Source organism: Apium graveolens, chromosome 6 (assembly GCF_009905375.1).
Source record: "Apium graveolens cultivar Ventura chromosome 6, ASM990537v1, whole genome shotgun sequence".
Lineage (NCBI taxonomy): Eukaryota > Viridiplantae > Streptophyta > Magnoliopsida > Apiales > Apiaceae > Apium > Apium graveolens.
In genome coordinates this window covers 81947969-82020057 of record NC_133652.1, presented here as the reverse complement: position 1 = coordinate 82020057, position 72089 = coordinate 81947969, and the positions used below count along the sequence as shown (strand labels likewise).

At 35.5% G+C, this 72089-nt stretch overlaps 2 protein-coding genes across 2 annotated transcripts; both read left to right on the top strand.

The window, feature by feature from the left end:
* The first annotated feature begins 40049 nt into the window (after nucleotides 1–40049).
* Nucleotides 40050–42248, top strand: LOC141665271 (uncharacterized). Its single transcript, XM_074471254.1, has 3 exons — nucleotides 40050–40803; nucleotides 41017–41116; nucleotides 41720–42248. Exons 1-3 carry the CDS (start codon nucleotides 40050–40052, stop codon nucleotides 42246–42248), a joined length of 1383 nt encoding a protein of 460 aa, XP_074327355.1.
* Nucleotides 42249–43321: 1073 nt separating this feature from the next.
* Nucleotides 43322–43687, top strand: LOC141665270 (secreted RxLR effector protein 161-like). The gene has a single exon (XM_074471252.1). It carries the CDS (start codon nucleotides 43322–43324, stop codon nucleotides 43685–43687), a length of 366 nt encoding a protein of 121 aa, XP_074327353.1.
* The last annotated feature ends 28402 nt before the right edge of the window (nucleotides 43688–72089 follow it).

Genomic DNA, 72089 nt, shown 5'->3' with positions numbered 1-72089 from the left:
TTCAACTATCACAGGTTCTGATGCATGAACCTGTGCTTCAATTATCTCAAATTATCACAATTTATTAGTGACCACAGTTTTAATTAAAATAGTCATCAAGAAATAGATTAACAGGATGCACTAACAACATTCACAATCACATAATATGAGAGAAACAGAGACTAAATCTTGCAATCAAAGGAAATTTCATTAATATATCAAACGATTACATTTCATAAAATTTATAGATTACATGCAAAAAAAATTACAAGATAGTACTAGTCTAAGATGGTTAATCATCAACAGCCTTAGTCCTAGAAGAAAACCTATCGACTAGTTCCTTCTGCTGGTGACAAAGAGCACTGCAAGACGGATGATCCGTTCTTGCTGAAGAAGAGCCTCTCTACGTTCTTCTTCCAGGTGATCAAGATGGAGTTGATAATCCATCAAAAAGAACAAGAGGTCTGTGTGAACCTCTTGTGGAACAGAATTCCAGATCTCTTCAGGAATGGCGGTGACATGCCATTCCTGTTGCCAGTCATCACAACTAAACTCTACATAGAAATTTTCATAGTTCATAAACAAGTTGAAAAGAACCATTTTTATGAAGAAGAAAAATGATGAGAAGTAAAAGAGAGAGTATGAGTTTGTGTGAGAATGAAAGATGATTTGGCTGAGATGAATTGTCGGTTTAAATAGCCAATGGAATACCAAGGGACACGAGGACTGTTTAACAATAAGAGTAAAAATAATGATGCCTCTTCTCCCTAGACCGATGTGTAATAATAATAACAGTCAGTAAAAATTTAAAGCAGGACTTAATGGGCACGGGAAATAAGTAACAATTACTGTGCACATGCAGTTTTTCAGGGCATACACGTTTACCACTAACCCTTAATGATTATGACTATTTTTTATCTCACCTAATTATATTCTGGTTAAATATGAACATTTTAGTATTTACCAAAAATAAGTCAAGTAAAGAATAATACCACGTAAGCATCAAGGATTCCATCAGGATTTAATATCAGAACTTTAACTTATATCAGATTTTAACAGTCATCGGAATATGGCTTCTGTACTCAAAAAGTGAATATCTGTTTCTGTAATTCTTCATACAAATACTGACTTGTTTTCTTCAGAGTTTAATCATCATAACTTCCATCAGAACTTGTCCTCAGAATTTATGCAAATGATACTTAATTGTTTGTCAAAAATATCTTAATCACCACAATAATTTTCATCATTCATATGGAGTGAAAGTGTGTGCATTCAGCAGAATATCAGATGAAGATTAAAGTCTGATAAACTTCAGTACATCTTAGAAATAAGGCATAACTGAGAAAAGTGCTTAAAATCTGTCATTTATCATGAAGTCTACTATAGAACAAATTTATGCTAGAGTCCACCTCAACTATTTATGCTCATTTTATGCATCTTTTAAAATTCCTTTTTATAGTGCCTTCTCAGTGTAAGTGAGTCACAACTACTTATTATAATTTATGTTATTATCCGAGTATTTCTCCAGTAATCAGAGAATGTGAAAAGTCACCAAGAAAATTTATTTGCTTTTCTAATGCAAATTACTTAATACCAGCAATGCACTTAGGTCTTCCCTTTCACATATTTACTCTAGATCTCAAAGGAGTACCTGACTTTTCTTTTCTTTTCTTTTATTTTCTTTTGATAAGTGAGGCTTATCGGCATTTAGTTCATCCTTAAGATTTACTGACATCAGAATTTGACAGATAAGAAGCAAGAATCTAGTTTGTGACTTAGTAATAAGATACACAAAGTAAACTTGACTAAGCTCAATATCATAATTTGATTGTGTTAATGAGTTTCCACATAAACAACTAATTCAAACATGGGATTTCTAGTATGTTAAAGACTACTAGGTTAGTATCTAGTACAGTTATCCTCATTGGATTGAATTATCACAAAACATTCAAAACACTTATCAGAGTATATAGATCCACATCAGATAACAACCAGCATTTAATGAATTTTAATTTAAGTACAAATTATATGAGAATAAAATAATCTGTAAACACTGATCATAAAATCTGATGCATGAGAACAAAAACTAAGCAGATTTAGAGAAAGAACCTGAAACCATTCCAAGTTCATTTACCAGTCTTGAAAAGGTAGCTTCACATGATGGTTTTATGAAGATATCTGCTAGTTGTTGATCTGTTGGAACAAAGTGCAATTCCACTGTACATTCCATCACATGTTCCCTTATGCTGATGTGCTTTGTCATTTAGTGTTGAACTGGATTACCTGTCATAGTAATAACACTTTGATTATCACAGTAAATAGGGATTTTAGAAAATTCTAACCCATAATCCAGTAACTGATTCTTCATTCAAAGAATTTGTGCACAACAGCTTCCTGCAACAATATATTATGCTTCTGCAGTTGATGTGGAAATTGATTTATGTTTCTTGCTAAACCAAGAAACCAATCTGCCTCCAAGAAATTGGCAGCTTCCACTAGTGCTTTTCCTGTCTATTTTGCATCCTGCAAAATCTGCATCTGAGTAACCTATTAGCTTAAAATCTGATTCTCTAGGATACCACAATCCTAGATCAGTTGTACCCTTGAGGTACTTGAGAATTCTTTTCACAACTATTAAGTGAGGTTCTCTTGGATCAGCCTGAAATCTTGCACAAAGACAGGTAGCATACATGATATCAGGTCTACTTGCAGTTAAATAGAGTAAAGAGCCAATCATACCTCTGTAGTTAGTAATATCTACGGATGAACCAGTATTTTTATCTAACTTGGTTGCAGTGGCCATGGGAGTGGATGTAGTTGAACAATCTTGCATTCCAAATTTCTTCGGTAAATTTCTGGTGTACTTGGATTGACAGATAAAAGTATCTTCTTCATTTTGCTTGACTTGAAGGCCCAGAGAATAACTAAGTTCTCCCATCATACTCATTTGATATCTTGACTGCATTAGTTTTGCAAACCTCTCACAGAGTTTGGCATTTGTAGAGCCAAATATGATATCATCAACATATATCTATACCAAAAGTAAGTCCTTTCCATGGTTGAGGTAGAAAAATGTTTTATCAATTGTACCTCTGTGAAATCCACTTTCTAGAAAAAATTGAGCTAAAGTCTCATACCATGCTCTTGGAGCTTGCTTGAGGCCATAAAGTGCTTTGTCAAGCCTGTAGACATGATTTGGAAATTTTGAATCTACAAAGCCTGGAGGTTGTTCAACATAGACCTCTTCTTCTAATTCTCCATTAAGAAAAGCACTTTTCACATCCATTTGAAAGACTTTAAACCTTTTGTGAGCAGCATAAGCCAAAAAGATTCTTATGGCTTCCAATCTAGCAACTGGTGCAAATGTTTCATCATAATCAATACCCTCCTGTTGAGAGTAGCCTTTAGCAACCAGCCTTACTTTATTCCTTGTAATTATGCCATCACTGTCAGTTTTGTTTCTGAACACCCATTTTGTGCCAACTACTGATCTGTTCTTTGGTCTTGGCACTAGGGTCTAGACTTTATTTCTTTCAAATTCATTTAACTCTTCCTGCATTGCTTGCACCCAATCAGCATCATGAAGAGCTTCTTCCACTTTTTTTGGTTCAGTCTGAGATAGAAAAGAATGATAGAGACATTTATTTGATGTTGTAGTTCTAGTTCTGACACCTGCTTCAGGATCTCCAATTATTAAGTCAGGTGTATGTGATTTGGTCCACTTCCTTGCATATTGAAGTTGACTTCTAGAACTGGATCCTCCCCCGTGATCCATGCCGTCTCCATCAGCATTTTCTGATGCTCCCCCTGTAGTTATGCTCTCTGAGATTTCAGAATTTTACTTGGATCCTTCAGGATTTGAAGTATAAGAGTTTCCAGAATTACATTCAACCCCCCTTCTGTAATTCTTGTTTAGATTGTTTGGGAATAACAATTGGTATCAGAGCAAGCTCTTGAAGAATTAAGAGTTTAAAGATCACAACAACTAACAAGATGAGCAGAAAAGATGTTGGAGTGAAGATTTCATTTCTGGATAAAGACAACTACCACCATTGGAAGGTGAAGATGCACTTGTATCTCCTATCTCAAGATGAAGCATATGTGGACTACATTGAGAAAGGTCCACATATCCCTATGAGAGCTACTACAGGAAATGAACCATCTGTCCTAAAGCCTAGAGCAGAATGGTCTGATCCTGATATTGAACAAGTTCATAAGGATAAAAAGGTCATGAATATTTTGTTTAATGGTGCTGATGGTGACATGTTTTACAACATCATATATTGTAAAACTGCTAAGGATGTCTGGGACATAATTCAAGTCATATGTGATAGAACTGAGCAGGTAAGGGAAAATAAAATGCAACTCTTGATTCAGCAATATGAGCACTTCCACAATGAAGAAAGTGAGTCACTCACTGACATTTTCAGTAGATTCCAAAAACTACTGAATGCTCTCAAACTGCATGGAAGGGTCTATCAAACAAAAGACTCAAACCTCAAATTCCTTAGATCTCTGCCAAAGAAATGGAAGCCTATGACTGTCTCTTTGAGAAATTCTCAAGATTACAAGGAGTTCACCTTGGATAGACTGTATGGTATCCTAAAAACCTATGAGCTTGAAATAGAGTAAGATGAGAAGATGGAGAAATAAAGAAAGAAGGGAGGGTCCATTGCATTAGTTGATGAGAAAGAAAAGGAGAAGGAGATAAAGGTTGAAGTTGTTGATTCTGCACAAAACCCTAGAGTTTGTCAAGGAAAAGGTGAAAGAGATATGTCCTAAGTCCAATCACGTATGAGGATTTAGGAATAACTTTTATGTAATCTGTTTTGATTTCATTGATATTTATAAAAGACTTGTTTAGTTTTTATTACGGGCTCTATCTATTTAAGTGTTTAAATAAGATATACCATAGTTTAGAGTAAAGTTTTTTATGTATTATGATGAGATCATAATAGTGAGACCTAAAAGATGATAACTCTAAACTTAAATAGTTTCTGGTCATAGGATTACTAACTGGTAATTAATAATCCGCAAAGATTGGTACATACTATGCTTGCTCCCTTCAGGAGGATGTCTGTTCTCATAGGCATTTGTGTGGTGACACTGTAACTAGTATGTAGGTGCTTATTAGGGAATAAGTTCATTGAACATGACTCGATAAGTTGAACAACTAATGGAGATTACTCACGTGTCAATAGTTATTCACTGAGTGATAGTTGTACAAGTGTCCTTAGACTTGAGATCGTTAAAGGTATCTTATATATAATGAAATGTGCTTTGGTTTAGTCCTTAGTCTTAAGGACATCCATTAGATCTATTCTGGTCTCATAATTTACGATCAATTCATTCAATATTCCCTTTTGTAAAGGACAAATTTTCACATTTAATTTACATAGGGATTTGTGTATAGAGATAGTTAACGTCAATAGAGGATCTACCCCTTCCAGTATAGGAAGAGAATATCATATGTTATTCTTAGTATGCGAGTTCTGGAATCTCTGGCCAGAGTGTATGAAATTAGAAAGGAGTTTCTAATTTGCATAAATATGAACTTTGCATTATGAATAAGAAATCGTATGATTAAATTTGATAGGCTTGACACGAGATCCATGCCTTGTATTTATTCGGGATATTATAAGGGTAGAAGGAATTCATTGTACGGTAACTAGTCACTGACAGGTTCTTGATATTCTAAGCAGTGAATTCATATTATCCGGATAGTCGCGATATGTTGAGAAGCATCACTCACGATGTAGAATAAATATAATTAATCAGTTAATTATATTTAGTGAATTTTAGTATTCAAGTAAATAATTAATAAAAGTTTATTATTATTTATTTCTACTACCGGCATAATAATGAACCTACATGGTCACACCATAAAAGAATATGTTCTTTGATGAAATAATGAGAGAGAGAATTATTTTCTAAATAGTTAATAAAAAGAAATAATGATTAAAATAGTTTTAATTATTATTAAAGCATTTTATGAAGATAAAATGTGGGGGTTAATATATATAAAAATATATTATGAAACCCTAGGAGAGCCCTATAAATAGAATGAGATGGATGGCTCATTCAATTGACACACAATTTTGGTTTTGTGAAAACCCTAGCCTCCATCTTCTTCTTCTCTCTCTCTCTCCCAAAAACTCCATTTTTATAAAAGCTCAGTTTTATAAAAAGGTTCATCGAAGATGATCGTTCTTGGTGGATACCGGTAGAGTGCTTCACACACTGAGGAGCAACTGCTAGCACTCCAATTTTATAAAACTTCGATTCACAAGGTATGGTTACGATTCCTCAGTTTTTCCCTTTTATACGTTTTTCTATATGTGCGGTATATGGTTTTTACGGAATAAATGTTATTTCACGCTTCCGCTCATCCGTAAATTCCATCATTGGCATCAGAGCTAGGTTCTGCATATAGAGATTCATATAAAAAAATTCAGATTTTTTATGCATGTATGGATTTATTATGATTTTTGCAAGTTTATTTGGATTTAATTATGAATTAATTCGAAATAAGTTTTGCATGAGATTTTGACTACTGATCTGGGTTCTACAAGTGTTGTAGATCATCTAGATATTTTTTTCATAATTTTGTGATGTGTAGATTATTTGTTATGATATTTTAAAATTGTTTTAATTAAAATTTATAAAATAATTATGCATGTGAATAATTATGATTAAAATTTGCACTAGGACACATGGCTGATCTGGTAATTTTCTGCTATTCCCTGATTTAAGAAATCATATTATTTTGATTTTTTTTATTAATTTATTAATTAAATATTAATTGATTTATTAATAATAAAATTAAAATAATAAATTAATAAAGAGTTATTAATTAGGGAGTAAAAGGAAAGGGGGTTACATTTTTTTTTTGTAACGGTTGGCAGACAAGCGGCAGGACTGTTAGCACGCAGAAGAAAAAAAAAACTGATGCAGAACAACAGTCGGCCAGGTGTGGGCGCGTGAGGCGCACGCGCGGTGGTGTTGCGCATTCCCGGAATGCGTTACACCCTGTTGCGCATTTCCGGGATGAGTTACACCCTTTAATGGCTTAAAAGGGTTGTAACGCATTACCAGAATGCGTTACAGGGATTGTAACGCAATCCTGTAATGCGTTACAGCCCATCTGTTTTTTTAAAAAAATTGATTTTTGGGAGTTTCGTAACTCCGTTTTGGGCGTGCAATATATCGTTGGATTCGTTTTTCCGAGACGGGTCTAATGGAGTGGTCAAATATTTTATATATAAAAGTTTTGAACTGTTTATATTCCCGAAAGTGTTTTAAAGCATGTTTTAATTGTTTTAATTGCTTTTAAATGTTATAATAAATCCATACATCATTATATCCATGTGTGACATGATATTACTTGCATGCTTACTTGTTTATTTATTTTTATATATGAGATATATGCCTGTGTTTACCATGCGATGATAGATTTAGGTGAACTTAAATCAATATAAGGCGTGCTCTAGAAAATCTAGAATAGGAATCGTTTCTTGCCTTGACAATAATATTATGAATACAATCATGAGATTCTTGTGTTTATGAAACACGTAATTAAATATGAATTTTCAATTTTGAGAGAAAGGATGATTCTGTCACCAACAGATTTCTATCTGTAAGAAAGGGTTATTAAATGACGCCTCTTGACAATACTCCACCCGATCTGGGAATCATCCGATTATCGATTATTGATTTGAAATATTTAATTTAAAAGGAAGAATCTCTTTATAATATGATTATGATTGTAACGTAATATAATCCCTCTAAAATTAAATAATATCAAGTAGTAATTGCCCAATGACACAACGGGCTTGTGTCGGTCATAACCTTCCAACATGATAGAAAGTGGTTCTTATTTTCAAATCATTGTCGTTTCGTGCTACAGCCGAGGGCTTTGATTTTGAAATAAGAAATACTTGTCTATTACATAGAGATGTGTACATTGAATTAGAATCTAAAGGTCGTTACGTGCTACAGCCGTGGGCCGTTGGAGACTGATTCAATTGTACGAAATGTTGGGTTAGACTTGACTTAGAATATTGAGTTTGTCGTGCTACAGCCGTGACTCAATTATTCAAGAGGCTAAAATTATATTAGGGAATAACATAAGATGTAATTGACAAGAGTTGTCTGCCTATTGAACATAACATGACGTTTCGTGCTACAGCCGAGGTTGTGTAATGGAATGTAGGATCCCTATTCCCACTAGCATTATGAATGCCTAATTTTCACTTAGGGGGTGTATAAATTAGATAAACTAGTGGGAGCCACTTATGAATAAAGACCCGATTCATATAGTGTTTTGAAATGAAATTGAATATTTGCTAAGTGTTGTTATGTGTTTATCATTTACAGATTTACTATATTTGTTATGTCTTCTGCACTATCACTCCGGAGTATACTAGATGCTCACAAGTTGACTGGTCCTAATTTTGCTGACTGGCTTCGAAACTTGAGAATTGTTCTCAGGCTTGAGAAGCTGGAATATGTGCTTGACTCACCTAAGCCTACTGAACCTGCTAACGATGCACATAATGATGAACATGTTGTGTATCGTAAGTGGATAGATGATGCAAATGTCGCTCAATGCATCATGCTAGCTTCCATGAACATTGAGCTACAGAAGCAACATGAGCATATGGATGCTCACACTATCCTAATGCATCTACAAGAGTTGTATGATGTGGCAGGGAGGACAGCTCGATATGAGATATCGAAGGAGCTGTTCGGTTGTAGGATGTCTGAGGGATCATCCGTGAATGACCATGTACTTAAGATGATCAATTTGATTGAACGTCTTGGACAACTTGGTTTTGCCATGGATGGGGAGCTGAGCCAAGACTTGGTCTTGCAATCACTTCCGGGTTCGTTTTCGCAGTTTGTTGTGAAATTTCACATGAATAAGCTGGATGTCAGCCTGGCTGAACTCCACAACATGTTGAAGACTGCGGAATCGAATTTCCCCCCTAAAAAGAGCTCTGTTCTTCTAATTGGTGAAGGTTCCAATCCTAAGAAAAGGAAAAGGAACCCTTCGAAGAAGAAGAAAGTAGGTGAAGAAAAGCCGGTTCCACCAAAAGCTGAAGACCCCAAGAGCAAAGTTGTTTGCTTTCACTGTAACAAGGTGGGGCACTGGAAGAGGAACTGTAAGGTTTACCTTGCAGAGTTGAAGAAGAAGAAGGGGAGTGAGACTACCGCTTCTGATTCAGGTATGTTCATGATAGAAATGAATATGTCATTAAGTCAAATTTCTACTTGGGTATTAGATACCGCCTGTGGTTCTTACATATGCAATTCGTTGCAGGGACTAAGGAGAAGTAGGACTCTTGAGAAAGAGGAGGTGATTCTACTAACGGGAAATGGAGCAAGAGTTGCTGCTGAAGATGTAGGATCATTTCATTTACATATGCCTACGGGCAAGACTATTGTTTGAAATAATTATTATTTTGTTTCCTCGATTGTAAGGAATATTGTTTCTATTCCTATGTTGGATTTGGATGGTTTTTCATTTTATTATTGAGAATAATGAATGTTCTATCCTTAGAGATAATATTCTTTATTGACGTGGTATTTTAAATAATGGTCTGTATGTATGTGACATAATTTACTTCAGATTGAACAAACTAATAAAAAAAACGGATGATGAAAATCTCATTTTCTTTTGGCACTGCAGACTTGGTCATATTAGTGAAAATAGACTGCGGACATTGCATAAGGAAGGGTTACTTGACCCCTTTTGATTTTGAATCATATCCTACATGCGAGTCTTGTCTATTGGGTAAAATGACCAAATCTTCATTTAGTGGACATGGAGAGAGGGTTGCAGATTTGCTAGGATTGGTACACACAGATGTATGAGGACCAATGTCTACGCAAGCCATGGGTGGATTTTCATACTTCATTACTTTCATAGATGATAGATCTAGATTCGGATATGTGTTTGATGAAACACAAGTCTGATGCCTTTGAAAAGTTCAAAGAGTATAAGTATGAAGTGGAGAAACAAACCAAAAATGGTATTATAACTCTTCGATCAGATCGAGGTGGCGAATACTTGAATAGAGAGTTTCTGGATTATCTCAAAGAAAAGGGTATAGTCTCCCAGTGGACTCCTCCAAATTGGTATCTGAAAGGATAAATCGAACTTTGTTAGACATGGTTCGGTTCATGATGAGCTATACGAATCTTCCAGTATTCTTATGGGGTTATGCATTGGAAACCTCAGCATATTTACTGAATAAGGTGCCTTCCAAATATGTCCCTAAAACTCCATATGAGATATGGAAAGAAAGGAAACCGAGTCTTAAACACGTTAAGATTTGTGGATGTCCAGCTTATGTCAAGAAAGTTGACCCAGATAATGGTTCGGTCCATGATGAGCTATGCGAATCTTCCAGTATTCTTATGGGGTTATGCATTGGAAACCTCAGCATATTTACTGAATAAGGTGCCTTCCAAATCTGTCCCTAAAACTCCATATGAGATATGGAAAGAAAGGAAACCGAGTCTTAAACACGTTAAGATTTGGGGATGTCCAGCTTATGTCAAGAAAGTTGACCCAGATAAGATGGAATCTCGATCCGTAAAATGTAGTTTTGTGGGATATCCTAAAGAGACTTTAGGGTATTACTTTTACACCGATCATAGGGTGTTTGTCTCTAGACATTCTACCTTCTTGGAAAAGCAGTTTATCCTTGAAGGAAACAGTGGGAGCAAAATTGAACTTGATGAAGTTCAAGAAGAACAAACTACTACGAATCAAGTGGAAACACCTGTTCAGACTGAACAACCTTCTGTGGAACAGCCCATTCGTAGGTCAGGGAGAGTGTCTCGCCAACCTGAGAGGTATTATGGCCTTGTCATTGAGAATGACAATGAGTTGTCAATCATTGATGATGACGACCCTATGACCTATAATGAGGCTATGAGTAGTGTTGACTCAGAGAAATGGCAAAGTGCCATGAAATCCGAAATAGAATCTATGTATACGGTATACAAAAGAAAGATTTTGAGCAGATGGCCAGGTGGAGACCTTTAAAGCCAGGCTTGTGGCAAAAGGATTCAAACAAAGGCAATGGATTGACTTTGATGAAACCTTTTACCTGTAGCCCTGTTAAAATCAGTTCGGATTTTACTTGCGATTGCTGCTTACTACGACTATGAGATCTGGCAAATGGCCAGATGGTTTTCTTTCCAAGGGAAATGAAAACCTAGTGTGTAAGCTGCTGCGAACCATATGTGGTTTAAAGCAAGTTTCTCGTAGATGGAACATCCGTTTTGATGAGACAATCAAAGAGTTTGGTTTTATCAAAAACGTAGATGAACCATGTGTCTACAAAAGGGTTAGTGGGAGCGCGGTAACATTTCTTGTATTGTATTGAAAGAGAGTTGATACACATAACAGCATAGCAGACCCACTCATAAAGCCACTTTCTGAAAGTCACTTTGATCGTCATAAAGACAAGATGGGTATTAGATACCAGAGTGATTGGCTTTAGTACAAGTGGGAGATTGAAAGAGATATGTCCTAAGTCCAATCACGTATGAGGATTTAGGAATAACTTTTATGTAATCTATTTTGATTTCATTGATATTAATAAAAGACTTGTTTTGTTTTTATTACGGGCTCTATCTATTTATGTGTTTAAATAAGATATACCATAGTTTAGAGTAAAGCTTTTTATGGATTATGATGAGATCATAATAGTGAGACCTAAAAGATGATAACTCTAAACTTAAATAGTTCTTGGTCATAGGATTACTAACTGGTAATTAATAATCCGCAAAGATTGGTACATACTATGCTTGCTCCCTTCAGGAGGATGTCTGTTCTCATAGGCATTTGTGTGGTGACACTATAGCTAGTATGTAGGTGCTTATTAGGGAATAAGTTCACTGAACAGGACTCGATAAGTTGAACAACTAATGGAGATTACTCACGTGTCAATAGTTATTCACTGAGTGATAGTTGTACAAGTGTCCTTAGACTTGAGATCGTTAAAGGTATCTTATATATAATGAACTGTGCTTTGGTTTAGTCCTTAATCTCAAGGACATCCATTAGGTCTATTCTGGGCATAAGGATTTATGTATAGAGATAGTTAACGTCAATAGAGGATCTACCCCTTCCAGTATAGGAAGAGAATATCCTATGTTATTCTTAGTATGCGAGTTCTGGAATCTCTGGCCAGAGTGTATGAAATTAGAAAGGAGTTTCTAATTTGCATAAATATGAACTTTGCATTATGAATAAGAAATCATATGATTAAATTTGATAGGCTTGACACGAGATCCATGCCTTGTATTTATTCGGGATATTATAAGGGTAGAAGGAATTCATTGTACGGTAACTAGTCACTGACATGTTCTTGATATTCTAAGCAGTGAATTCATATTATCCGGATAGTCGCGATATGTTGAGAAGCATCACTCACGATGTAGAATAAATATAATTAATCAGTTAATTATATTTAGTGAATTTTAGTATTCATGTAAATAATTAATAAAAGTTTATTATTATTTATTTCTACTACCGGCATAATAATGAACCTACATGGTCACACCATAAAAGAATATTTTCTTTGATGAAATAATGAGAGAGAGAATTATTTTCTAAATAGTTAAGAAAAAGAAATAATGATTAAAATAGTTTTAATTATTATTAAAGCATTTTATGAAGATAAAATGTGGGGGTTAATATATATAAAGATATATTATGAAACCCTAGGAGAGCCCTATAAATAGAATGAGATGAATGGCTCATTCAATTGACACACAATTTTGGTTTTGTGAAAACCCTAGCCTCCATCTTCTTCTTCTCTCTCTCTCCCAAAAACTCCATTTTTATAAAAGCTCAGTTTTATAAAAAGGTTCATCGAAGAGGATCGTTCTTGGTGGATACCGGTAGAGTGCTTCACACACTGAGGAGCAACTGCTAGCACTCCAATTTTATAAAGCTTCGATTCACAAGGTATGGTTACGATTCCTCAGTTTTTCCCTTTTATACGTTTTTCTATATGTGCGGTATATGATTTTTACGGAATAAATGTTATTTCACGCTTCCGCTCATCCATAAATTCCATCAAAAGGTAAAGGGCTAGTAGCTGAACATGAAGATCATCTTAGTCAAGATGACATGGATGACATAGATGAGCATCTTGCTTTTCAATCCAGGAGATTTTCCAAGATCAAATTCAAGAAGAATTTTGGAGCAGCCAAGTCAAATAGAAACATGGTTGATAATTCTAAATTCAAGTGTTTCAAGTGTGGCTTGGCAGGTCATTTTGCCAGTGAGTGTAGAAAGCCTAATTCTGGTAAAAAGAAATTTGAGCCTGTTGATTATAAGCAGAAATACTTTGAGTTGCTCAAGCAAAAGGAAAGGGCTTTCATCATTCAAGAGAATGACTGGGCTGCAGATGGATTAGAAGAGGGTGAAGATACAAGCTATGTCAATCTAGCACTCATTGCCAAGTCAGATGAAACAGAGATCGGTTCATCAAGTAATCAGGTAATGACAACCAACCTAGCTCATTTATCTAAAGCTGAGTGTAATGATGCTATAAATGACATGTCTACTGAATTATATCACCTACGTGTTACACTCAAGTCTCTCACTAAAGAAAACAATAAAATTAAAGAGAACAATGTATTTTAAAGTGAAAGAAATAATGTGCTGGAGACTCAATTTATTGAGTTTGAAAAATTGAGAATAGAATGCAAGATTGCTAAGGATGAACTAACTGAATCCTTAAAAAAGAGGAGATTTTAAGAAAACAACTTGAACGAGAACAGAAAGTAATTAAGGCATGGAAATTATCTAGAGATGTCCATGCTCAAATTACTACAGTTCAAGGTATAGAATCTTTTTGTAATGCAGCCTGGAAAAAGAACAAAGAGAAGCTTGATTGTAATCTAGTTGAAGGACTTTCAACGGATGTGGATTCGACGAATGATGAAAATTATCCGTCGAATAATCAAAAAGATTATTCGTCGAAAGACAATGAGCCACATCTGTTGAGTGTAAGTAAACCAGTTAGCAAAGCAAAGCTAGCCAAATTAAATGAAAAATATGGATCAGTTTCTAAGAACTTTGTTCCAGGAGAAACAAGTCAAGTGAACAAGAACAAAAGAGTCAATGTAGGTCATCTTTCTATCAAACAATTGAATGACAGATTAGAGAAAATTGAAGTGAGAACAGAGTCTAAAAGGAAAAATAATAGAAATGGAAAAGTAGGAATTAACAAACATAACAACTACACACCGGATAAATATGCACCAAGAAAAATCTGTGTTAAGTGTGGTAGTGTTAATCATTTGTCTGTTAATTGCACACTTGCTATGCCTACTTCCATGTCTGAACCTTCTTCATTTCCCAGTATGCCTACAATGCCTGTGAATGTTATGCCTGCACATAATTTGAATGCACAGTTTGCTAATATGCCATTTGCACAAAATCCTTACTATGCTGCATTTAGTATGCCACAAATGTCATTTAGCATGCCTTACTGGAATAATATGTTTGCACAAAATATGCCTTTTCATGTTAATCAAGTTGTGCATGATAATTCTGCAATGATGAATGGTTTTAAGGGTTCTACTCAATTGACTAAGGATGAACTCCAAGTACCTAAGTCAAATGAAGACAAACCTAAGAAACCTAAGAAAAAGGCTAACAAAACAAGACCCAAGGAAACTTGGGTACCAAAATTAATTTGATTTGATTTTGCTGTGTGCAAGGAAACATAAAGAATCTTTGGTATTTGGATAGTGGGTGCTCAAGGCACATGACTGGAGATTCTACCCTGCTCACTGAGTTCAAGGAAAGAGCTGGCCCAAGTATCATTTTTGGAGATGACAACAAGGGTTAACTGTGGGATATGGCTTGATTTCAAAAGATAATGTCATCATTGAAGAGGTTGCCCTAGTGGATGGACTCAAGCACAATTTGTTGAGTATCAGCTAGCTATGTGATAAGGGCAACTCAGTAACATTCAACTCTAAAGCCTGTGTTGTGACCAACAAGAGAAGCAACAAAGTGATTCTCACTGGAGTGAGAAAAGGAAATGTGTACTTAGCTGATTTCAACTCATCAAATGCAGAATCTGTCATTTGTCTATTTAGCAAGGCAAGTCAAGATGAAAGCTGACTATGGCACAAGAAACTGTCCCACCTTAACTTCAAGACTATGAATGAGCTAGTCAGGAAAGATTTGGTAAGAGGTATTCCTCAAGTGGAATTCTCAAAGGATGGTATGTGTGATGCATGTCAGAAAGGTAAACAAATCAAGGTATCATTCATAAAGAAGCTTGATTCAAAAATTGAAGAACCTCTACAATTACTGCACATGGACTTATTTGGACCAGTAAACATATTGTCAATCTCAAAGAAAAGGTATTGTTTAGTAATTGTGGATGATTTCTCAAAGTTCTCTTGGACATATTTTCTCAAGTCCAAAGATGAAGCTAGTGAAATCATCATCAATCACATAAGACAAGTCAACAATCATCCTGATTTCAAAGTAAGAAAAATCAAGAGTGACAATGGAACTGAGTTTAAAAATTCTATGATGAGATCATTTTGTGAAGAGAATGAGATCATGCATGAATTCTCAGCAGCAAGAACCCCACAACAAAATGGTGTGGTGGAAAGGAAACTATCAGAAGTTATATCAATGGATGATGATATCAACGAATAATGATATCAATAGATGATGATGTCAACGGATGACAAAATCAGGATTTGTCAAATCAGTTGATCTTCGATGAGGATGGAAATAGAAATTCTAGGCGGTGAAGGAATTTATCTCAGAAGCATTGTATTAGGTTTTCTTGTTGTTAATAGAATAAGATTCCTTATACATTGTGTAGTTATGCTCTATATAAAGCACATATTAGGTTCATTTTATAAGCATTGCGAACATTATTATATCTTTCACATAACCTAGAAGCTCTCAAGGATATTTGTTCATCCTTTCGAGAGAGTACATTTGTAATCAGTTTTTATCTGTTAATATAAAAACTATTGATTCTGTTGAATCTTTGTCGAATTGATTGAATTAACTGTATTCACCCCCCCCCCCTCTATAGTTGATTAAGAGTCTAACAATTGGTATCAGAGCTTGCTGTTAACGTACACACAGTTAAAGATGTGAAAATCAATCAACAATGTCAGAAAAAGAAGAAGAAATATAGAATCCAAAACCACTACCCCCGGCCACATCGCAGATTAGCAGCAACATGAGTAGGTATGAAGCAATCAAGGTTCCAATTCTGAAGATACAAGAATATCCAATCTGGAAATTCAGGATGGCCATGTGTTTGGAAGCCACATATCCTGAATATCTTAACAGAATTTATGATGGTCCTCATAAAACAATGAATGTAAATGTTACTGTTGCAGGAGAACCAGAGAAGATGATGGATAAAGACATGAAGGACTATACTCCTGAAGATCTCTCATCTATTATGAAGGATGTTAAGGTCAGACACATCTTGCACAACAGTCTTGATAGTGTGATGTCCAATAGAGTTATTGGATGTAAGACAACAAAAGAGATATGGGATGCTTTAGAGGTAAAGTGTCAAGGTACAACTGCTATCAAGAAGAACAGGAGGACAGTACTTACTCAAGAATATAAGCACTTTGACTCAAGAGACAATGAGTCCTTAACTGAGATCTATAACAGATTTCAGAAGTTTCAGAATGACTTATCCCTTGTCAACAAAATTATGATTTGGAGGACTCAAACTTGAATTTCCTACTTGCTCTCCCTGAAAAGTGGGACTTTAAAGTCACATCAATAAGGGATAATTATCAACTCGATAACACACCTCTAGATGAGATCTATGGAGTTCTGAAAACTCATGAACTAGAGATGGAGCAAATAAGTAAGGTGAAAGGATCTAAATCTAGACCAGTTGCACTCAAGATTGAAGAGAATCCATAGGAGAAAGCTAGAAGGAAAAGCTACTCCAAAGGGAAAGCCATGATTGCAAAGTCAGATGCTGAATCATCAAATTTTGATGATGACTAAAATACTGATAATGAATTAGATACTGACAGTGATCATAACAACGATGAAGACATGGATCAAATGGTTGCCCTATTGGTTAAAAGCTTCAAGAAGAGGGTCTAAAAGAACTTCAAGAAAGGGAGAAGATTTTCCAGAAAAGGTTCTAGTTCCTCAAAATCTGAAAAGAGGAACAACAGAAGAAATTCTAATTGGAAGGAATCAAGATCTGGAAAAATTGACAAGTCAAAAGAGAGATGTTTCAACTGTGATGGAATTGGACATTTTACAGCTGACTGCAGAAAACCCAGAGCTGAGAAGAAACAAGCTTTGATCTCAAAGAAGAGAAACTGGGATGTTCATCAGATTCAGATGATGGAGTCAATTATGCTCTCATGGAAAATGTTGATGCTGAGGCTGATAATGCTGAATTAAAGGCACCTAAGACTGTTCTTGCTTTTGATACTAATGATATCTATGAATTAAGATTATTTCTTAAGACTCTACATGTTTGTTATATGGATCAAACCTTAGAGAACAATAGAATCAAGAGTGAAAACTCTGAGTTAAAGAAAAGGAATGATCACCTATAAAATTGAGTTGATTTCCATGCTATAAATTCAAAAAGAAAGAGATAATGCTGTTTATGTTAAAAAAAATGTTAGAAAAACATGCTTATCTTGAAAAGGAGTTAGCTAAAGAAAGAGAAGTTATTAAACTTTGGACTAACTCAGGAAATTTTAGAGAATGGATGTTGGGGATTAGGATTAGGATATTCTGCTATATCTAATTCTGATAAGAAAACTGGAAAAGAAACTGAGAAAACATAACCAATAAAAACTGATAGCAAGGTCATATTGAACAAGGTTCAAATAAAGACCATTAAGTTTAATCAAAGTGCTAATATTGCCAAGTCAATCCATGAGGAAGGTACAACCTCATCACCTAGATCAAACTTAATTAAAGATAAGAGTGAACAGGTTCACACAAAATCAGTAAATATTGGTTAATTGACTCAAAAATAGCTTAAGAAAAATCTAAAGGATTTACACATAAAAGACAAGAAGAAAAGGCCTAGGAAAAATAGGAATGACAAGGTAGGTGTTAATAAGAATGGTAATTATATAAAAGCACCTAGAAAGGCTTGTTCAAACTGTGGTAGCACTAATCATCTTGCTAATTCTTGCAGGAAGAATAAAGAGATAAATGTTGTTCCTTCCAAATCAGAGTTTAGGAATAAAACAGTTAGATATAAACCACAGAGTCCTTGTTTTCATTGTGGTAGTTTTTGCCACTCTATTTATACAAGTAAAGAGTATCACAGTTTGTATTATGACTATTATAAATTGAAACCCTCTTTAATTAAATCAAAATCTGTTTCTGCATGTATAAATACCGATAGTAAGAATGTTAACATAAACTCTGATAAAAAGTCTTCTGCTGTATATGTTAACAAACTTAAAAAGGCCAAAGGATCCAAGCAAGTCTGGGTCCTTAAAAACACTAAGTGATTCCTATTACTGATTGTAGGGTAACCAGAGGAACACTCTAGTCTAGGATAGTGGATTCTCAGGACACATGACTAGTTATAAATCCCTGTTATTATAATTTGAGGAGAAAGTTGGCCTAATTGTTTCTTATGAAGATGACAACTTAGGAAAAATCTTGGGATATGATAAAATCAAAATTGGAAATGTCATCATTGAAAATGTAGTTCTAGTTGCAGGACTCAATCATAATCTGATCAGTACGAGTCAAATCTGTGATATAGGTTATCATGTCAACTTCTATGAGGAGCATTGTGAAATTGTCAGTAAGTCTGATGGCAAGATTGTAATGACTGGTGTAAGACATAGTAGTTTATATGAAGCCAGGGTCTCCACAAGTTCTGATGAATCAGAAGTTTGTCTACTTAGTAGAGCATCTATGGAAGATATCTGGAACTGGCATAAAAGACTTTCTCACCTCAACTTCAACAATATCAATGAACTTGTGAGGAAAGATCTTGTGAGAGGATTTCCCAGTACAGTGTTTACTCCTGATGGTTTATGTGACTCATGTCAACAAGTCAAGAAAAGGAAAACATCTTTCAAAAGTAAAACTGAATTCTCTATTCTTGAACCATATCATCTACTTCATATTGATCTCTTTGGTCCAGTGAATGTTATGTCAATTTCCAAGAAGAGGTATGCACTCATAATTGCTGATGAATATACAAGATACACATAGGTGTATTTTCTACACACCAAGGATGAATCTCCATCCATTCTTCTTGATCATGTGAGGGAGCTGGGAAAAAGATCATCGTATAAAGTGAAGATCATCAGACGTGATAATGGAACTAAATTCAAGAATATCTCTATGGAAGAAATCTGTAAACTCAAGGGGATAAAATAAGAGTTTTCTGCTCCTGGAACTCCACAACAAAATGAAGTTGTTAAAAGAAATAATAGAACTCTTATAGAAGCTGCAAGAACCATGCTAGAAGGAGCAAGATTACCTACCTACTTCTGGGTTGAGGCTGTGCAAACTGCTTGCTTTACACAAAATGCAACATTGATCAACAGGCATGGAAAAACACCATTTGAGATGGTGAAAGGAAAGAAGCCAAATTTGAAATATTTTTTATATTTTTTGTTATAAGTGTTTTGTTCTCAAAACTCATCCTAAACAGCTGACCAAGTTTGATCTAAAAGCTGATGAAGGAATTTTTATGGGATATCCATTGTCCACAAAAGCCTTCAGAGTTTACAATATGAGAACAAGAACAGTCATGGAATCTATACATGTATCTTTTGATGAAAAGAAAATAACAGGTCTAGAAGATGCAGATGACCATAACAAATTGAGATTTGAAAATGAAGTACCTTATGCTGAACTTTTAAATCCTGATCCTGATACAGTAAGTCCTTATATCACTCAAAGCTTTAATGTTCCACATAACAGTGGAAATTCTTCTAATAATGAAGCATATGTTGAGGGGGAGCAACATGATTCAAATCCAGAGATTACTACAAGTGATTCAACTTAAGAAACATCAGTAGAAAGATCATCAGACTCATTTTCCTCAAATTCTGATGAGTCAAATGCTGATAATAATGGGAATACTGATTCAGGGGGAGCATCCGGAAATAATGTTGTTACTAATCAAATATATAATAGAGAGTTCATGAATCAAGGGGGAGGTTCGTCTTCAAGGAGTCAACTTCCATCTACAAGAAAATGGTCTAAGTCACACACACCTAACTTAATCATTGGAAACCCTGAAAGTGATGTAAGAACAAGAAAATCCACTCAGAATGAATGTCTCTACCATTCTTTTCTATCTCAAACTGAACCCAAGAAGGTTGAAGAAGCTCTGCAAGATGCTGGATGGGTTACAACGATGCAAGAGGAGCTCAATGAATTTTAAAGAAATAAAGTCTGGACTCTTATGCCAAGACCAAAGAACAGAGTTGGCACAAAGTGGGTGTTCAGAAACAAAACTAGCAGTGAGGGAATTATCACAAGGAATAAAGCAAGACTGGTTGCAAAAGGTTATTCACAACAAGAAGGCATTGATAATGATGGTACATTTGCTCCAGTTGTAAGGCTTGAGGCAATTAGAATCTTTCTTGCCTATGTTGCTCACAAGAAGTTTAATGTGTTCCAAATGGATGTGAAGAGTGCATTTCTAAATAGAGAAGTTGAAGAGGAAGTTTATGTTGAACAACCTTCAGCGTTCATTGATCCAAAGTATCCAGATCATGTCTACTTACCGGATAAAGCACTATATGGACTGAAGCAAGCTCTGAGGGCCTGGTATGAAACACTTGCTCTATTTCTTCCAGAAAGTGGTTTCACAAGAGGTACAATTGACAAAACTCTCTTTTATAAATACCATGGTAAGGACTTGTTATTAGTATAAATATATGTTGATGATATCATTTTTGGATCTACTAATGATAAACTCTGTGAGAGATTTGTAAAGCTAATGCAGTACAGATATCAAATGAGTATGATGGGAGAGTTGAGTTACTTTCTGGGGTTACAAGTTAAACAGACTGATGAAGGGATCTTCATAAATCAATCCAAATACACCAGGAATTTACTCAAAAGATTTGGAATGCAAGACTGCATAACTGCATCAACTCCCAAGGCCACTGCAACCAAGTTAGATTTAAATACTGGTTCTTCAGTAGATATAACTAACTACATAGGTATGATTGGCTCACTCTTATATCTGACTGCTAGTAGACCTGATATCATGTATGCTAACTGTCTCTGTGCAAGGTTCCAAGCTGATCCTAAATGACCTCATCTATTAGCTGTGAAAAGAATTTTTAAGTATCTCAAAGGCACCATGAATCTGGGATTATGGTATCCTAGAGATTCAGAATTTAAGCTAATTGGATATTCAGATGCTGATTTTGTAGGATGCAAAATAAATAGGAAAAGCACTTCTGGAAGCTACCAATTTCTTGGTGGCAGATTTGTTTCTTGGTATAGCAAGAAACAAAATTCAATTTTCACGTCAACTGCAGAAGCAGAATACATTGCTGCAGGAAGCTTTTGTGCTCAGATTCTATGGATGATGAATCAGTTACTGGATTATGGGTTAGATTATTATGCCATTCCTATGTATTATGATATCAAAGTGTTATTGTAATGACAGGAAATCCAGTGCATCATTCAATGACTTAACACATCAGTATCAGGTACCATTTCATAAGGGAACATGTGGAAGCAGGTATAGTGAAATTGCTCTTTATTCCAACAGATCAACAAGTAGCAGATATATTCACCAAGCCTCTCTGTGAAGCTACATTCACAAGATTGGTGAAAGAATTGGGAATGATATCAGGATAATTCTTAAACTCTGATAATTAAGATTACTTATATTTTGAAGCATGGACTTTCTTAGATCCAGTGAGATTGGGTTTGCTCTCACAGCTCCACCCACAATCTCTGGTGACCAGGTGCTTGCTATCTGGAGGATTGGATTATTTGATTATGGAGGAGCTAATGGATTTCCAAGCCTTGTATTTGAATTTGACAATAAAACAAGGATTGTAACTTCTCAAACTGTAAAGGATGCATTACAGTTGCTTACTCATACCTCCTACTCAAGTCTGATAGGTGATACTGAAATGAGGAGATTCTTTACTGAGATTGGCTCTGACAAGGATTTGAAGAACCTTGGTTAATTAAAAAGGAATCGGCTAAGGAAGGAATAAAGTTTCTTCATTGACTGTATCACAAAGGCTTTCAACAACAAATCTTCGAATTTTGATGCATTGCCCATTATGATAGTGCAGATAGGGTACTCCCTAATTCATGGTTCATATTATGACTATGGTAGAGCATTCCTGTCTTTTATTGGTGATAGGATAAATACTGATAGAAATATAGTATATAATGCTAGATTCTGTCAGTTGATTTTTTAATGTTTATTTTCCTGATATCCCTATCCCCTCTAATCAAATAGTGTCGGTGTTTAAATTGACAAAAAGGGCTTTTTCTAGCTTAATTTCACAAGATGAAAAATGGTTTATTTAGCTCCTTTAAGGTTACCTCTAGTTGCACGGAACTTGCTGTTAGTAAGGCTTTCTGAGACTTATGGTTTGTTTAACAGTCAAAGTGCTAAGCTACAGGAAATTACCTTTGGAAATCCCCTGTAGCACACCTAAGCATGACAACCCAAACACAAATCCAAACACAAACTCAACCACTAGAACAATGTCAAACGGAAGCCACCTCAGGTCTCTCCCAAAAGATACTTGTTGTAAAAAGAAAGAAAGAATTGGCTAAGAAAGCTAAAAATCCTGTTGTAGCTAAGTTAAAAGATGAAGCATCTCAAGTTCCTCATTCTTCCAAACCTTCAGAAATTGTAAAGAGGAAACTTGCACTTTCTAGGTTAGAATCAGATTCAGATGAGTACAATGTTACCTTATTTTCCAGATTTCCAAACCTTTCATCTGATTCTTCTCCAAGACCAGTTGTTCCATCAACTGAAAAAGACACATCTGCTGATATTGGTGCAAACCCCAGACCAAAGAAAAGAAGGTTGGTCAAAGCCTATTACAATCAGCATTTGCTCCAGATTAAACAGGAAATTGCTGAGGAGACACAGAGTGCATCAAATCCAAATTCTGAAATTTAGGTTACTGCTGAGGCACTTGTAGAACTGTCTGAAACTTCAGTCAAGAAATATCACAAGAGAGAAAGGGAAGTCTCTCATGAGCAAGTAGAAGTTAGTGTCAAGAGGCTGCAACCTGTAAGGGAAATGATTATTCCCTGGATCAAGCACACAAGAACCTGTATCTCAAAGGGATACAACAGCTACATCTCCTGATCCAATCCCACAAGAACCTACACCTCAAAGTGGTGCAACAGATATTGAAGAACAAGAGCCTCTAATTGAAACTGCTCAGGAGTCTATTAATACAATTGTGGAGAAGAGTACACTAGAACCTGGTTGTTAAAGTCATCTAGCAACTCCTGATTCTCCATCTACACAAGAACCATTGCATCAATGTTGCAATGAAGGCCCTACTCCTGCTGCAGTGACTCTTATTATAGATGTTGAAGGCAGAATTCATTCGTCTCAGTTGTCTACTGATGTTTTGTCAGTACTACCACTGAATGTCTGCACGGAAGCTGCATCTTCAGATTCACAAGGTATAAATACTGTTATTACTTTATCAGTATTTATTCTAAATACTAATCTAGACTTTTCAACATTTATTTTTCATGATATAAACCCTGTTGGTATGATTATTTCTAGACCTTATTTAAGGACTACCTTTAGGTATATGACCACAGAGCACCCTTCTTTAGCCACCTCTTATTTTTGTGGGACAATCTTTCTGAACTTTTTCTGTGAGATGTGTGAAAAGATTGATAAAAAGACAGAATTAAAAAGAGGCTGAATCCTTCCTGGCAAAAGGAAAGATAGATGAGATATAGGATTTAGTAATCATTGTGAGGAAGCTCTGACTATTAAAAGTCATGAGATGTGTGGTGTGAGGAGTAGTGAGACTATTTTAAAAGAATAGAGAGATTAAGTTTTACTTGCTATATGTTTGCAGGTGCATAGAGTACTAAAGAAACAGCTACCGGCCAACAGTCTGTTGAACCTCAAATAAACTCTGATGTACCAAGTGATGTTAATCTCCCTGTAAGTCTAAGTACTGATACTTTCTTGTAGTCCATACATTCTACTATTCCACCACATGAGACAATCCCTATTTTTGTTGAAAAAAATCATCGACTCTGCTTTCCATCATCTGAGAAAATCCCTGTTGTTGCTGAAGATGAAGTAGCACAACAGTCCATTAATAAAGTTTCATCCATTTCAGAGTTACCACAGCATTTTACAGGAACTAAGGTCCTGGAAATAGATTTTGAAGCTCCAGTTCATTTTATCTACAATACTTGAAGATGTGGAGTTAACTGTTGATGGTGTGGAAGCTTCTGAGGCTGCTGGATCACATACTGCACCGATTTATAATTTTATTCTACATGCTGAAGCTGGTGATGAAGTTCAGCAATTAGTGCAAAATCTAGTTGCTATTAAAGAATCTAATGATGGTGAAGAAGCTAATATTTCTAATGCTATTATAGATCCTGAGGATGATTTATTTCTTCCCTGAAGATATGTCTATGCATGTGAGATAACAGAAAAATAAAAGAGTTAGATTCTAAGAAAGAAAAAGATTATTTTGATAATCTCTGGAATGCTCATTGGAAAGATTATACATATCTTATTTCCAAGACAAAAGTTGTTGCACATCTGGAAATAACAGAACAGAAGATTAAAGATCCTGATATGCTGAATCATCTAAAAGCATCAACTTTAGTTGTCATATTCTTACATACAGCTCAAGAAGCAACCACTTCTCAAATCAATCAAATCAAAGAATCATTAATTCCTTCAAGGATGACTACTCATCAGGAAATTCAGAAACAAATTGCACCAATAGTTTCCAGACAAACTACAATTGAATCCAGTCAAGCTAGATTGGAATCTAAACAAGTTCAAATGTCTGATCAACTTACAGAAGTACAGAATTCAATGGAGCTGATTCTTTCTCTACTGCTTGGTGATGATGCCAAAAGGGGGGGGGAATTGTTAAATCTAAATGCAAACAGCTGACATTGACAAGTATTGATGATGAAAATCCTGATGGAGGTAATAAGGGGGGACAGAAGGATAGTGAAAGGAGAAGAGGTGAAGAGCTGGTTGGAGTTAGTGGTTTATCAAAGCAATCACTAGATCTCAATCTAGACGAGGTGGAGAGAATAAGAGAAATGAAAGAAGAGTTAAATAATTGACTATGACTAAAACAATACAACAATCTTTACAAGTCACAACTGCTTCTAATGAAGACCAAGGTATTTTGGAGAGAGAAGCTGGTACTGAAGCAAGTCAATATCTTCAAACTCTGAAAGTAAAAGGAAGGAAGACAACTCTATTCTACAAGGATCCAAAAATTCAAGCATTTGACTCTAAGGTGAGTAGAAGAATCTTTGAAAGAGAAAATCCTGGAGTTGATCTTGAACAGCTAAGTCAAATGGAGGAAGACTTCAAAAATTCCATAAGGACAGCAAATGCTAATATTGTTGTTATCTCTCAAGTACTTTATGAAGATGATCCTTCTAACAGACCAACTAGAGGTGTAGTTATAAGGGAAGTCACTCAGGCAGAAGATAAAATATTTCTAAGATCTCAAGCTATTTTAATTGCTGACAAGAAGCTTAAAGGAAAAGAGAAGATATGAGAGAAGTCAAAGATTTCAAAGCCTAGAGCCAAAGCTGTTACAGAGAAGATATCAGTATCTAAGGCAACTAAATCTCACATACTGATATATCCAATCTATACAGTAGCTCAAGCTGATGATACTGAAGAAAGATGTGAAGAAGAAAAAATCAGCCAAGCTCACCAAAGAAGGAAGATTTATGGAGCTGATTGGGCTGATAAACTGAAAGTAACCTCTGACATTGCTCAAGTTAAGGAAGAAGTTGTTATTCAACCAATCAAAACCTCCGATTCTACTCATGTTGTTAATTTCTTAAACCCAATTAAAGCAGATTTACCAAATCCTGATTCTGAAGACATAGTCTCTGATTAGCCAAACTTACTTTTGAAGAAAAGAAGAAGCTACTATGGGGAAGCAAGAAACCGGCACCTAGAAGAGATTCTTCTGAAACATTAAAGAAGATTTATAGTGGAAGTTCTCGATCTAAACAACCTGGAATCACAAGTAATCTTGGAAAATTAAATATTGATGATCCATTTGTAGGAGATGCTTTGACTCTAATAAAGCATTCTTATTTGACAGAAATTGGAGACAATGTAATGCTTCAAGACTTACAGAAGATCATATCAGTGCAAATTGTTATTGATCATGCTGAAGAGAAAATAATTTATTTTCTGGAGTCTGGGAGAAGCTTAAGGTTGAACCAATAACAGTTAAGAGACACACCATGGCAGGAATGAGTACTTATTACTATAATTCTCAAGGTAACTAATCCTGTAACTGCCAGATGGTCTGCATTCAAAAAGAACCTGATACAGTTAAAGTATAGAAGAATGTCTTATAAATCAAACTATATTCCAAAGTACATTGATCAATCTGAATATACTGTTGATATGCCTATTGGAGAAGCCAAGATAGAAATGAGACTAGGGACTAAAGTTTTAACCTTTAATCCTGATGGGAAGAAAATTGAGTTTCTAGAGCTGGATGATCTATCTCTTGGAAATTTAAAGTTACATAAGTTGAGGGCTGCCATCTATCAGAATGATGAATTAACAGATGAACTGAGGGAACATAAACAGAGGATGCAATGATATTTGGATGTAATGGAAGAGAATCTGCTGAGGGAGTTTCTTGAAGATTTTTCAGACTATGTTAGATTTCAGAATGAAGAGTAAAGTCTGATAGTCACTGAAGTAAGAATGAATATGATTACTTAATTTCTGTATTTAGATAGTTTTGACATCATCAATTGAAACTTGTACATATTGCCATCATGCACAAGTTGAGGGAGATTGTTAAATATAATTGATGATATCAGCAGAAACTATCAGAAGTTCATATCAGAACTTATATCAATGGATGATGATATCAATGGATGATGATATCAACGGATAATGATATCAACGGATGATGATGTCAATGGATGACGAAATCAGGATTTGTCACATCAATTGATCTTCGATGAGGAAAAGGAAACATAAATTCAAGGCGGTGAAGGATTTTATCTCAGAAGCATTGTATTAGGTTTCCTTGTTATTGATAGAATAGGATTCCTTATACAGTGTATAGATGTGCTCTATATAAAGCGCAGATTAGGTTCATGCTATAAACATTACGAACATTGTTATATTTTTCGCATAACCTAGAAGCTTTCAAGGATATTTGTTTATCCTTTCAAGAGAGTACGTTTGTAATCAGTTTTTATCTGTTAATATAAAAACTGTTGATTCTGTTGAAGCTTTGTCGAATTGATTGAATTAAATGTATTCATCCCCTTCTATAGTTAGTTAAGGGCATAACAGATCTTTAGGACCATAATAAGCTGGGATGACCATGTCTCCTTCTATAGACTCTTCAATCCTTTCCATAGGAATAAAAGGTCTATTCTTCAGAATCTGGATGTACATGGGATTGGCCATCCTTAGAAACAACACCATCTTCTTTTTCCATAATGTGTAGTTAGTCTTATCAAAGGTTGGTATCTTTATACTTCTAATCTTCTGTGTATTCATTCTTCCAGGATCTTTAATCCGTTTTCTTTCAGATTTTGCTCTGATACCACTTGTTAGGTAATGAATACAACACAGGGGGGTGAATTTGTTTTGGTTATTTTTAAGGCTTTTTGAGTATTTGTTTATTGGTTAACAAAACAGATTATAAATGCAGTAATATTATGTTAACTGAAATAAAATAGTGCACGTAATATTTCAAAACTTACTTAATTTTATATCAAAATCAAGCTAGTATTTTGCTACAAATCCTGGGTTCTTTGTAAGTAAAGAACTCGGCTTCTTCCTTAAAAGAGTTACAAGAAAAACTAGATCTGTTTGATACAATTTTAAAAGCAAGGACCAGTGTTAAATTTATATATTAGTAAACACAGGTTTACACAACATGCAATAAGATGTACTAAACCCCACTTTAAGTTATCTCTAAAACTTTCTATTTCCGGCTTAGTGTATCTTTGTAAATCCTGTGAGTCCGTGACTTTCCTTTGTCAGTTAATCTTGGCCTTTGATCTTGTACTCTTCAAGCTGCTTTTGTAGACTTTTCAATCTAAGTGATTAGATCATTTGTTGATTGATAATCGTGAATATTTAACTTGCCTGCATTTCTGAACTTTGAGCTTCATGTCGAGATCTCCAGTTTGGTGTATAGAGAACTGACATCTAGATAAGTATAATGGCTTATCTAGATCTCTTAGTTCTCTATAAGTGTTTTGGCTTGTCGAGGTCTCCAATTTCTCTATAAGTAACTTTGACTTGTCGATATCTCTGAGTTCTCTATAAGTGAACTTGACTTGTCGAGGTCTCCAAATCTCTGTATGTAGAAATAACTTATCGATATCTCTAATCTTCACATCTTCATTTGTCTTGTCGATATCTCTTAGTTCTTAATATGCAGAAATGACTTGTCGATATCTCCAATTTTCATATCTTCATTTGACTTGTCGATATTTCTGCAACTTCTCGATAAACCATTGTGGAGTTCTCGAATGACTTCTCGATATGACTTGATCTGTGACTTGTAGATATCTTGACTTAGGATATTTTTCCCAAATAGATTTATTCAACTCCAAGTTTCTTCATAATTTTTCTGAGGCATGATCTTCGTGATATTCTTCCAGAGTTTATTTATAGGCTTGAGACTGTTTATAAAAAATTACTCAAGTCTAATCTTTGACATTTTTACAGACTCAAGTAATACAATACAAAATACAAATTTAGATTATCATACAACTAATTCTTAGGGATGTCAATTTGACTTAGTCTTGTTATGATACAGGCATCTTGCACAACACATATCGAAACTACCTCTGAGGCTGATAGAGAATATCTTCTTATTATTTCCGCTAATCCTAGTAACAAGAAAATCTTAGAAAAGTTTCACTCACTTTCCTCAGGATTATATATGATAAAAATTAGAACTATTGAGTCACACAATGTCATTGCTTCCAAACTCATAGATCCAAAATCTTTTACACTTTGGAATGAAAGATTAGGTCATCCTGGTGTCTCTATGATGCGTCGTATTATAGGGAATTCTACTGGTCATCCTCTTAAAGATTTTAAAGCTCTTTCCAATAATGACCTTCCATGTTCAGTATGTTCTTTAGGAAAATTGATTAATCGACCATCTCCTACTAAAGTTTGGCTTGAAAGTCCAACTTTTCTAGAAAGGAACCAAGGCGATACATGTGGACCTGTACACCCATCATCTGGCTCATTTAGGTACTTCATGGTATTAATCTATGCCTCAACTAGATGGTCTCATGTTTGTCTTCTCTCAACTCGTAATGATGTTTTTACAAAATTACTTGCCCAAATAATCAAATTACGAGCTCAATTTCCAGATCATTACATTAAGTCAATTCGTTTAGATAATGTCAGTGAATTCACATCTGCAACCTTTGTCAACTATTGCATGTCTGTAGGAATCTTAGCTGAACACCTAGTTCCTCATGTACATACACAAAATGGGTTAGCCGAGTCTTTTATCGAAAGACTCCAACTTATTGCAAGACCGCTGTTGTTAAAAACAAAATTATCTACATCTATTTGCGATCACGCAATACTTCATGTTGCTAATATTATTAGGATTAGACCAACTTCCTATAACCAACATTCTCTGCTATAACCGGTACTTGGTCAAGTTCCGAATATTTCTCACTTCAAAATTTTCGAAAGTGCTGTATATGTACCGATTGTTCCACCACAAAGATCGAAGATGGGAGCTCAAAGAAGAGTAGGTATCTGCATTAGTTTTGATTCCACGTCTATAATTAGATATCTGAAGCCTCTAATTGGAGATTTATCTACCGCAAGATATGCAAATTATCATTTTGACGAGTTTATGTTTCCTCCCTTAGGGGGAGATAAACATTCGAATAAAGTTAATCCTGACATAACAAGGAATGCATCAGGGTTATATTTTCTAGATCCACGTACCGATCAATACGAACTTGAAGTTAAAAGAATTATCCTTATGCAAAATATCGCAAACCAAATGCCTGACGCATTTAACGATTCTAAAAATATAACTAAATCTCATATAACTGCAGTGAAAAATCCAACTAGAATAGATATACCAATTCAAAAATCAGATACAAAAGAATTGGTTACAGAATCAAAGCCACGTCGGAAGCGTGGTAGACCGGTCGGTGCAAAAGATGTTGCACCACGAAAAAGAAAAATAAAGAACATTATCCCTGAAGTGGCACATGCTCCAGAAGAAGCAAATATCCCTGAAGTGGTATTATCTCCCGAAGAGATTCCAGTCCCTGAAGATACTGGATTAAACAATCATGTAATTTCAATAAATTATGTGCATCATATAAAATTATGGAATCAAAGTAAAGCCATAATCGATGATGTATTTATATATTTTGCGGCATTGGGTGTCGACATAAATTGTGATCATGAACCATAAAGTGTAGATGAATGTCGTCGAAGAAAAGACTGGCTAAAATGGAAAGACGCAATCCAAACATAATTAAATTTATTGCATAAAAGAGAAGTATTTTGACCTTTTGTCCAAACACCAATCGGTGTGAACCCTATTGGGAATACATGGGTATTCATAAGAAAACAAAATTAAAAGAATGAAATTATGATATATAAAGCCTGACTTGTAGCACATGGGTTTTCTCAAAGGCCTGACATTGATTATCAAGAGACATACTCTCCAGTGATGGATGAAATTACTTTTCGTTTTATAATAGGTTTGACATCTAAAGAAAATTTGGAAACACGTCTTATAGACGTTTTTACTGCATACATGTATGGTTCACTTGATAGTGAAATTTTTATGAAAATCCCATAAGGGTTAAAAATGGATGATTTCAAGAAACCTCGGCATATATACTCCATTAAACTTCAACGATCATTGGATGGACTAAAATAATCTGGTCGTATGTGGTATAGCAGACTTTGTCGCTATTTAAAATGTATGGGTATATTAGTATCAAATTTCTCCATGTGTCTTTATAAAAAAATTATAATATGGTTTTATGATTATTGTTGTATATGTGGATGATTTAAATCTTGTAGGAACAACTAAGAGGTTAATGATGTTGTAATATACCTAAATACATAGTTTGAAATGAAAGACCTTGGAAGGACAAAATATTGTCTCAGGATACAATTCGAGCACTTGTCAACGGAAATTTTCCTCCACAAATCCACATATACTGAAGAGGTCTTAAACAGATTTTACATGGATAAATCTCGTCCATTGACTACTCCAATGATAGCTAGATCCTTAGAACCTGATAAAGATCCATTTCGACCACGAGAAGATGGTAAAGAGGTTCTTGGTCCTGAAATCCCATATCTTGGAGCAATTGGTGCACTATTGTATCTTGCATATAATACAAGGCCAGATATTGCATTTCCTGTGAATTTATTGGCTAAATTTAGCTCTGCTCCGATGGACAGACATTAAAATGAGATTAAGCATATATTTCATTATCTTCGTGGAATAATTGATTTTGGGTTATTCTTCCTGAAAAACTCAACATCTCAATTGATCAGATATGCAGACGCTGGATATTTGTCAGATCCTCATTTTGGCAAGACACAAACTGGATATGTATTTACATATTACGGTGCAGCCATTTCCTGGAAATCCATGAAGTAAACTACAGTGGCAACCTCAACAAATTACTCGAAACTCATTGCAATTCATGAAGCCAGTAGAGAATGTGTTTAGTTGCGATCTATCATAAAAAAATATTCAAGAATTATGTGGATTACCAGACATCACAAGAAGTCCTGCTGTCATGTTTGAGGACAACACTACATGCATTGATTAACTCAAGGAAGGATATATCAAAGGAGACAGGACGAAACACATTTCACCAAAATTCTTCTACACTCATGAGCTTCAAAAGAATGGCGAAATTTATGTACAACAAATTTGATCATGTGACAACCTTGCTGATTTATTCACGAAGTCATTACCTAATTCAACATTTGTGAATTTGCGACATAACATTGGAATGTGTCGACTCGGGGATTTATTACAACAGAATTTAGAAAATGATTAGTTTTCCAAGGGAAGATTTTACTCTTTTTTCTTTATCAAATTTTTATCTCACTGGGTTTTTTTTGACAAGGTTTTAAGGAGGCAGTCTATGATCCATTATATAATAACAATCAAATGGGAGTGTTATGAATTGATTTTTATATTCAAAGGTTAAATTATAAAGCTCGTTTAGGAGTAGAAAACTTGAAATTCATTTAATGTACTTGTTCCCTCCTTTGACTATAAATAGCCACATTCAGTAAAAAGCAAAATACACCGAGCATTTTATCTTCTCTGCTCTTTCTCCTTCTCATATTGCTCTCTCCGATAAAACATAGTAGTTCTTTAGTAGCTCTTTTATTGTGCTCTTTCATTGTTACTATAGCCAGTATTTTATAACAATAATAAAAATTTATATCATAAAAGATTTTTTCTTGAGAGGCTATTATATAATAAAAGATAACTCATTTTATACGCATACATATATGTCCTTCAGAACCTACAATGTGCCAATCTTCTTACTTCCATTTATCTTTAGTTTCCAATTACTTTTCAATCTAAGTAATTTGGAAAGAAAAAAAAACAAATTCAATAAAAACAAACCGGTGTCGTTATAGGCCTCGTTTATTTCGATGTAACTCAACTGTGTAACTTGGAGTTCCTTAGATTATAAAATGGTTACACTGTTTGGTTTAATGTATTTTAAATTGGATAACAGAAGTTGAAGTTCCATGATATTTGTAGTTCCTACAAAATATAAGAACTTAGTTACCAAACTCAACCATGATCACTAGAAGTTACATAGCTAACAAGTACAAAATCATTTAATACTTACTAAAATTAACTACATAATTACTAGTTATATGATAATAAACCAAACACATACATTTATAATTATAGTATAACTTATAGCACTAACTTAATTTCAAAGAAGTTCAAGTTTCCATGTAACTATAAAATGACGAAATAAACGAGACCACAATAAAATTAACAAAAGAACAAAAAAACAAATAAGAAACTGTTCATAAAAGATAGGATAACAAATTTCTAAATCAAAGGGTTCCCTTTGATTAGTCACAAAAAGTCGTTATATTATAACATAAACTGTAGTTAAAGTTTTATTCTTGTATTATGACTTATTTTGATCTAATCTTTATTAGATTATAATAACCGGAATATGGTCAATTTGGTTCAACCTCCGTTATGGTTATTCATTCTCATGATCGTTAGATTTTCTTAATCAAATGATCAAAATTGTTATATCTAAATATTAAAATAAAACAATACTTAAAATTCGGGTTCGAATTTCTCCGATAATAAACATTTATATTATTATTTAGACTTAATTGCACGGAGTTGACTTCGATTATTATTTTTAGCAGGAAAATAGCTCAATCATAGAAATTATCATGCAGATGGCTTAACAATTTGTTTTTTAACGGTCGATAGCATTATCTTAACTGATGTAGATGGATGTTAATTTTCAAAGGGTAAATATGTAAAAAAAAAGTAATATAAAGACTGTATACTTACAAATACATGTATATATACAACTCCAATTATATTTTTAGGAAGATTATAACCATGACTTGTTGGGCAACCTCGAAGGCAAAAAATAAATTGAACTAAAGGTTTGCTCAGAATGTGTTGCATGCGATAATAGACCTTTGAAGGGTTATATACAAGTTTAGCTTTGGCCGTTCCAGCGACTAGTATTACTCTAATCTAATGTCACTCTTATTCTGTTGAAGATTTCACATACACTCAGAATCTTGTATTACTTGTTATATTATTGAACTTGCAAGAACTCGTATGAATGTTTCATGTTTGTATTGATATTAAGCTACAGAGCCTACATATTGTAGTAATAACCACATTGTTTAACAACTGTAAAGGTTGGATTTTGTTTCTAAATATATTATTTTAAGAAACCAATTTCTAATAATGTTGCTCTGAGTCCTCAATCTGTATTGTTCTCAGCAACTTAAGCAGCATTTTAGCCTTTATTTTAGTTCTTTCATTACACTGACTTTGAAAAAGCAACAATAATTGTGTCAAAATCTCTGCACCGATCACTTCTTCTCGAGCTCGTATTGAATCAGACATAGTATCATCATTAATAGCACTTTTACTCCCTTCATGATCTGAAACTCGAGAAACCATCTTAACTAGAGCATGCCATTAAGATGATGGACCAAATCAGTTCTTGCACTCTCTAATCTTAATAAAAATTCTAGCGCTTTCATTGTCACTGGTGCCAAGGATATCTCGTGCTTATAAGTGCCTAAAACTCGGAACTAGGTGTTTTCAAGTAATGATCACCGCTTAAACAGGGAGCTTTCTGATCCACTGATCGATCAAATGGCCTAGTGTTTGATTAGGAACCATGGATGGATCATGAAGTTTCTGCATTGTAACAGGACATGTTATATTATCAATAACTAGTCACTTCTCTATACTAAACCTGTCATAAGTGTGACATGTATAATTTACGAGTATGGTGTTACTGTTGAAACTCTCTCTGACACATATTTTCAGAAAAGGTCTACATTTGATCTCGTTATACTCTTCTGCTACTTATTGCATAATATTTTTGAGCATTTTTCTAGGACCGAGACTACAAGTATCCATATAGATCCTTGTATTTGACCTAAATGTTCACGTTAATTAACTGAAATTGGCTTGATGTTCATGTTTTTAACTACCATTTTGATAATAAATAATTGTCTGCTGCAATGATCGTAATGGGGGATATATATATATATGTGTGTCTGTGTGTCTAAGTATAGAGCCCCTGAATTACGTTTTTACATATTTGCCCTTTAAAAATTAACTAACAGAATGTTACCGGATGTTAAAAAAACTGTTCATCCACTCTCGTGATAGTTTCTATAATTAAGCATTTTCCTGCTAAAAAATAATAGTTGGAGTCACCTATGTGCAATTAAGTATATTATTTATAAAAATACAAATAAATTTTCGGGTTCGAATTCACCCAATAACAAATTAATTCAATTATTATATAATTATTATTTTAGTATTTAATTATTTTTATTAAATTTTTGTTAAATTATTTATAACATAATTGTAAATATATATATATATATATATTAATGAGAACCCGTGGATCGCACGAGTGTAAGCTAGCCAATATTTAATATCCAAGAATACGGGTGAGCAAAAAAAAGTCAAACCAACCAAACCGGACCGAACCAAACCAACTAGGCCGCCTTTTCCGATTTTTTGCCGGTTCGACTTGGTTTATGTTTGGTATGATTAAAAACTGTTATTTTACGGTTCAACCTAGTTTTAATCTCTAAATCGGACCGTTAAGATCGAACCAGACCGTTTCAATATATATTAATATATTTATTATAATTATCTATCATTTTTATGATATATATATTTATTTTAATTACTTAAGTTTATTTTATACTTTATATATTTATTTTAAAGGCTGGTGGTATTATCACTATAAATAGAGATCCGAAAGTGAGGGCACGGATACAACTTGTATTATCCACAATGACCATTGATGAATAGTTCAGACATATGGGCTATCTGTTTAAGCCTAACGAGAATTTCAGGAATATAAGAGGGGAAGATCAAAACACCCTAGTCCCACATCAAGTATATTGAGATAATTTGTTTAGTTTATATTCTAAGCATCCTAAATACACTAACAAATTATGATATTTTGGGGATGGGCCAATAAACTTTTGTTTATTTCATTGATCAAATGAAAAGACCGGTAAAATCTACGGACTAAAAATCTAAACAATCAAAATTTCAAGATTCAAATACCACCTATTACATTTAAAAATAAATATTTATTTTAAATTTTATGAGTTATTTATTGTTTTAACATACCAAAAAATATAAAAAATAGTGTAGATCAATGCAATGTCCGAGTTTTAAACTAGTAAAAATAAGATAGTTTAAGCAGTAATGTGCTACATGTGTTACAAATTAAATAAATAGAAAGCACACCTCAGCTATCTAAATGTAAAAAATGTTGTCATACGGGACCTCTAGATTTTTTAATATAATATATAAATTATTTTCAATTTAATAAACACAAGAGAACTCGCATAAAATGATACAACTAGCGACATAAACAATAAATTTTCACAGAGCGATTTGAAAATTGAAAAAATTCAAAATTTTCAGAATGAAGCCAAATTTTCTATAACGTTAAACCCGAGATTTTGAATCCAAAACTATTTTTTATAATCTGAGTTTTTAACCGTAGTAAATCTGTAAGCCACTAAAAAAAATTCAACGATTTTTTTCAAGAATATGAAATTAAAGCTCGATTTTATTGAAGAAAAAGTAAAAACAAAATTATGAAGAGGGCTTTCGGCAGGTTGCCTCCGTCCGGTGATTGAACCATCGCCAGAGTTAGATACAATAACGGCGGCAAACAAGGTCGACTATTAATCACATGTACTCATTTCTCACAAAATTATTTAGTAGCTCTAAACTCGATTTTTGCAACTGAGTAATATGAATATTGCATTATTATCCACATAATTTATGTGAGGGTCAGTTGTGAAACTATTTTTTCAACTTTTAATTTTTTAAAATATTTGTATTCAGTTTGTTAAACGGTTTGAAAATCAAACAACTAATTATCTAATTTATTTATTTATTTTAATCTGATTGCATCATCACAAAAAATTTGCCCCCACTAATACTGTTTTAAATTACTAATAGAATTATCTGTAATTTTGGGAAAAATAAATAAATAAATAGAAAGCTCGCTAATTTAATGTAGTGACGTATACGTACACAATTACCACTAGCATTAGTTTTAAACTAATTAAGTAAAGTAATGATCTTTTGGATTCTTAAAAGACAACACTTAAACACCCCCACCCACTTAATTATAGACTATTTTAGCAATTTTTATGCAGATTTAAGCTACCTCTTTATCTCTCCAGCTCCCCACCAAAAGACATTCGCGCCCACTGGCGTGTAATATTTGGCAGTTCGATAAGACAAGTTATTTATATATTCCTCTGGATAAGTTTCTCGATTTTTATTTCATTTTTTTAAACTAAGTCCCTAAAAGACATTAATTAAAATTATGAACTCTGATTTTTAGGGATGTAACAAAGTTGATTGGACCTATGTTTTGGGATGGATGTAATAAAAAATTTCTTAATTCTTTTTAAATAATGTTACCCTATTTGATAATATTATGGTCTCATTTATTTAGTCAATTAAGTGGTTACATATGAGTTTTAATTTCTCCTTAACTAAGTTACAATTACAAATTTCCATGTAATTAAAAAATTATTATTATGCAACTATAATTTACGGAGTTAAATTTGATAAATGATTAATATTTTATATTGGATCACTCTGTAAGTTACAGGGACCATGATTGATCTTAATAACTAAATTCCAATATTTTGTATTAATTATATTGGAATCTGAAATTCCCTTATCTAATCTAAAATTCACAAACCAAATACGATAACTCTTTTGATTCCAAGAAATTTTCAAGTTAGGTAGATCAAAACTAACTAGACCTATGTCTTATTTTAAACTTAATTTAAATGATGCGGACAATTACTTTTGCACATTTTTATTAATTTTATAATCTTACCATAAAATAGCATTTTCCGTAAGACAAAAAGAATTCCACGACTCGATCAAAGAATTTTTGTCACACCTTTGTTAAAACGGTCAAAAGTCATCTTTTCTGAAATCAAAAAAGAAAAAGACATCTCTTTTCTACTTTGAAGAAATTACGATGATGTGAGTTTAGAATATTATCGCTATTGTTAAAGTATTTATTTTTTATTCTTACGTGTTTTCTAGTAACTTCTCGGTTTATCGTTTTCTTTTCTTCACTGCTTAATTTTACACTATATTCATTTTGTTTCAAAATGAATATCATTTGTTGTCTCATATATCTGGTTAGGTGTACCCTACGTAATAATACTTGGCAATAAATTTTGAGCTAATACTAAATAAGTAATAATTTATTCACTAACTCTGACTTTTAAAAAATTCCTAGTAATTAATAAATAATAAATCCAATAGAGTACATAATCGTTTAAATATTTTATTTCACAGTAAAAGAACCAAAATTGATAATTACACTTAAATACCAATCAAGAGTGTTTAGTAGTGTCAAAAAAGGAAAAGAAAGAATAAGAGTGGAGTTAGATTGGTGATAAAAATAAAATGACAGGAATAAAATTAGAGTGACCCACATAATGCGCGTTTATTGCGCGTAATTGCTGAGTACATTATTGTTGTATATTATTCTCTCTATTCCACTAAATTATATACATTATTTTTCGGCATATTTTTCAACGCTCTTTTATGGCATAATTCTACAAATTTTAAAAAAAAAATCTGAATAAAAGTTTTATGTTTAAATTTTATTAAAAAAAAAATTAAAAAAATCATTATAAAACTATATTTTATAGAAGTCTCGAAATACGTGCAAATAGTAAACGTATACTAAGGGGACGGAAGTAGTAGTAATCCATGCGGTTCGTAATAAACAAATATAATTGGGTGTAGTTAAGCTCTGTATAATATTGTTGTTAAAAAAAGTATCCGTAAAAATGTGTTGTTGTAAAAATTAGATAATTATTTAATAATATTTTTGATATTTATATATTTTAAAAAGTCAAAAATAATACTTTGATGAATTTTGATAATGAAATTAGCATCTATTTGTTATAAAAGTTAAAAAGCGGTTTTTTGCAAAATATATGAGTGTTTACTTTCTCTTACGACATTTTTTAGGTTAAAACCTCTTCTCAACAAAAAAATTAAATTTTATTTTTTATCAATTTTTTTTAGCTTTTTCAGCAAAAATGATGTTCAACAAGATCACAAAACAGTCTTGTGTTTTTAAGAAAACGTTGGTAGTAATATATATTTTGGCAGGGGTCTGTTATTGTTTTTTCTGTACAAGGGGTCCTATTGTAATTATATAATTTAATATACAACTTAATTTCATTTTCTTGTCAAAAAAAGTTAATTTCATTTCACTAAATTTTAAAGTTTTGTAAAGTTTACATATATGTTTCTCTAAAAAAAATGCATGTATTTTATAACTAACACACTATGATTTAATGTTTCAAAAAAGAATATTTTTAAAAAATATTTAATCACATAAAATACGGAAAACAAATAAATTGTCATTGAAAGCATCCTAGTTTTCTAGAAGTATTGTCAAAATCATTAGATCGGATGACGCTGTCGAAATCAAATTCAAACAATTAAAATCACGGATTCTTTGATCACATTAAAAATCCCAAATTACTTTGAAGATTCCCAATAATACAAATGAAATGGTATATATGCTAAAGTAGGTGTTGTTGCATTATAGTTTCGTGTTCGGGTAGAATCTGATGTTAGTCCAGCAGTAGTAGTTTGTTTACTTGTTTTGTTCTTTATAATAGTATCTAGTGTTGGAGATTACTGTCTACCTAGTTTTTTTTTGTCAAGTTGAAGCATAATAATATTTGTTGGTTAAGTTGAAGCATAATAATAGGTTAAAATAGTGTTTTCACTACTAGAATAAGCTAGTTTTTAGGAGTTGAAATATTCTAGTTTGTTAAAATTTATTTCCTAATTTTCTCAGCAGTTGCTCACGTTTGTATTTGTTAGGCTATATAGCCAATAGTTTGATATGAATAAACATTATTGAGTTCCACGTTTCAATATATGGTATCAGAGCCTTAAAGAATCATGGAGCGAGTGAGATACATAACTAGTGTTTGAGAGGAAAAACACAAAAGGAGATGGCAGCAGACTCGGGAAACTTTACAACACCATGTGTTCCGAAATTCGACGGTGACTACGATAACTGGAGCTTGATTATGGAGAATCTTCTCCGTTCAAAGGAGTATTGGAGTGTTATTGAGTCTGGTATAGAAAAAGCTAAGGAGAATGAAGCAACAAGTAAGGACTCGCAGAACGAAGCAACAAAGAAGGCACAACAAAAGGCATTCGATGAAGCAAGGCTGAAAGATCTGAAAGCAAAGAATTATCTATTCCAGTCGATAGATAAGAGCATTTTGAAAACCATCACACATAAGGAGACTGCCAAACAGTTATGGGAGTCGATGAAAGTCAGGTATCAGGGAAGTGCTAGAGTAAAGCGTGCACAACTGCAACGACTTCGCAGTACATTCGAAATTCTGGAGATGAAATCAGGAGAAGGTGTGTCATATTACTTCGCAAGAGTTATGTCTACGGCCAATGATATGCGAAATTGTGGAGAAGATATGAATGATGTCAAAATAGTTGAGAAAATACTGCGAAGTCTTACAGACAACTTCAACTTTGTGGTATGCTCTATTGAGGAGTCGAAGGACATTGATAAGCTCACTGTTGATGAATTGCAAGCATCTCTGTTGGTACATGAACAAAAAGTAATTTCTAAGAGGAATGAAGAGCAAGTCTTTCAGGTGGAAAGTGAGCCAAGAAATATGATGACACGAGGGAGAAACACATATCAGAGAGGAAGAAATGGTTTTAGAGGGCGTGGCAGAGGTAGATCATTCGTTAATAGATCAGCCATAAACTGCTTTCGATGTGGGAAACAAGGACATTATCAATTCGAGTGCTCAAGCCTGGAAAAAGGAGTCAACTATGCTGAGTTTGACAAGAAGGAAGATCTACTGCTGATGGCACACACATAAGTTGGTCAATCTGAAGGGAAAGGCATTTGGTTTCTCGATTCTGGATGTTTAAACCATATGACAGGAAACAAAACTTGGTTTATTGAGTTGGACGAAAACTACAAGCACTCTGTCAAATTGGGTAATAGCTCGAGGTTGATGGTTGAAGGCAAATGGAGTGTCAGGTTTGAAGTACAAGGGATTACATAAATGGTTTCTGATGTCTACTATGTTCCGAACGTCACCAATAATTTACTAAGTATTGGCCAGCTTCAAGAGAAACGATTGGTGATCTTGATTAAAGAAGGAACTTATAGAATCTACCATCATCAAAGAGGCATGATCGTAAACGCACCAATGACAACAAATCGCATGTTCATGATTTATGCAAATAGGAAGCCACAACATGATAATTTCCTGAAGATGGATGAAGAAGACTTGGAGAATCTCTGGCACAGGAGATATGGGCATTTAAATAATAAGTCCATCCAAATTATGCAATAAAAGAAAATGGTAGATGGGATTCCAAATATGAAGGAAAGAGTCAAGGTCTGCACTGTATGCAATGTGGGTAAGCAACAAAGGAAAAAGTTTCCAAGAAGGAGCGAGTGGAGGGCATATGAGAAATTAAAGTTAATACATGCAGATCTATGTGGCCCTATCACTCCAACATCTCACAACGGTAAGAGATATATGCTGGTATTTGTAGATGATTTTTCTCGAAAAACTTGAATTTATTTTTTATCGAACAAGGCAGAAACTTTTAATTCTTTCAAAATATTTAAAAGCTCTATTGAAAAAGAAGCAAAGACCTCCATTTGTGTACTAAGAACTGACAGGGGGGGAGAATTTACAACTAATGAGTTCAATAAGTTCTGCAAGGATCACGCCATAAGACGACAACTCACAGCAGCATACTCTCCTCAACAAAATGGAGTGGCGAAAAGAAGAAATCGAACAATTATGAACATGGTCCACTGTTTGTTATCTGAGAAGGAGATGTCACGATCACTATGGCCAGAGGCAGCTAATTGGACGGCGCATGTGTTGAACCGCAGCTTTACAAAGGCAGTGAAAGATATGGTTCCCGAAGAAAGATGGACAGAAGAAAAACCAAATGTTGATTACTTCAGAGTATTTGGTTCTATTGCACATATGCACATCCCCGAACAGAAGAGAATTAAACTTGATGATCGAAGTCATAAGTGTGTTCTGCTCGGAGTCGGTGACGAATCTAAAGCTTATCGGCTGTATGATCCTGTAACAAAGGAAATAGCTGTCAGCAGGGATGTCATTTTTGAAGAAAATAAACAATAGGACTGGAATTTGAGCCCAACAGAGATAAAGCAGGATATTCTGGCTTGGGGAGATGACGAAGGTGTGATGGAAGATAGTGAAGAAGAACATTATGTTATAGACGAAATTGACGGGGAAACTCAACATGTTGAAGATGATACTCGAGAGTTCAATCCAGAAAGCAAGGAGTTGACATCACAACACGAGGAACGACCAAGAGTACGTATGTAGCCTTGTTGGATGCGTGATTATGAAACCGGTGAAGGTTTATCCGAGGAAGAACAAGAAGAAACCTTTGTTTTTTATGTCTCCCATGATGATCCGAAAAACTTTGAAGAAGTTGTAAAAGAAAAGAAGTGGCAGGATGCAATGGAGCAAGAAATTCAATGTATTGAGAGAAACAAGATTTGGGAACTTGTGTCATTACCGGATGAAGCAAAGAAAATTGGCGTTAAATGGGTTTATAAAACTAAATTAAATGAAGAAGGCAATGTGGATAAATGTAAAGCTAGACTTGTCGCCAAAGGGTACTTACAAACGGCGGGATTGGACTACGGAAAAGTGTATGCACCAGTAGCTCGTTGGGATACCATCAGAATTTTGTTAGCAGCAGCAGCTCAGCGAGGATGGAACGTTCACCAGTTAGACGTCAAGAGCGCTTTTCTGTACGGGGAGTTAATGGAGGAGGTATATGTCGAGGAACCTGAAGGTTTTTATCAAAAAGGGAGAAGAAAATAAGGTTTATCGACTGTGGAAGGCTCCCTACGGCTTAAAATAAGCTCCAAGAGCTTGGTTTAGCATAATTGAAAGTTACTTTCGGATGGAAGGATTTCAGAAAAGCAATATGATCACACTCTATTTTTGAAGAAACATGGAGAAAAAATATTGATGGTAAGTCTTTATGTTGATGACTTAATATACACAGGAAATGATGAGAATATGTGCATGGATTTTAAGTTGTCAATGCAGAAAGAGTTTGAGATGACAGACCTAGGAAAAATGAAGTTTTTTCTGGGAGTTGAAGTCAATCAGAGTAAGAATGGAATCCATTTTTGCCAAAAGAAGTATGCTAAGGAAGCCTAGAAAGATTCGATATGTGGAACTGCAATGCCGTCAAAAATCCAATAGTCCCTGGTATTGTTTTGTCTAAGGAAGGAAGCAGAAATGTTGATTCAACACTATACAAACAGCTGGTCGGATGCCTAATGTATTTGACTGTAAGTCGGCCAGATTTAATGTTTGTTGTTTGTCTGATCTCTCGCTATATGGCTGAGCCTAAAGAAGAACATATGATGATTGCAAAAAGAGTTTTAGGGTATTTGAAGGGAACACTCGATTACGGAGTCTTTTATAAAAGAAGCATTGGATCTAATCTGCTGGGATACACAGACAGCGATTATGCGCGAGATGTCGATGATAGAAAAAGCACATCAGGATATGTATTTTTACTAAGCGGATGAGCAATCTGTTGGAGTTCAAGAAAGCAGGAGATAGTTACTCTTTCGTCTACGGAGGCTGAATATGTTTGTTAGGTCACACAACACTGTAGAAGGGGGTTGAATACGGTGTAGAATACAATCAAATCGATTTAAAGCACATGTAACAGAAAACAGATGTATTCGATATAATAAACTCTGTTACATTGGAACTGTTCTCTCTCAGTGATGAACAAATATCATGAGAGCTGCTAGGTTACAATATATGATCTTCTCGATGATCGTAACTCTTATAGAGTAAACCTATGTATGTGTTTATATAGACACACAGTTACAAGATAACTTCTAGTTGATATGGAATATAATTCTGTCTCCTAAAATATATCAACCAGATATCTTATATAATTCTTCTAGTCTTCTAACTCTTTCCATGCATATCTTCTTCTTATATTATTCTCGATCTTCTTTCCTGTGAATCAGCTTCCTTCCTTAACTGTTAGTCCTCCAGTACTTAAGTTCTGATATCCATCTTCTGATACTATCTTCTGATAATCTAAGTCCTGATATCCTTAAGTCCTGACTTCCAGTAAGTCCTGATTCCAGTAAGTACTGATATTTCCTGTTAGTTAAGATCTGAAAACTAAACATGAAACATATTAGACATGACATCTCAAATATATCCAACAATCTCCCCCAACTTGTAAATTATGCAAGAATATACAAGTCAATAGATTTAATGATGTCAAAAACATTTAAGTTAAAATGTAATAAGAGTTTAATTAAACTATTAATTACAACTTACAAAACATCCAGCTTTACCAACATCACTGAATCAATTTGAATCCATAATGATTCTTAACAAAATCATTAATCGGATTATCTTCAGCTTTCTTCAGAACTTCAGTTAACTGTGCTTTGACCTGCATCAGTTCTTCTTCTACTATCACCAATTTGATAAATGGTTGTTCTGAGAGCTTGAATGGATGTTCTTTCAAGTCCATCACCAAGTCTGATAACCTTAGGATGTGAAGAGTTTTCATTATAACATAAGCATCTTCCTTTCAGAATAACTTCCACCTTAGTAGAATTCTTCAGCATAGGAATTTCTCTTCCATCACCTTCAGTAATCATTGGACTGTAATGAGAAGTCTTTGTACCAGAGATTCTGAATAGATCTCTTATAGCCTTCAATATGTATTCTGACCATCTTCTTGTAACATCAGATTTTACTTTCAGAAGATAGTGAATATGTTGAAGTTCTCTGATAGACTTCTTTAATACATCAGTATCAGCTAATCTATAAGTCCTTCCATCATTGAGAAATAAGATCAATTTCTCTTTTAGATTCTCCTTATCATGAGCATCTATCACAACTTGAGCAGACAACACCTTGTCAAGGTGCCTTTGTTTGATTTGTTCACATGGTTTGTCTGTCAATATGAAAGGATCTCTTAGAGTAACCTCTACTCCTGTTTGAATCTTCTCTTCATCAGAACCTAATCCAGCTCTATCTCTAGGTTGCTTGGCTTTCAACCCAAATGTAGCAAGTTGATTAATCATGAGATTGGATTTTGGTTCAACTGGAGTAGCTTTCTTCAATAATAACTTCTTCTTATCAGCAATTGTCATTTTGTCCAAATCAACTTGAGCATTGTTAGTAGTTGATGTCTTGATAGCTTGATCAGAATTTGTTGTTTCTTCTGTACCTTCATGTCCTTTATTATGAATAACAACTTGAGCAGTTTCAGAGGTTGTTTTAGAATCTTCATTTATCTTTCTTCTTTTCAGAATTTGAACAGTTTCATCTTCAACAAGATTATCATCAGTAGTTGAACCATTTTACACACTGGTTTCATCAGATCTTGAGAAGTTTTCAAGTCCAGTGACTTGGTTGGTTCATAAATTTTTCTTTTCCCTTTGTCTTTGGAATCACTCTCAGTCTGTGATTTAGTCTTGAACTTTGAAGTTTCAGAATTTGACTTTTCCTTGATCACAATGCCTTTTTCCTTAGGCCTTGAAGGTTTCTTTGCATCAGAAGCTTTAGACTTAGGATTTGTCTTCTCAGCAGCAAATCTAGCTTCTTCCTCCTTGAGAGTTTCTAAATTCATTCCTGGATTGTGTTTCAGAAATAATCTTTTTGCTATCTCCTTATCAAGTGTCTGGATTTTAGGATCTTTGTAATAAACAATAGTCTGCTTCCCCTTTAATTTCAGAGTTTGCAAGAACTTCTGAGAGTCTTCAGATCCTGACTGAATCAGAATATCAGAACTTTACATCAGACTTTGCTTATCACCACTTGACTTCAATCTTTGAGCATTCACAGCTTCAGAACTTGACTTGTTCTGAATAGGAGATTTTCCTTGAACTTTTCTTTGACCTCTGCTCTTTTCAAAGTTTCCCTGGTCATCACCTTTATCATCCTTTTTCTTCAGTTCTTGAGTAGGTGAGCATTTGGACTTAACTACCTTCTCCCCCTTTTTGGCATCATCCGAAAGTAAGAGAGAAAGAAGAAGTTCAACTGAAGATCGAATTTCATCCAATTGAGCTTTCTGAGAAGCTTGATTAGCCAGAACCTCAGTAATTTGGGCATGTTGCTTCACTTGAGTTTTCTCAATGGCTGCAACTTTTTCAGAAATAGGTCTGATATACCTGTTCTTGTCAAGCTTGATCTGTAGATTGAACTTATCAGCTTGTTCCCTGAGTGTATCAACCTTTTCATGAGTAGAAGTATGTAGACCTTGAAGATGTTTTGTAGACAGAGCTGTGATCTTGAGTTGTGTCTTGAAATCAGCATTTGTGAGCAACTCATCAGCTTTTGTAATATGCTCTGTTAGAATTTTAGAACATGGAATAAAATCTGATTCATTCCATTTCTTGGTCCACTTAACACCTCTGTGAGTATCCTCCCAAGGAATAGGTGCTTCCTTTTCAACAAATTTATTCACCAATTCTTCCTTGCCCAGAGTAGGTACTGGAGTCTCAACAGAAACACTGTCATCAGAACTTGAGGAAGACTCATTCTGTTCTGATAGCTCAATAGTGTGTGAAGCAACTGGAGATTCAGGAATAACATCATCGAAATTCTGATTAGCAGAATTTATCTCCAGAGCTGGTGTCTTTGATGTAGATGGAGCTTCCAGATAAAGAACTTCAGGTATATTCAAATTATGAATATGTATTTCAGAATGATCAGTTTGTTCTTTAGCATCATCTGTAGCTTTAATATGAGAGACAAGAAGGGTAACAACTGTGTCATTAGCAGTGTCTTTGGCTTGAGCTGGAAGGGCTTCAATGATAATTGGTTCTTGTGAGATCAAAGATTCCTGATCCCCTTCCTCAGCTTCTTCAGTATCTTCTTATATAGCCTTAGCCAAATACCTCCTAGCCTTCATTTTCTTCAATCTCCTTGCCAAAGAAGGAGTTGCTTCAGCAGCATCAGAATTTACAGATTTCCTTTTCAAAATATCAAAACTTTGAGCTGCTTTCTCTTTCTGAGAAGTAACTTTCTCAGCTTCTACTATCACAGGTTCAGATGCATGAACTCGTGCTTCAATTATTTCCTCAAATCATCAAAATTTATTATTGACCATTATTGAATCAAAACATTCATCACAGGATAAAGTTAAAAATCGATGAAGTAAAGATTAACAAATTGCATTTAAAATATGCACAGTCACATAATTTGAGAAATGTTGTGAATATGTTGTGCACTTGATGATTACCTAAACAAAACATCTAAGTAGATTTTACTTAGTGAAAAAATATAGCACTCGACGGATAAGAATTATAGTCCCGACGGATAACTCAGTTTGAGTACCGACGGATGAGTAATTTATTATCCATCGAGTGAGTAGCTTATATAATGATAAGTTTGTAGCACAGTGTTGTATGCACCTTTGTATAGAATCTGTAGTAGCATATAAGTCATGTTAACTTTAACTAGATATGCAGAATAGGTTGATTAACTGTACATAAGCAATGTCTTGTAATTTTGTATAAGTGAAATGAAGTCAAGTGCCAAAATAGCTATCAACGGATGCTTAACAAAGCTTCGACGGATGATCAAATGACTCTCAACGGATGTTCAAAATAGCAGTCGACGGGTGATCAAGTAAGTCATCGACGGATGATCTGAAAGTCGACGGATGATAATATCAAGATTCAAACATCAGTTGAACAGTGAAAGCTGACACACAGCCGTCGAGATTGGATACAAACACTGTGGAAGCCTATTAACTGGGTCATAGAGGACGAAAAGCAGTAAAGATCAAGACTGTTAGATTTTATATTTATTCAGTTCTTTTGACTTTGTAATCTTGGTAATATATATAAACCAAGAGAGTAGCAAATAGAAAACTAACTAAGAAAACTAAGTGAGCTTAGAAACAAACACAGAGAAATCTTTGTAAGCACTATCTTTAGCATTTCCTGTGTTCTTAGTTGTTCTATCTTGTAAAAGCAGCTGTGAGCATTTCTGCACACAGAGTTCTCTCGATATATTAATATATATCTCTGGTGGAATTGTTTAAATCCACCAGAAAGTTTTTAAAGACTCTTATTTTTAATTACTCTTGTTTTGATTCATTAAAGTTTATATTCCGCATTGTGCTAATCAAAACAGATATATCTATAATCGAGTTGAACATTTTTATTTCAAGAAAGAGATAAAGAATTCCATTCAACCCCCCTTCTGTAATTCTTGCTATATTGTTAAGGGACTAACAATTGGTATCAGAGCAAGCTCTTAATCTACAAAGAGTTTAAAGATCAAAACAATTCAGCAAGATGAACAAGAAAGATGTTGGAATCAAGATTCCTTTTCTGGATAAAGATAATTACCATCATTGGAAGGTAAAGATGCATCTTCATATGCTTTCTCAAGATGAGGCCTATGTGGACTGCATAGAAAGAGGCCCTCATGTTCCAATGAGAGCTGCAACAGGAAATGAACCATCAGTTCCAAAGCCAAGGCATGAATGGTCTGATCCTGATCTTGAACAAGTCAGGAAAGATAAAAAGGCCATGAACATTCTGTTCAATGGTGTTGATGCAGATATGTTTGATAACATCATCAACTGCAAGACTGCCAAGGAAGTTTGGGACACAATACAGATAATCTGTGATGGTACTGAGCAAGTAAGAGAAAATAAAATGCAGCTCCTGATTCAGCAATATGAGCATTTTCACAATGAAGAAAGTGAGTCACTCACTGACATTTTTAGTAGATTCCAAAAGCTACTAAATGCTCTTAAATTGCATGGAAGAGTCTATCAGACTAAAGACTCCAATCTGAAATTTCTCAGATCTCTTCCAAAGGAATGGAAACCAATGACAGTCTCATTGAGAAACTCACAAGATTATAAGGAGTTTACTTTGGAGAGACTGTATGGCATTCTGAAGACCTATGAGCTTGAAATAGAGCAGGATGAAAGAATGGAGAGAGGAAAGAAGAAAGGAGGATCCATTGCACTAGTTGCTGAATTGGAAAAGGAGAAGGAAGTGAAGGTGGAAGCTGTGGAATCAACTTCAAAGGCCTGTGAAAGCAAGGGTAAAGGGCTAGCTGCAGAAAGTGAAGATTCTTTGAGTCAAGATGACATGGAGGACATTGATGAGCACCTAGCATTCCTTTCAAGAAGATTTGCCAAGCTCAAGTTCAAGAAGAACTTTGGAGCTGCCAAGCCAAATAGAAACAGGTGGATAAGTCAAAATTCAAGTGTTTCAAATGTGGCTTGGCAGGGCATTTTGCAAATGAGTGTAGAAAGTCAGATTCTAGTAAGAAGAGATTTGAGTCTGTGGATTATAAGCAAAAATACTTTGATATACTCAAACAGAAGGAAAGGGATTTTATTACACAAGAGAATGACTGGGCAGCTGATGGTTTAGATGAAGATGAGGAGATCAGCTATGTCAATCTAGCCCTTATGGCCAAGTCTGATGAAACAGAGACAAGTTCCTCAAGCAATCAGGTAATTACTACAAACCTTGCACATTTATCTAAAGCTGAGTGTAATGATGCAATAAATGACATGTCTACAGAATTGTATCATTTGCGTGTTACACTTAAGTCCCTCACTAAAGAAAATGCTAAAATCAAAGAAAATAACTTGTTTTTGAGTGAGAAGAATAATGTGCTTGAGTCTCAGTTTGTTGAGTTTGAGAAACTAAAAATTGAGTGTAGAATTGCTAAGGAAGAATTAACTGAGTCCTTGAAAAAGGAACAAATTTTAAAGAAGCAGCTCGATCGTGAACAGGAGGTGATTAAAGCATGGAAAACATCCAGAGATGTTCATGCTCAAATCACCAAGGTTCAAGGAATTGAGTCCTTTTGTGATGAAGCCTGGAAAAAGAATAAGGAGAAACTAGAACCTATTTTGGTAGATGGATTGCTGACAGATGTAGACTCGACGGATGATGAGGACTATCCGTCGGATAACAAAATGTGTTATCCGTCGAATGATAAAAATCCTCATCCGTCGGCTGTGAACAAACCCATTAGTAAAGCCAAATTAACCAAGCTTAATGAAAAGTATGGGTCTGTTTCCAAGAACTTTGTTTCAGGGGAGTCAAGTCAAGCCAAGAAAGGGAAGAAGGCTAATGTTGGTCACATGACTGTCAAACAGTTGAGTGACAGACTTGAGAAGATAGAGGTAAAAACAGAAACTAAGAGGAAAAATAATAGGAATGGTAAAGTAGGGATTAACAAACATAACAACTACACACCTGACAAATATGCTCCTAGAAAAATCTGTGTCAAATGTGGTAGTGTAAATCATTTGTCTGTTAATTGCAAATCTGCCATGTCTACTCCCATGTCTGTTCAGCCTCAATTCTCTAACATGAATGCCATGCCTCCTATGCCTGTTAATGCTATGCCTACACAGAACATGAATGCACAGTTTGCTAATATGCCATTTGCACCTAATCCATATTATGCTGCATACAATATGCCTCAAATGCCATTTAGCATGCCTTACTGGAACAACATGTTTGCACCAAGCATGCCATTTCCTGTTAGCCATAACATGCATAATAATTCTGTAGCACCTAGTGGTTTCAAAGGCCCAACCCATATGACTAAGGAAGAATCTGAACTTCCTAAGTCAAATGAGTTAAAACCTAAGAAACAGAAGAAGAAAGCTAACAAGGCAGGACCCAAGGAAACTTGGGTACCAAAATCAACTTGATTTGATTTTGATGTGTGCAGGGAAACAGAAGGAATCTTTGGTACTTGGATAGTGGTTGTTCAAGACACATGACTGGTGATTCTACCCTGCTCACAGAGTTTGAAGAGAGAGCTGGCCCAAGTATCACTTTTGGATATGACAGCAAAGGTTATACTGTGGGATATGGCTTGATTTCAAAGGACAATGTCATCATTGAAGAGGTTGCCTTAGTGGATGGTCTCAAACACAATCTGTTGAGTATCAGCCAGCTTTGTGATAAAGGCAACTCAGTATCCTTCAACAAAGAAACCTGTGTTGTGATTAATAATAAAAACAACAAAGTGGTTCTCACTGGTGTGAGAAGAGGAAATGTGTATCTAGCTGACTTCAACTCAAATAAAGCAGAATCTGTAACTTGTCTTCTCAGTAAAGCAAGTCAGATGAAAGTTGGCTATGGCACAAGAAGCTATCCCATTTGAACTTCAAGACCATGAATGAGCTGGTAAAGAAAGAGCTAGTTAGAGGCATTCCTCTGGTGGAGTTTACAAAGGATGGACTGTGTGATGCCTGCCAAAAAGGGAAGCAAATTAAAGCATCATTCAGGAAGAAACTTGATTCAGCAATTGAAGAACCTCTACAACTGCTTCACATGGATTTGTTTGGACCAGTCAATGTTTTGTCAATCTCAAAGAAAAGATTTTGCCTAGTAATTGTAGATGATTTCTCAAAGTTCTCTTGGACCTATTTCCTAAAGTCCAAAGATGAAGCTAGTGAAATCATCATAAATCACATAAGGCAAGTTAACAATCATCCTGATTTCAAAGTTAGAAGAATCAGGAGTGACAATGGAACTGAGTTCAAGAACTATGTCATGAGAGCATTCTGTGAGGAAAATGGGATCCTGCATGAGTTTTCAGCAGCAAGGACTCCACAACAAAATGGAGTAGTGGAAAGAAAGAATAGATCTCTTATTGAAGCTGCAAGGACAATGCTTGAAGAATCAAAATTACCAACATATTTCTGGGCTGAAGCTGTCAACACTGCATGCTACACTCAGAACATCTCTCTGATTAATCAAGCAAAATGCAAGACACCTTATCAATTGTTCAAGAACAAGAAGCCAACTCTGAACTTTCTTCATGTCTTTGGCTATAAATGCTATATTCTAAGAAATCAAACTGATCAAAATGGGAAGTTTGATGCTAAAGCAGATGAAGGAATTTTTGTTGGATATGCTGTTGGTAAAGCATATAGAGTCTACAATCTAAGAACCAACATTGTTGTTGAATATATACATGTTGTGTTTGATGATAAAAAGATTGAAGGACTAAAAGATGGAGATTACCATGAGAGCCTCAAATTCGACAATGTTGAGATGGTCAGTGAAGAAAGTGATGATAAAAGTGATCAAGAAACAGTGTCTAAGGATAATGCAGACAAATTTACTACAAATGAAGCACAAAACTCAACATCCGTCGAGTTACATAATGCTTCATCCATCGGAAGGCAATCTGTATTATCCGTCGGGAGACAACCTGCCTCATCCGTCGGTACTCAATTCACCATCCGTCGGGTTATCAAAAGGAGCAGGAAGTCTAGGCAGATCACCCATAGAAAGCACCCCAACTTCAAATCAAAGATCCACAAACTCAGGGGGAGTTTCTAGCAATCAAAACTCAATCACACATCAAGACAACATTGAGGTCTCTTCATCTAGGGCTAATCTACCTCAACCAAGGAAATGGATAAAAGATCACCCCTTTGAACTGATTATTGGTGATGTTTCTTCCAGAGTTCAAACCAGGAGAGCAACTCAAGAAGAATGTCTATACAGCAGCTTCCTGTCTAAGGAAGAACCAAAGAAGGTAGAAGAAGCCTTATTAGATCCTGATTAGATTTTAGCCATGCAGGAGGAGCTAAACCAATTTGAAAGGAATAAAGTATGGAAGCTGGTACCCAAGCCTAAAGGAAAGAATCCAATAGACACCAAATGGGTATTCAGAAACAAGATGGATGAAAATGGCATAGTAGTAAGGAACAAAGCAAGATTGGTTGCTAAAGGCTATTGTCAAAAAGAAGGGATAGATTTTGATGAAACATTTGCTCCTGTTGCAAGACTTGAAGCCATCAGAATCTTCTTAGCCTATGCAGCCCATGCCAATTTCAAGGTCTATCAAATGGATGTCAAAAGTGCCTTTCTGAATGGAGATTTGGAGGAAGAAGTGTATGTAAGTCAACCTCCTGGCTTTGAAGATCCAAATTTCCCAGAGTATGTCTACTATCTATTGATAGCACTTTATGGACTGAAGCAAGCACCTAGAGCCTGGTATGACACTTTATCAAAGTTCCTTTTGGAAAATCACTTCACAAGAGGTACTGTAGATAAAACTTTATTTTTCAGAAATGTGAATGGCTCTAACATACTTGTTCAAATTTATGTAGATGATATTATTTTTGGCTCTACAGATGAAAAACTTTGTAAAAAGTTTGCCAAACTGATGCAAAGCAAGTATGAAATGAGTATGATGGGAGAACTAACTTACTTTCTTGGTTTACAAGTTAAGCAAGTTAGTGATGGAATATTCATTAGTCAAACTAAATATATTTTTGATCTTTTAAAGAAGTTTGATCTGATGGATTGCACATCTGCAAAAACTCCCATGGCCACTGCAACTAAGCTTGAACTAAACACTACTGAAAAGTCTGTGGATATTTCAAGTTATAGAGGCATGGTTGGCTCACTTCTGTACTTAACAGCCAGTAGGCCAGATATAATGTTTGCTACATGTTTGTGTGCTAGATTTCAGGCTGATCCTAGAGAGTCTCATTTAATAGCTATTAAAAGAATTTTCAGATATCTCAAAGGAACACCAAACCTTGGCATTTGGTATCCTAGAGATTCTGGTTTTGATCTAACTGGTTATTCAGATGCAGATTATGCAGGTTGCAGAATTGATAGAAAAAGCACAACAGGAACCTGTCAATTTATAGGAGACAAGCTTGTATCCTGGTTCAGTAAAAAGCAAAATTCAGTTTCTACTTCTACAGCTGAAGCTGAATATATTGCTGCTGGCAGTTGCTGTGCACAGATTTTATGGATGAAAAATCAATTGCTAGACTATGGTTTGCAAGTTGAAAGGATTCCTATTTTCTGTGACAACACAAGTGCAATTGCCATCATTGAAAATCCAGTGCAACATTCAAGGACAAAGCATATAGACATCAAGTACCATTTCATAAGGGAACATGTAATTGATGGTACTGTAGAGTTACATTTTGTTCCAAGTGAGAAGCAACTTGCAGATATTTTTACCAAGCCACTAGATGAATCCACCTTTTCTAGGTTGGTAAGTGAGTTAGGTATGCTTAATTACTCTTGAATTTATCTGAATTATTCTTGCAAGTTGAAAAGGAGCCAGAAATTTAGTTGATTTTTAGTCTTGGATGAAATTTTGGCTAAGTCAAAATTTATCTTTCGACGGATGACCATTATCCATCGGGTTGAGTCATCCGTCGATATACAAATTGTAAATAAAGATCAATTACTTTTCTGGAATATTTTAAAGCTCGACGGATAACATTTTATCCTCATCCGTCGAAGTGTCTAAATCTTAACCGTTAATTCCCTGAACATTATCCATCGAGTATACTTACAGTTTATAAGCATTACACGACGGATAATGGGTGGAATTTTTATAGTTTATTTTAAAACGGTAATTTTAGGCAGTTTCTATTGGGTAATTTATTTTTCTTTATTATTTTTATCCGTTGAGTTTGAGCAAAGTATAAAAGCCTATTTCATTCTAATCATTTTCTTTTATCATTCTCAAATTCAACTGTCTTAATTCATTCTCTCTCAAGCAAAAATCCTCTTTCTCTTCAAGCTTTTCTTCCCTAATAATGGCACCCGTAGTAAAGATCATGTCACAGACCGGGTTCATCTATGAGAAGAACAACTTCACTGTCTTGGTCAATAAGGGGATTCAGCAATCTGAAGACTATCATAAGATGATGGACTTCGTGAAGAACTGCAAGTTAAGTTTTGCTATGCTGGAATCACCCACAATTTATTTTGAAGTTGTTGAGGAGATGTGGACAACATCAATCTACAACTCTACTGACAAAACCATCACTCTGACCATCAAAGGTAATGTTTTCTGTATCAATAGTGATGTCATAAAAGCATGTTTCAAGATTCCTGATGACAATGTTACTGCACCACACACTAACACTGATATTGTCAATATGCTAAATTCCATTCATTATGCACTTCCTACTGCAAAACTAAATGAAATTAGAAGACTAGGTCTTAGGAAGGAATGGAGTTACTTGTGTGATGTAGTAACTAAGGTCTTTTCTGAAAAAATCAGTAATTTTGATTCTGTGAACATTTCCATGCTTAACATGCTATACATGCTAGTTACAGACAAATATTACAACTTAAGTGATCTGGTTGTGTATGAGTTAGGTTATAAACTAGGTGACTTAGCCAAAAGAGGAAAGAATATTTACTATGCTAGATTTTTTATGCTTTTGGCTAACCATCTTTGTGAAGAGATTGTACTTGAGAACCCAACCAACAAATTAGCTTGTTGGGTTCAAGAGAGAAGAATCTTTGCAGATCTGAACAGAGCCAACCATCACAAGGATGTGCCAATGTTCTATTTTCCTGTAATGCTGGCACCTCAGGTAAGTGAGGTAAGTTTATCTACACTCTCAACTATTCCAATCCCTTCTATTTCTTTGACTTCAGGCATAGCTATGGCAACTGTGACAATGACCAAACAGTTGCCTACCAAAGCTGCCAAAACAACTGCAATTCTTAAATCCAAATCAAAGAAAACCCCCTCTGGTATCTCTCAAAAGGTACCTGTTATTTCTAGAGAACTAACAATGAGATTTACAGAAGGGGGGTTGAATGTAAATCTCAAAACTTTTTCAAGTTTTGAGCAGTTTATAAAGACTGTGTGTTCAAGATGAACAAGTGTGTGAATTGCTTTAAGCTGATACAGACAGATATATATTCAAACACAAATGTAAAGAACACAATAAGCCTTTAAAAACTTTTCTGGTGGATTTGTTGTTCCACCAGAGATGGTATTTCAGAAATTCTGTGATCTAAGAATTTGATCACAGCTGCATCCTAGTACAAACTAGATAATTTTTCTCTCAAGATTTTTCTAAACAGCTCTGGAAAAATTCTTATCTAATTACTAGCTACTACTTGATTTTTATATTACCAAGTTTACAAGTGAGAACAAGGATATATAAAATAATAAAGTAAGATCTCCACTTGTTTCTTCTCCAGTTCACTCCAGTACTTTGTTGACTTAATGTCTCTTTATACTAGAGTAGAACGGCTGCTTTTTCTGATGTTCCTGAAATTAGGCTGCCACATTTCAGTTATCTCTGTTCACCCACGTGCCTCTGTTTGTAGGTACAACTACCACTTATCAACGGTTAATCAACAGAACATCCGTTGAAGCTTTCATCCGTTGATGCACTCATCCGTTGAAGGATGTTATCCGTTGAAGCTTTAGAGACATCCGTTGAAGCTTAGCTTCTCATCCGTTGAAGGTCTTTAAGTCATCCGTTGATACCACTTCATTTATACAAAATTATAAGGCATGAAATATTTACAATTGGCCTTCCTATCTGCATATCTTCTAGTAGTCAACATGACTCATAGTTTCTCTCAACTTCTAAGAATTACATCTTAAATACAGAGACTGAAATATGCTACAACACTAGACTTATTTCTAAGTAAAGCTACACCATCAACGGATAGCCAAAGTGGTCTTATCCGTTGAGGCTACAGACACTGAATTTCTACTTAAGTGTTTTGTTAAACATATCATCAAACTAATGCACATATATTCCTAACAATCTCCCCCTATTTATGTCTATAAGAATTGTAGGCATAAATTCAGGGTTAACTTGATGATAACAAAACACTTAACAGATATATGAATTGAAACTAAGTAGAAATTTGAAAATGCTGCAAAAATGTTTGTACTAGGAGGAAATTGAAGATTTACAGTATTTCCAAGGATACTCCTTTAGCCTGAGCAAATCATCTTTTTCTTCTTTGTTCCCTGGTTTTCTTTCCTAGCCCTTTGTCATTTTCCTCAATTTGGAGTTGGAGTTGTCTGAAGAATTCAGCTTCATCTTCAACACTGATATCCAACTTAGATTGCATTTCCTTGAGAGTTTCATTGCTGGTAATCTTGAGTTGGTCTTCAAGTCTGAAAAATCTTCTGACTCCTTTATCATCTCTAAATTCCATCAACCAATGAGGTAATTTGTGAATTGTAATTCCCCTTTCTTGAATGAGTAAAGTCCTGGGTAAAGCATTGGGCTCCCTCCAAGTTTTCCTTATATTGGCAATCTTGTTGAGAATTTCAGTCTTGGAAGTACTGGTAAAGCCAGAATCCTTTTGTATAGCTGAAAAGACTCTAATCAAGGTAGAGTAGCCTTCATTCAGAATCCTGTGGAGAGGCCATGTTCTTTCCCCAGCTCCTTTGTATCTAAACATTAATCTCTCTGGTAGCTGTCTGTAAGCAGCTATTCCTCTTACATCCTCCAGCTCATCCAGATAGAGTTCAATGTCTGAAATTTCTTTTATGTCACAGATGTGAACATAATCATCTTTAGAAATGGATGGCTTAGGCTTAGGCTTTTGTTTTTGAGTGAATTTCTTAGAGGTTATGGGAGGTGTAGATTTGGGTTTTCTTTTCTGTTTCTTTGGTAGTGGAAGAGTGGTTAGAAAGGTAGGCAATTTGATGGTGTCCCAATCAATAGGTTCCTCTTTTGGAATGATTGGTTCACCATGGATGTTTATAGTGGGATTAGCAACAAGAGGTTCAGGTATGGAAGGTAGTGGTTTAGATATAGATTTGGTTACTTCAGTATTATCTTCACTCCTTCTATGTGCCTTGGCCTTTCTTCTGTTTCCCTTCTGCCATTCCTCTCTTTCTTCCATACCCTCACCAAATATACTCCCAAAAACCTCATCTAGGTTTGCAATCTTGTCTTCACCCCTGACTTCAATTCCTTTCTCTTCTTCAACTTGACTTGACTTTAGCTGTTGTTCAAGCTTTGCTTGTGCTCTTTTGTCAGCCTTTAGTTGCTTCACTTCTTCCTTCTTGGCTATTGAGAATTTGGGATGTCCTTGCATCACACATATGCTCTTTCCCTCTCTAGAGATAATAGCCCTATTTCTCCTTACAGCCTCATCCATGGTCTCTTTGAGATAAGCAATACTCCTACCTAAAAGCTTGTTCTCATCAGCTTTTGGAGGAGGAAAGTCCACTTCTTTTAAAGGATTCTTTGTAGAGTCCTTATTGGATCTTTTATTGGGCTTGAGAATTATAGCTTGTAGTTCTTTGGAAGAAGCTTCTCCATCCTTATGTCTCCCTACTGGCTTGAGCTCCATGTTGATTGGTTCCATCTTTGTGCTATATTTCACAGATGTTGATTTATCTTGTGTAGAGCCAAACAACAGTTGCAACCTTTCATCAATTCTCCTCCTTTGCTCTTTCACTTGAATTTCAGCTACTGCTAGCTGAATCAAATCAATTCCATCAGGCTTTCCTTTGATTTGAATGATTGGAGAAGTAGTGATGGCAGGAACTAGCACTTTAGATATTTTGATTTTTGTAGATGGCTCTCCTTCCCCTTCCCTTTTACTCTCCCCCTTTTTGTTATCATCAAGGAGAGGGGTCAAGCCTTGTGCTTTTGCCAGCTGCATTAGGAGACTGGTTTGAGATTGTTGGTTGTGAAGAATGGTGGCCACAGAATCTTCAATAACTTGAACTCTGTCTTCCAACTTGGCCAGCCTTTTCTCAGTAACTGATTCCTTTTTCAATCTCAAAACCAAGTCCTGCAATGTACCATAGGGCATGACTGAATCCAATTTTTCAGAACTGTAGGATTTCAAGTCAGCAATATCCTTCCTGAGATCATCTATACTCAGATTCTGCTTTACTTGCTGCAACTTCATGAGATGCAGTGAGTTCAGGTGAGCTTGAAGGATAGCCTTGATACTTGCATGTGAAGTGTTCTGAATGGCATGTTGAATAGTGTTGATTTGTTTGACTAAGGAGACATTGAATTCCCCTGATCTATACTCCTTTGTCAAAGCCCATTCAGGTAGATTTGGAATTGAACTAGGGCCTTCATCTCCCCCTAAGTTCATTCTTCCATCAAAAGAAACAGAGTCATCATCATCAGAATTTACTCCAAATTCCTCAGATGGCTCACCAGCTGTAGAAGGCATCTTGGTAATAGCAGCTTTATCCCTTTGAAGAGATTCTGTTGTGTGTACTAGATGTAGTGTCTTTTCTGCCTCCTCATTGCCCTGAGCAGCCAACATTTGATAGGCTGACACAGGATGAGTAAAAGTGTCAGCATCCAAGGAAATGTTATCAATTACAGCTTTGTAATGTTGCTGAAATTGTCTTTCCTTTTCAGCATCATCCACAATCATTGACTCACTAGCAATGGCTGGTTCCACCCTTATATCTACTGTACCTGCCTTTCTCTCTTTTTCTCTATTTTCTTGCATCAGGGGCTCCCCCTGGCTCACACAACTCACTCCCTCACCTTCACCTACTAAGGTGGTACTCCTCTCACTTACTTTTGCCATGCTGGAAGAAATAGCATGCATTTTTGAGCTCTCAATCTCTCCTTTTGCCTGGGAGTAACCCAGCCTCTCACTCAAATTTTCACTCCATTCCCTCAATCCTAAGAGTGATTGCACAGTATTCATGTCTTCTACACTTGGAATTGATTCAGTTATGTGTGAAGAGACTATCAACGGATGTGGAATATCCGTTGAAGGTGAAACTGATGTTATCAACGGATAACTGCTGTTAAGCTTATCCGTTGAAGGGCAACCACTTGTCAACGGATGAGTGATATCCGTTGAAGAAGGAGAAGAAGTTGAAATTGAAAGTGATATAACTGTTGAATCTGTGTAGATTGATTTGAGATGTGGTGACACAGATCCTTCAATTATATCTGAAAGAATTTGCGGGTGATCCAACAAATCATCTAAGAGATGATGATCACCTGTATTTGAGTGGGGCTCCTCCCTGAGTTGTAAAGAGGGAGAATCAGGAATTGATGGGAATAACATATCCACATCCAGAGATGGTGATGAAGTGTTTGGTGATTGATGTGTGATTATTGTGAGAGAATGGGGCTGTGACTCCACATTTATTGGAGCCACATCAAACTGAGTTTGAGAAGGCATAGATACAGATGGATGTATCTGTGCAGTGTGTGCACCCTGTGTAGAAGATTGGGTTCTAGCCTTCTTTCTTCTAATAAAAGCTTTTGTTGGTGAGTGTTTGGCTTCAGTGTCCCTCCCTCGTTTGTTCTGTGTTCCTGGTTGGGAACTATTTTCAATAGTAACATCCTTTTGGGAGGATGCAACTAGGGATGTGCTAGATACCTTTTCAACCACCACAGCTTTTTGAGAAACTGTGGCTTGGCTAGCTTGGGAAGCACTTAACTCTCCTTCCTTATCCTGGGGGTTTCTTTGATGTTCACCCCTCCCCTCACCACTCACACCCTGTTCACTCCCCTCAGGGTTAATGGTTGGTGTTACAACTGTTGTCTTTTGAGAAACAACAGAGGTGGTTTTCTTTGTCTTTGATTTTGAAAGTTTAGTTTTGGTGACCTTGGTAGAAATCTGTTGGGGCATTGTCACAGATTTCATGGCCACACTAGAAGATAAAGAAATAGAGGGGTTGGAAGAAGTAGGAGTTGTAGAAGCAATTACCTCACCTACCTGAGGTGCATTCATGATTGGTAAATATACCAATGGCACACTGCTGTTGAGATCCATTCTCAATAAATCTGCAAGAACTCTTTTCTCTTGTGCCCAGCACTTGAGTTTATTATTCTCATTGATTATGACCAAACCTTCAGCAACATGGTTAGCCAATAACATAAAGAATCTAGCATAATAGATGTTATTAGGTCTATTAGCTTTGTTACCTAATCTAGTACCCAATTCTAGCATCACATAGTTGCTAAAGTTAAAATACCTATCAGAAACAAGCATATAGAGCATATTAACAAGAGATGAAGTTATGGCATCAAAATTACTAATTTTCCCAGAGAAAACCTTTATAAAGGCATCCCCAAGAAAACTCCATTCTTTCCTAAGGCCTTTTCTTCTAATACTCCCTAAACTAGCAGAGTTAAGAGAATAACCTATGGAATCTAACATGCTGGATACATCATTATCAGTGTGTGGTGTCATGGCATTGTTCTCAGGTAATTTAAAACATGCTTGTAAATCATCACAGTTAATATAGTGATTTTTACCTTTGAGAGTGAAGGAGATAGTCATATCTATAGAGTTGAACTCAGCAGTTGTCCAAATCTCCTCAACTACTTCACAGTAAATCGTTGGGGCTTCCAGCATTGCATAGCTAAGTTTACAGTTTTTGATGAAGTCCATCATTTTGTGATAGTCTGAATGGGCTTCATTCTTTTCTACCAAAGCTATGAAGTTGTTCTTCTCATAGATGAACCCAGATTGAGACATAATTTTCACGACTGGTGCCATTGTTGTGAGTAGAAATTGCAGAGAATAACTTGAAGGTTTTGCAGAGAGAAAATGGTAAATGCTTGAAATTTTAAGAAAGCGTAAAGTAAAAATGAAAAATCAGAAGGGCTTATATGCTTTCAAAAAAAAATTAGTAAAAGATTAATCAATAAGTATATGTTAGTGAATTTCAGCCGTTTAAGAATAAACTGTAAGTATTCTAACAACTACCTTTAAAACCAATACATACATATGTATGTATGAGTATCAACGGTTAAGAAAATAGAATCAACGGCTGTGAAACACCTGAATCGACTGATGTGACATTTCAACGGATAAGGCATATTGTCATCCGTTGAAAGGTACTTCAGTTTTATCCGTTGACGGATAAAAATTCCAGAAATGTATTTGTCTTTCAACGGATAATGAATATCCGTTGATAGAGCAATTTTGACTTTCAACAGATAGGAAACATCCGTTGATGGTATAAACTTTGTTAAAAGTCAAATTTGTTCTAGCAACTAATATATTTCAGGCTTCAATTCAAATTGCAATAAGGACATGAATTTTAAGAGTAATTAAGCATACCTAGCTCACTTACTAATCTTGTGAATATTGATTCATCAAGTGGCTTGGTAAATATGTCTGCAATTTGTTGTTCACTTGGAACAAAATATAGTTCCACTGTACCATTCATGACATGCTCCCTAATGAAGTGGTACTTGATATCAATGTGCTTGGTTCTTGAGTGCTGTACAGGATTCTCTGTTATGGCTATGGCACTTGTGTTGTCACAAAAGATAGGAATTCTATCAACATGAAGTCCATAGTCAAGGAGTTGATTTCTCATCCATAACACTTGAGAGCAGCAACTTCCAGCAGCAATGTATTCAGCCTCAGCTGTAGAAGTAGAGACTGAATTTTGCTTTTTGCTAAACCATGATACAAGCTTGTTTCCCAGGAATTGGCAGGAGCCTGTTGTACTTTTCCTGTCTATTTTACAACCTGCATAGTCTGCATCTGAATAACCAATTAGATCAAAGCCAGATTCTCTAGGATACCAAATACCTAAATTTGGTGTACCCTTGAGATATCTGAAAATCCTTTTGATAGCTATTAAGTGAGACTCCCTAGGATCAGCTTGAAATCTAGCACACAGACATGTAGCAAACATTATATCTGGTCTGCTAGCAGTTAAATATAAAAGTGAACCAACCATGCCTCTATAACTTGTAATGTCCACAGACCTTTCAGTCTTATTTAATTCAAGTTTGGTGGCAGTGGCCATGGGAGTTTTTACAGATGAACATTCCATTAAGTCAAACTTCTTTAAAAGATCATGAATATATTTAGTTTGACTAATGAAAATTCCATTACTAACTTGTTTAATTTGTAAACCAAGAAAATAGGTTAGTTCTCCCATTAGGCTCATTTCATAATTACTTTGCATTAGCTTAGCAAAATTTTTACAAAGTTTATCATCTTTAGAACCAAATATTATGTCGTCTACATAAATTTGAACAAGTATACTAGAGCCATTAACATTCCTAAAGAAGAGAGTTTTATCAACAGTACCTCTAGTGAAGTGATTCTCCAAAAGAAATTTTGATAAGGTTTCATACCAGGCTCTAGGTGCTTGCTTCAGTCCATAGAGTGCTTTCAACAGATTATATACATAGTCTGGAAAATTTGGATCTTCAAATCCTGGAGGTTGACTTACATAAACTTCTTCCTCTAATTTCCCATTTAGAAATGCACTCTTGACATCCATTTGATAGACTTTGAAATTGGCATGAGCTGCATAGGCTAGAAAAATTCTGATGGCTTCAAGTCTTGCAACAGGAGCATATGTCTCATCAAAATCTATTCCCTCTTGCTGAGAATAGCCTTTAGCAACCAATCTGGCTTTATTCCTTATGATAATGCCATTTTCATCCATCTTGTTTCTGAATACCCATTTTGTGTCAATAGGACTCTTGTTCTTTGGTTTGGGTACCAGCTTCCAAACTTGGTTTCTCTCAAATTGGTTTAGCTCTTCCTGCATAGCTAATATCCAATCTGGATCCAATAAGGCTTCTTCCACTTTCTTAGGTTCCTCCTGAGATAGAAAACTACTATACAGACATTCATCTTGAGTAGCTCTTCTTGTTTGCACTTTAGATGATGCATCACCAATGATCAGTTCAAAGGGATGATTCTTGGTCCATTTCCTTTGAAGTGGAAGATGTGCTCTAGATGAGGTGGCCTCAGTATTGTCATGATGTGAGACAGAGTGTTGACTAGTTGAAACTCCCCCTGAGTTGTTGGTCCTTTGCAGGGAACTTGGAGTTCTATCAACTGATGATGTAAATCGATTATCCGTTGATAAACTATGATCAACGAATGCTTCATTTAGTACTTCAACGGATGATACACCATGTCTTTCAACGGATACTGCATTGCCTCTATCAACGGATGCAGAATTCTGACTTTCAACGGATGCAGTATTTTGTGCATTATCCAAGGGCATGTTTTGAATCCCTTTTGAAGTGTTATCTCCATCAGTCTCCTCTTCACTATCATCACAATATATCTCAATGTTGTCAAATTTGAGTCTCTCATATTGTCCCTCATCTGTTAGTCCATCAATCTTTTTATCATCAAACACAACATGCACAGATTCCATAACAATGTTGGTTCTTAGATTGTAGACCCTATAAGATTTTCCAGCTGAATAACCAACAAATATCCCTTCATCAGCCTTTGCATCAAACTTCCCTTTATGGTCAGATTGATTCCTTAGTATAAAGCATTTACATCCAAAGACATGAAGAAAGTTTAGAGTTGGTTTTCTTCTCTTGAACAACTGATAAGGAGTCATGCCTTTAGCTTGATTGATCAAAGAGATATTTTGAGTGAAACAGGCACAATTAACAGCTTCAGCCCAGAAATATGTTGGTAACTTTGATTCTTCAAGCATTGTTCTAGCAGCCTCAATTAAAGATCTGTTCTTTCTTTCAACTACCCCATTTTGCTGAGGTGTTCTTGGAGCTGAGAACTCATGCATGATTCCATTTTCTTCATAGAACAGCCTCATTGATAAATTCTTGAACTCAGTTCCATTGTCACTCCTGATATTCCTAACCTTCAGGTCAGGATGATTATTGACTTGCCTGATGTGATTGATAATGATTTCACTTGCTTCATTCTTTGATCCAAGAAAATAGACCCGAAAACTTTGAGAAATCATCTACAATCACTAAGCAATATCTTTTTCTTGCAATTGACAATACATTGACTGGTCCAAACAAATCCATATGTAGCAACTGTAATGGTTCATCAATTGTTGTTTCAAGCTTCTTTTTGAATGATGCTTTCCTTTGTTTGCCTTTCTGACAAGCATCACACAAACCATCCCTTGAGAATTCAACAAGAGGAATTCCTCTTACTAGGTCCTTTTTGACTAGATCATTCATTGTCTTGAAATTCAAATGGGATAGCTTCTTGTGCCATAGCCAACTCTCAACTGAACTTGCTTTGCTGAAGAGACAAGTAATAGATTCTGCATTTGCAGAGTTGAAGTCAGCTAAGTACACATTTCCCTTTCTAACTCTAGTTAGAACCACTTTGTTGTCTTTCTTACTAGTGACAACACAGGCTTCAGAATTGAAGGAAACTATATTCCCTTTATCACATAGTTGACTGATGCTCAGTAAGTTATGTTTGAGACCATCAACTAATGCAACTTCATCAATGATGACATTCCTTGTTGAAATCAAGCCATATCCCATAGTAAACCCTTTGCTGTCATCTCCAAAGGTTATGCTAGGGCCAGCTCTTTCCTTAAACTCTGTGAGCAGGGAGAAATCTCCTGTCATGTGTCTTGAACAGCCACTGTCCAAGTACCATAGATTTCTTCTATTTCCCTGCACACCATAAAATCAATCAATTTGATTTTGGTACCCAAGTTTCCTTGGGTCCATTCTTGTTAGCCTTTCTCCTAGACTTCATTCCTCCTGCATCTCTAGACTTAGGTAACTTTGAGTCAACCTTGGTCTTGGATGTAGTTGGTTGAGGTGTAGGGTTAGTCACAGAATCATTTAGCACATTTGGAATATGATAAGGCATGGATTGTGCATACATGTTATTCCACATAGGCATATTGTATGGCATTTGAGGCATACTAAATGCAGCAAGATAAGGATTGTTAAAATATGGCATGTTTGCAAAATGTGCATAAGGATTCTGTTGAGACATAGTAGGCATAGCATGTAGAGATGATGCAGACATGTTAGGCATGGAAGAGGGTACAGTTATGGGGGTTTTCTTAATAGATTTGCAATTAGAAGATAGATGATTAACACTACTACAATGCACACAACTTTTTCTAGGAGCATACCTATCAGGTGTGTAATTGTTATGTTTGTTAACACCTACCTTCCCATTTCTGTTAGATTTTCTTTTAGTTTCCTTTTTATCCTCAACCATCTTGAGCCTATTATTTAACTGTTCTAAGGTCATGTGCCCTATATTCACCTTACTGACATCTTTGGATGTGCTTGCTTCTTCTTTAACAAAGTTCTTGGAAGTTGAACCAAACTTTTTGTTGAGTTTCTTTAGATTTTCACTATTAGAAACATCTGCCTGTTTTAATTGAGGAACCTTCAACGGATGCTCATTTTCTTCCTTCAACGGATAACCTTCATCATCCGTTGATTCCACATCCGTTGACAGCCCATCAATTAATTCCAGTTTCTTTTTGTTTTTATCCCAGGCAGTTTCACAGAATGATTCAATTCCTTGGACCTTGGCAATTTGAGCACTAACATCCCTAGATGTTTTCCAGGCTTTAATCACCTCTTGCTCTCTCTTTAATTGATTAGAAAGTATTTGTACTTTCTTAATAGATTCAGCTAGTTCATTCTCAACAGATATACAATGCAGCTTGGTTTTCTCTAGGTCAATCAACTTATCTTCTAACATAGCATTTCTATTACTTAAAAACAGATTGTTCTCTTTAATCCTACTATTTTCTTTAGCAAGAGATTTAAGAGACACACGCAAATGATACAATTCAGTAGACATGTCATTAAAAGCATCATTGCACTCTTCTTTAGTAAGTTGTGTTACATCAGTAGTGATTACCTGAGTTGTTACCTGATTGCTTGATGAACTAACTTCATTTTCCTCAGAATCAGCCATGAGAGCTAAGTTGACATACTCCACATCTTCATTCTCTTCCTCTCCATCAGCTGCCCAATCTTTTTCTTGAGTAATGAAAGCCCTTTCCTTTTGCTTGAGCAGATCAAAATATTTCTTCTTGTAATCTACTTGGTCAAATTTCTTCTTTTCAGAAGTTGGCTTTCTGCACTCACTTGCAAAGTGTCCACTTATACCACAATTGAAACACTTGAACTTTGATTTGTCCACCATGTTCTTATGAGGTTTAGTGGCTCTAGTGTTTTTCTTAAACTTCATCTTTACAAATCTCCTGGACAGAAATGCAAGATGCTCATCAACACTATCAGAGTCATCTTGACTGGAGTTGTCTTCATTCTCAGCAACTTGCTCTTTTCCTTTGCTTGATTCCTGATATCTTGTACCATCTTTGGAGTTTGATGTAGATCTCACAGTTTCTTGTCTGCATTCCCTCTCATTTTCAGCTACCAATGCAACTGAACTTCCTTTCTTTCTCCCCTTCTCCAATACCTCATCCTGTTCCAACTCTAGTTCATAAGTCTTCAAGATTCCATATAATCTTTCAAGAGTGAAGTCCTTATAATCCTGAGAGTTTCTTAAGGAGACAGTCATGGGTTTCCATTCCTTTGGCAAGGATCTTAAGAATTTAAGATTTGAATCCTTCACCTGGTACACTCTACCATACAGCTTCAATCCATTCAACAGCTTTTGGAATCTGTTAAATGTGTCATTTAAAGATTCATTTTCTTTAAAATGAAAATACTCATACTGTTGAATGAGAAGCTGCATCTTGTTCTCTTTTACTTGTTCTGTACCTTCACACAGCAACTGAACTGTGTCCCAAACCTCTTTGGCAGTTGAGCAATTTATCACATTATCAAACATATCCTTGTCAAGACCATTAAACAAAATGTTCATAGCCTTCTTATCCTTGTGGACTTCTTCTGTGTCTTCCATTGTCCATTCTGCTCTAGGTTTTGGAATGGATTGACCAACAGCAATTGTGGCCGTAGCAACTGTGGCTACTTTGTGGGGAATGTGAGGACCATTCTCAATACAGTTTACATAACCTTCATCTTGGGAGAGTAGATGAAGGTGCATTTTCACCTTCCAGTGGTGATAACTGTCTCTGTCAAGAACTGGGATTTTTACTCCAATATCCTTCTTACTCATCTTTGTTAGATTCCAAGATCTTTAAACTCTTTGTTTGTCAAGAGCCTGCTCTGATACCAATTGTTATTTCTAGAGAACTAACAATGAGATTTACAGAAGGGGGGTTGAATGTAAATCTCAAAACTTTTTCAAGTTTTGAGCAGTTTATAAAGACTGTGTGTTCAAGATGAACAAGTGTGTGAATTGCTTTAAGCTGATACAGACAGATATATATTCAAACACAAATGTAAAGAACACAATAAGCCTTTAAAAACTTTTCTGGTGGATTTGTTGTTCCACCAGAGATGGTATTTCAGAAATTCTGTGATCTAAGAATTTGATCACAGCTGCATCCTAGTACAAACTAGATAATTTTTCTCTCAAGATTTTTCTAAACAGCTCTGGAAAAATTCTTATCTAATTACTAGCTACTACTTGATTTTTATATTACCAAGTTTACAAGTGAGAACAAGGATATATAAAATAATAAAGTAAGATCTCCACTTGTTTCTTCTCCAGTTCACTCCAGTACTTTGTTGACTTAATGTCTCTTTATACTAGAGTAGAATGGCTGCTTTTTCTGATGTTCCTGAAATTAGGCTGCCACATTTCAGTTATCTCTGTTCACCCACGTGCCTCTGTTTGTAGGTACAACTACCACTTATCAACGGTTAATCAACAGAACATCCGTTGAAGCTTTCATCCGTTGATGCACTCATCCGTTGAAGGATGTTATCCGTTGAAGCTTTAGAGACATCCGTTGAAGCTTAGCTTCTCATCCGTTGAAGGTCTTTAAGTCATCCGTTGATACCACTTCATTTATACAAAATTATAAGGCATGAAATATTTACAATTGGCCTTCCTATCTGCATATCTTCTAGTAGTCAACATGACTCATAGTTTCTCTCAACTTCTAAGAATTACATCTTAAATACAGAGACTGAAATATGCTACAACACTAGACTTATTTCTAAGTAAAGCTACACCATCAACGGATAGCCAAAGTGGTCTTATCCGTTGAGGCTACAGACACTGAATTTCTACTTAAGTGTTTTGTTAAACATATCATCAAACTAATGCACATATATTCCTAACAGTACCAGTTGAAAATCCTACCAAACACAAAGAGAGGAGTGTGAAGGAGGGTAAGATAGGTGAGGGAAGGGGTGAACATCAAAGAAACCCCAAGGATAAGGTTGGAGAGATAAGTGAATCCCAGCCTAGCCACACTGCAGTTTCCCAACAAACTGCAGTGCTTAAAAAGGACAGAAGCTCATTTCTAGCTGCATCCTCCCAAAAGGATGTGGCTATTGAACAAAGCTCTCATCCAAGAGCACATGCCAAGAGGGTTAGGGACACAAGCCTACACCAAACTTACACTATAAAGAAGAAATCCAAAACAACTGGGGATGCACAGGACACACACTTAGTGCAAACTGGTGCTAAAGACACAGTCCCTGCACCTTCTCAAATTCAGATTGATGTGGCTCCAATAAATGTGGAGACACAGCCAAAATCTCTCTTGATAGAAGCCACTGAAACACAATACTCACCAACCAACTCACTGGAAGTGGACATGATAAATACTTCAATTCCTGATTCCCCTTCTTTAACTCTGTTGGGGAAGCCAAAATCTAGTGCAAGTGAGCATCATCTTTTAGATGATTTGTTGGCTCACTTGCCAATTCTTTCTGATTCTATTGTGACATATGTGCCTCAAATAACTTCAATCAACACAGAGTCAACAATAGTTTCTCTTCCCACCTCATTCATTTCTACTCTCTCGATGGATATTGCTCATCCGTCGAGTAGTGATTGTATCCCGACGGATAAGCTTAACAGCAGTTATCCGTTGGATAGCTTTACCCCTCACCCGACGGATATCATTTATCCGTCGAGTGTCTCTGCACAACTTCAAACTTCAATAATTTCAAGTGCAGAAGATTTGGTGGTAATACAATCACTCTTAGGACTGAGAGAGGAGAGTGTATTGAGTGAGAGGCTGGGTTGCTCCCAGGCAAAAGGAGAGGAAAAGAGTGAATCTCAGCAATCCATTCATTCAGGATTGGCAAAAGTGAGTGAGAGGAGTCCCACCTTAGTAGGTGAAGGTGAGGGTGTGAGGGTGGGGAGCCAGGGTGAGACCCTGATACAATAAAAGAGAGAACATGAGAGAAAAGCAGGTACTGGAGCAATAAGGATGGAGCCAGCCATTGCTAGTGAGTCAATGATTGTGGATGATGCTGAAAAGGAAAGACAATTTCAGCAACATTACAAAGCTGTAATTGATAACATTTCCTTGGATGCTGACACTTTTACTCACCCTGTTTCAGCCTATCAACTGTTGGCTGCTCAGGGCAATGTGGAGGCAGAGCAGACTTTACACTTAGTGCACACCACAGAATCTCTTCAAAGAGATAAAGCTGCTGTCAACAGGATGCCTCCTAAAGCTGGAGAGCCATCTGAAGAATTTGGAGTAAATTCTGATGATGATGACTCTAGTTCTTTGAATAAAAGCATAAACTTAGGGGGAGCTGAAGGCCAAAGTTCTGCTTTAAGTTTACCTGAATGGGCATGGGCAAAGGACTTTATACCAGGACAATTTGAGGTGTCCTTGGTAAGACAAGTGACAGCTATTCAGCAAGCCCTTCAGGAAGTTTCAGATGCAGGTACCAAGGCTATTCTTAAAGCTAATCTAGACTCCTTGCACTTAATGAAGATCCAACACTCCGGACAGAATATCAGTGTGGATGAATTGAAAAAGGAGATAGCTGACTTAAAGACATACAACTCTGAGAAACTGGATTCACTTATGCCAAATGGTATCATGCATGATTTATTACAAAGGTTGAGAAGAGAATCAGATTCTGAAAAGAAGATAGCCAAACTGGAGACCAGAGTTCAAATTATTGAGAATTCAGTGGCCCTACTTCTTCAAAATCAACAGACTCAGACAAATCTTCTCATGCAACTGGCTAAAACACAAGGCCTAACTCCTTCACTTGATGATAACAAAAAGGGGGAGAGAGAATCAAGTAAGGGGGAAAAAGGACCAACTAAGGGGGAGAACATTGTAGTTCAAATCAGCAAAATAATTGTACCTTCAATTACTATCTCCAAGCCACCAGTTGCAGATGGTATAGATCTTATAAATGCAGCAGCAGCAAGTTTGAAAGATGCTGATAAAGAAGAGTTGACTCTGATCAACTGGAAAAAGATTGATGAGGAAATACAGAAAAAGTTTCAATTAGTCAAGGAACCAGATCAATCAGCCATCCATCACTCTCTTGTCAAGCCAATCAATGTGAATGAGATGAGCATAAACTATCTGGAGAAAGGACAATCTTCCTGCATCAAGACTACAAAGGCTAAGATGATTCTTAAACCAAGGGCAAACTATCCAAAGTCATCTTTGAAGAACCCTATGGATACTGTGTATGAGACACCCAAGCCTGATGAAAAGAAGCTTCTGTCAAGATCTATTCTTCTCTACAAAGATCCAGCTGATTCAGCCTCAAGAGAGAGAATTGCAAAGATATTCAGAAATGGGAAGGAAATTTGTGTGGTAGCTGGACATCCACAATTTGCTCAAGTAAAGGAAGAAGAAAAATCCAGATTGAAGCAGAAAAAGAGGCAAGCTGCTCTAGATGCAAAGAAGTCTAAACAAAAGAAAGAACAGTTTGTTATCTTGACCAAGCTACAGGCTGTGAATTCTTCTCAACAAATTCCCTCTCAACCAACTCAAGCTACTGGATCAAAGAAGAAGACTGAAGAACAGAAGAAATCTCCAAGAAAGAAAGAATTGGCTAAAAGAACAAAAAGAAAGTTGGATATTGTTAACAAGGAATTGGAAGATCAATTTCCAATGGAATCCACTAAAGCTGAAACTCAAGCATCAAAGCCCTCTGTGGTATTTGAAGACATAAGGGTGGTGGACCCCTACAGGAACATACATGGAGAGCCTATTGTGCCAAAGGATGAGCCAATAGAGTGGGATAAATTACCAATTCCTAACTTCAACTTGTCAATTCTCACCAAGCCAAGAAGGACAAAATCAAGGGCAGTCAAGAAAGTGAAGCTGTCACCTCTCAAATCCAAGGCAGTAGTCAAAGCTCAACCCAAGATCAACAAGGGAGACTACTTGTACTTGTGTGACATCAAGGAATTTTCAGACCTAAACCTTTATCTGGAGGAGCTGGATGAGGTAAGGGCAATTGATGCATACAGAAACCTACCTGAAAGGTTGGTATTCAAGTACAAAGGAGGAAGGGAGATTCAGTGGCCTCTTCACAGGATACTTCAAGAAAACCAAGTTGTGTTGATCAAAGTCTATTCATCCTTCAAGAAAAACTTTGGGTTTAATGTAACTGCAAGA

Coding starts and splice junctions, on each gene's coding strand:
- LOC141665271 (XM_074471254.1), top strand. CDS start 40,050: ATGGCAGCAGACTCGGGAAACTTTACAACACCATGTGTTCCGAAATTC. Junction 40,804..41,016: donor TTTTAGAGGGCGTGGCAGAG/GTAGATCATTCG, acceptor ACCATATGACAG/GAAACAAAACTTGGTTTATT. Junction 41,117..41,719: donor GAAGGCAAATGGAGTGTCAG/GTTTGAAGTACA, acceptor AATATTTAAAAG/CTCTATTGAAAAAGAAGCAA.
- LOC141665270 (XM_074471252.1), top strand. CDS start 43,322: ATGTGGAACTGCAATGCCGTCAAAAATCCAATAGTCCCTGGTATTGTT.